The sequence below is a fragment of the Ictalurus furcatus genome, chromosome 3, assembly GCF_023375685.1.
Source record: "Ictalurus furcatus strain D&B chromosome 3, Billie_1.0, whole genome shotgun sequence".
Classification (NCBI taxonomy): domain Eukaryota; kingdom Metazoa; phylum Chordata; class Actinopteri; order Siluriformes; family Ictaluridae; genus Ictalurus; species Ictalurus furcatus.
The window spans coordinates 32,038,267-32,110,355 of record NC_071257.1 but is presented as its reverse complement, the minus strand read 5'-3'; the positions used below and the strand labels follow the sequence as shown (position 1 = coordinate 32,110,355).

General features: G+C 39.4%; 1 protein-coding gene across 1 annotated transcript; it reads right to left on the bottom strand.

Annotated features, from left to right (window-relative positions):
• Positions 1–36,300: 36,300 nt before the first annotated feature.
• smad1 (SMAD family member 1) lies at positions 36,301–65,630 on the bottom strand. Its single transcript, XM_053622079.1, has 7 exons — positions 65,180–65,630; positions 47,966–48,526; positions 44,339–44,617; positions 43,909–44,025; positions 40,587–40,808; positions 39,484–39,740; positions 36,301–37,749 (listed from the first exon to the last, which is right to left on the bottom strand). The coding sequence occupies exons 2-7, from the start codon at positions 48,363–48,365 to the stop codon at positions 37,606–37,608; spliced, it is 1,419 nt and encodes a 472-aa protein (XP_053478054.1). The 5' UTR covers positions 48,366–48,526; positions 65,180–65,630; the 3' UTR covers positions 36,301–37,605.
• Positions 65,631–72,089: the final 6,459 nt, after the last annotated feature.

The following is a 72,089-nucleotide window of genomic DNA, read 5'->3' as shown; positions in this document are numbered from 1 at the left end:
TCTATCTGTCTGTCTGACTGTTTTTCTATCTATCTATCTATCTATCTATCTATCTATCTATCTATCTGTCTGTCTGACTGTTTTTCTATCTATCTATCTATCTATCTATCTATCTATCTGTCTGTCTGTCTGTCTGTCTATCTATCTGTCTGTCTGTCTATTAATCTATCTGTCTGTCTGACTGTTTTTCTATCTATCTATCTGTCTGTCTGTCTGTCTGTCTATCTATCTGTCTATCTATCTGTCTGTCTGTCTATTAATCTATCTATCTGTCTGTCTATTAATCTATCTGTCTATCTGTCTGACTGTTTTTCTATCTATCTATCTATCTATCTATCTATCTATCTATCTATCTATCTATCTATCTATCTACCTACCTACCTACCTACCTATCTATCTATAGGTTTACTTTGCTTCCCTTTATGTAATGAGCATGACATTCAAACACATTTAACATGAATTGATGTCTAGTACTAGGAGTCTTTCTTTATTGTGCAGTCTTTCAGGCTCTTCATTTCCCTCAACTGCAATTCATTCATTGAACATGGAAGTTCATTTTTTTTGGCCTCACTATCTGAACTGTGGAGTTCACAACATGGAGTGTCTCTTCATGGTCGATCCTCCCTACAGTCACTGCATCAAGGTGTCCAGCAGCTTCTCACACACGTGAGTGGAGAGGAGTGAGTGGGGAAGGAAAACAGCCTCACTGCAGGATAGCTTTGCTGTTTATCATGCAGTACCAGCACTTGCCTGAGAGGGGCAGCAGTGTGAAAGAATGAAAGTGTTGGATTTGTGATTGGATTGTATTTTAAAATTATTTTTATTTTATTTTATTTTATTTTTAAACATGATTTTTTTTTGCTTTATATTATTATTTTCTTGATTATTTTCTATTGCAGCACCCATGAGAACATGCAAGCTAAGAATCTCATTGTACAATTAACTTTGTGCATTCGATAATAAAGTTCTCAAATTTTGAATCTGTGCTTTTATCTTCATGTCTCAAATGAGTGTGGAGAACTACAGGACATGTCACTTCAGCATGTACAGTACAGTACCTAAAAATCTAGGCAAGAACCAGCATTCTGTGCTGTATAAGACTAATGAATACAACACCGCAATACAATAGGGACACAGCTAATAGTCTGTAGCACATACAATAATGAAACAATAATGTAACTACAACAATCATTACTAGATTTTGAGGAATTTGAGTTTGAGAATGTTTGTGTAAGTAATGATTGTGTATGTAATGATTGTGTAAGTAATGTTTGTGTATGTAGTGTTTGTGTAAGTAGTGTTTGTGTATTTAATGATTGTGTAAGTAATTACATTTACATTTATATTTATTCACTTAGCAGACGCTTTTATCCAAAGCAACTTACAAATGAGAAAGATACAAGCAAAGCGATATATCAAGCAGAGAACAATACAAGAAGTGCTACTATACAAGATCTATTAATTGAATTCCAGAAGAAGCAAAGTGCAGAGTAGAGGTGTAAGTGCATTTTTTTTTTTTTAATGAGTTGGTTAGGTGTTCATAGAAGAGGTGGGTCTTTAGCTGTTTTTTGAAGATGGTGAGAGATTCTGCGGTCCGGATTGAGATTGGAAGTGTATTCCACTACTGAGGAACAGTTATTGTGAATGTTCTGGAACGGGACCTTGCGCCACGCTGAGTTGGAACTGCTAAACGTCGGTCGCTAATCGATCGCAGATTGCGAGAGGGAACGTAGGCCTTCAGGAAAGAGTTGAGGTAGGAGGGTGCTGTTCCTGACAAGGTCTTGTAGGTGAGCATCAAGGCCTTGAACTTGATGCGGGCAGCTACAGGAAGCCAGTGGAGGGAGATGAAGAGGGGTGTGACATGGGTTCTCTTGGACAAGTTGAAGTAATGATTGTGTAAGTAGTGTTTGTGTAAGTAATGATTGTGTAAGTAATGTTTGTGTAAGTAATGTTTGTGTATGTAATGATTGTGTAAGTAATGTTTGTGTAAGTAATGTTTGTGTAAGTAATGTTTGTGTATGTAATGATTGTGTAAGTAATGTTTGTGTAAGTAGTGTTTGTGTAAGTAGTGTATGTGCATGTAATGTTTGTGTAAGTAATGATTGTGTAAGTAGTGTTTGTGTAAGTAATGATTGTGTATGTAATGATTGTGTAAGTAATGATTGTGTAAGTAGTGTTTGTGTAAGTAATGATTGTGTAAGTAATGATTGTGTAAGTAGTGATTGTGTAAGTAGTGTTTGTGTAAGTAATGATTGTGTAAGTAATGATTGTGTAAGTAATGTTTGTGTATGTAATGATTGTGTATGTAATGATTGTGTAAGTAATGATTGTGTAAGTAGTGTTTGTGTAAGTAATGATTGTGTAAGTAATGATTGTGTAAGTAATGATTGTGTAAGTAGTGTTTGTGTATGTAGTGTCTGTGTATGTAGTGTTTGTGTATGTAATGATTGTGTAAGTAATGATTGTGTAAGTAATGATTGTGTAAGTAGTGTTTGTGTATGTAGTGTCTGTGTATGTAGTGTTTGTGTATGTAATGATTGTGTAAGTAATGATTGTGTATGTAGTGATTGTGTAAGTAATGATTGTGTAAGTAGTGTTTGTGTAAGTAATGATTGTGTAAGTAGTGTTTGTGTAAGTAATGATTGTGTAAGTAGTGTTTGTGTAAGTAATGATTGTATAAGTAATGATTGTGTAAGTAGTGATTGTGTAAGTAATGTTTGTGTATGTAATGATTGTGTAAGTAGTGATTGTCTAAGTAGTGTTTGTGTAAGTAATGTTTGTGTAAGTAGTGTCTGTGTAAGTAATGATTGTGTAAGTAGTGTCTGTGTAAGTAATGTTTGTGTAAGTAGTGTTTGTGTAAGTAATGTTTGTGTAAGTAGTGTCTGTGTAAGTAATGATTGTGTAAGTAGTGTTTGTGTAAGTAATGATTGTGTATGTAATGATTGTGTAAGTAGTGTTTGTGTAAGTAATGTTTGTGTAAGTAGTGTTTGTGTAAGTAATGTTTGTGTAAGTAGTGTCTGTGTAAGTAATGATTGTGTAAGTAGTGTTTGTGTAAGTAATGATTGTGTATGTAATGATTGTGTAAGTAGTGTTTGTGTAAGTAATGTTTGTGTGTGTAATGATTGTGTAAGTAATGATTGTGTAAGTAATGATTGTGTAAGTAATGTTTGTGTAAGTAATGATTGTGTAAGTAGTGTTTGTGTAAGTAGTGTTTGTGTATGTAATGATTGTGTAAGTAGTGTTTACACAAACATAAGTACTAACGTAAGTAGTGTTTGTGTAAGTAATGTTTGTGTATGACCTTGTTGGAAGAGTCATCTGCAGTGAGAGAGGTAGGGGAAGGGGAAGGAGGGGGACAGAGAAGAGAAGAAAAGGTTTTGAAGAAAGTGCGGATGTTGGGAGAACTGCCAGTCTTTTCTTGGTAGTATGTGGCTTTAGCAATGGAGATGCTATTGGAAAAAGAGGAGAGAAGTGCTTGGTAATTGGTTAGGACAGTTGGATTGTTAGATTTACGCCATTTCCTTTCAGATGCTCTTAGTTTGGCCCGGTTGTTACGCAGAGCTTCTGAGAGCCAAGGGCTAGAAGGTGATGTGCGAGCAGGTCTGGAGGTTAGGGGGCAGATCCTGTCAAGAGAAGATGTTAGGGTGGAACATAGCATGTCAGTTGTGGTGTTTAAGTCAAGTGAGGAGAGGTGGCTATCAGAGGGAAGTAAGGTTGTGTCAACAGAGGAGAAACGTGAGGGGGAATGGGAGCAAAGATTGCGACGAAAAGAAATAGAGGGTGGAGACAGTGAAGGGGGTTGAGGGGAGAGAAATAGAGAACTGGCTAAAGAAATGGTCAGAGGTGTGGAGACGAGTAATGAGAAGATTGTGTGTGGTGCAATTACGTGTGAGGATGAGGTCGAGCTGTTTGCCGGCTTTGGGTGTTGCTGGTGTGGTGAACTCCTTGAAGTCAAATTTGGGAAGGAGAGCAAGAAAGTCAGCTGCATGTGGCTTGTCTAGATGAATGTTGAAGTCACCAAGGACCACAAGAGGAGTTCCATCATCCGGGATCGTGGACGGTAGCATGTCAAATTAATCGATGAACTTCCCCAGTTGACATTGAGGACGGTAAACAACAAGAAAGTGCATTTTGGCAGGGTCTGTGACTGTAAGAGCATGAAATTCAAAGGAAGTGTAGGAGCAAGAGGGGGAAAGACAGGTAAATTTCCATGTTTTGGAGAGAAGCAAACCTGTACCACCCCCTCATCTGTTGGGAGGTGAGGTATGGGAGAAGTCGAAGTTGGAGGCTAGGGTAGCAGGTGTGGCAGTGTTCTCAGCATGAATCCAGGTCTCAGTCAGAGCCAGCACACTGAGGTTGGAGTGGGTTGCGAAGACAGGAATGAAATCTGCCTTGTTGACGGCCGATTGGCAGTTCCAAAGTCCGATAGAGAATGAGAGGGAAATCTGCAGAGGCCACATTCAGAGAGCGTAGGTTGTCCAAGTTGCGTACTTTTCTGGGAGTATGCCTCGGTCTGCGCCTGTGGCAAATAACAGGGAAAAACTGATGACACATGTTAGTGTTAGTATCTGTGTAAACAGGTAAACAGCAAGAGGAATAAAGGGGGGAAAAGAAAGTATACTTAGCAGTGAGAGTGGTGTCTTGTCGGTGTCCTTGCTCGGTGGACTCGCGCAGGTAGACTCGCAGGTCTTTACACGAGCTCGGTCTTCACACGACAAGGGCTGACGCTTCCACTGACACTTCTGCCTCAGCTTTCCTTAATTCTTAACTACTGCGGTGCTTCACAGCTCAGCACACCTCTTTAATTAGCAAAACAAAGAGTAGTTGCGTGAACAAGCGACTCCCGACCGGAACCGGATATGAATACTGGAATTAGCTTTAATCTAGCAATGTGTACACAGCTCGTAGCAACAAGGAAGTGCGGTTACAGCTTCTATCTGACAATCGGTGCTAAAACTGGTTTCAACTAAAAAATCCAGAAAGAAACACTTACCAGTTGTTGTTGCCGCTGACCAAATCCAGACGCCTTAAGCTGCACCATACATACAGTATCTTCAGAGTGTGGGATCTAAATAAACAAATATTGGATATCTTTATTAAAATCACAGTACTTTGAAAACCATATATATTTTTGTATTGAATAATATAATTTAAAAAAATAACATCAAATACCTTACACAATACATGTGCTACAATTACCTGTCTTAAAACATGTGGATTCTTTGAATATGCAATTTGTAAATGCTGCCAAATCTATATAAAATGTCTACACACTGGTTTTTGTAATGTAAAATATATAACCAAGAATAATCATGTCAGATCTTTTTCCACATTTAATGTGATATGGCAACCAACAAAATTCAAGTGCAAAACGTCTGTGTTATGCATGTAACCCTGCTCCCTGAGAAGGGAACGAGAGGTTGCTTTAGCAGCTAATACTTAGCGGTTAGCTAAACATTGCTAGCTAAGGGTTATCTGAACGCTAACATCGGGCTCTGCTCTGTGCTGACTACTGTGGTGAGCACACCTCTGAACCGGGGGGGGGGGGGGGGTGTCGAGTTCTGAACTGGACCCAGTAACCCTTTTCTACGGTAGACAGAACCCATGGAGACACATTTGGCAGTAGTTACCATGCTGCCAGATGGTCTTTTAGTAATGTTAACTTTTCCACATTCTATTGGAGGGAAAGCATCACATTTTCATTGTAGTGTGACAGCTCACTGACCAGAGAACACTGAAAACTCGGGACAGCCTTGGCTAGGGAAGGCCCTACAGTAGCACTGGGGGCTCAGTGGCCTAACAACCTCATATCCCCTGATATGGCCCCTCAGGACTGCTCCTCCTTTGTCTGCTTGGCCTTTATGACCATTCTCAGATCAGGCCTAATAGCAGGCCATGACTGTGCCTGCTTGGTTCCCCTGGTTGTCTGCGGGGGTTGGCGGGCTGCTGTACTCACCTTCTGTGCCTTCATTGCACTAGCGCTGGTCCGGGTGGACGCCCGGGTGAACTCGAGACAACAGAGAAGAAACTGTCTGAATGCCACAATATGTCAAGCTCACTCAGTAATTTCTCACAAATGAAATGGTGGCCTTACATGGCTGGGATGGCAAAGCTGCCCCCCAAATTACCTGCCGTCGATGGAGAGAGGTAGCTCACAAGCGCCTCCTCCACCTTCAGCATAGCTAAATAGCCGTGCCCTTCATTCCCCACAATGGCTGAATAATCCAATATCGTGGGGTTATAAATATGGCTTATGCATGGTTTTCCACCAGAAGGCTGATATTTTGTCATGCACTTCTGGAAGAACGGGGAGTTTTCTGCAGTGTGAGGGATTCACCTTCACTGGGGAGAAAAAAATCTCATCCAGCCTTATTAATCACTTCAAGCAGCTCTTTATATGCTGCTCTCAGTTTTTAGCACAGCCTTCTGGCTCCTCGGAGTCAGAGAGGAATTATTTTTTTTATTATTTATTTGTGTGTGTTTGTGTGTGTGTGTGTGTATTTGCTGTTTTTTTTTTTTTTTTTTTTTGGCTTTCCATAGCAGAAGGAGGAGTTCTCTTCCTCTAACTTGTTCAGTACTTGTAATACAGATTAAATACGTGTGGGCAGATGAAGAAAACTATGGATCTGGTCCAATATTATGTGGGAACAAAGAGCAAGATGAATTTTCTCAACATAAATTTTGTGTGTAGTTTGTTATCAGATTGTCTAGATGTACATCACACATCTGATGAACGAGATTTCCTCTCCCGTGCTGTAATGATGGCTGGAAACTAGAACTTAATGGCATATACTGTAGAAAGGTCATATAGAACATAGAGAAATCTCATTCAGCGCTTTGGGAATTAAGTTAGCTTTCACGTTGCCTTTTATTCTGATCACAACCAGACAGTTATATTGTTTCTGAGTTTATTCTTTGTTTAGACTTTTTTTGATGCTGAAGAAGCAAAAATCTAAGGAACCCTTAACCTTCAGACTAATGATTTGCAATGTCTGAAAAACAATGCTTGAAAAGAAACATGTATAACGAATTTGAAAAGGTAGAGAGGGGTTCTATGAATTAGTTAGTGGGTATCTCTCTCTCTCTCTCTCTTTCTCTCTCTCTCTCTCTCTCTTTCTCTCTCTCTCTCTCTCTCTCTCTCTCGCTCTCTCTTTATATCGTTATTAAAGTAGTGCTTAAACAGATACATAGCAGACAAATATACATATGGACAGTTTTTATTTTGGACATGCATACCAACTTAATCTTCACCAATCATCATTCCCTGTTAATGAAATCTTTCACCACCTAATAAAACAGTTTAAGTCACTAACCAAATTAAGTATACAAACTGAAGTTATGATAAAAGAACAAAAACAATGAGCCTTTCTTAAAGAAATTCCTAAATCCTCTGACCAAGTATATGGCTGTGCCATCTTCAGGCTGAAAAAGAAGGATCAAAATATTCTGCAGTAGTTTGACACTGTGACTCAAAAAGTTGTTTTTCATCTGACATCTGAAAGCTAACTACTGTCCCAACTGCCGCTAACTAAAGTTGCAACTGCCCCAACTACTGTCCCAACTGCCCCTAACTACTGTCCCAACTGCCGCTAACTACTGTCCCAACTGCCGCTAACTACTGTCCCAACTGCCCCTAACTACTGTCCCAACTGCCCCAACTACTGTCCCAACTGCCCCTAACTAATGTCCCAACTGCCGTTAACTACTGTCACAACTGCCGCTAACTACTGTCCCAACTGCCCCAACTACTGTCCCAACTGCCCCTAACTACTGTCCCAACTCCCGCTAACTACTGTCCCAACTGCCCCTAACTACTGTCCCAACTGCCGCTAACTACTGTCCCAACAGCCGCTAACTACTGTCCCAACTGCCCCTAACTACTGTCACAACTGCCCCTAACTACTGTCCCAACTGCCGCTAACTACTGTCACAACTGCCCCTAACTACTGTCCCAACTGCCGCTAACTACTGTCCCAACTGCCGCTAACTACTGTCCCAACTGCCCCTAACTACTGTCCCAACTGCCCCTAACTACTGTCCCAACTGCCGCTAACTACTGTCCCAACTGCCGCTAACTACTGTCCCAACTGCCCCAACTACTGTCCCAACTGCCCCTAACTAATGTCCCAACTGCCGCTAACTACTGTCACAACTGCCGCTAACTACTGTCCCAACTGCCCCAACTACTGTCCCAACTGCCCCTAACTACTGTCCCAACTGCCGCTAACTACTGTCCCAACTGCCGCTAACTACTGTCCCAACTGCCCCTAACTACTGTCCCAACTGCCCCAACTACTGTCCCAACTGCCCCTAACTAATGTCCCAACTGCCGTTAACTACTGTCACAACTGCCGCTAACTACTGTCCCAACTGCCCCAACTACTGTCCCAACTGCCCCTAACTACTGTCCCAACTCCCGCTAACTACTGTCCCAACTGCCCCTAACTACTGTCCCAACTGCCGCTAACTACTGTCCCAACAGCCGCTAACTACTGTCCCAACTGCCCCTAACTACTGTCACAACTGCCCCTAACTACTGTCCCAACTGCCGCTAACTACTGTCACAACTGCCCCTAACTACTGTCCCAACTGCCGCTAACTACTGTCCCAACTGCCGCTAACTACTGTCCCAACTGCCCCTAACTACTGTCCCAACTGCCCCTAACTACTGTCCCAACTGCCCCTAACTACTGTCCCAACTGCCGCTAACTACTGTCCCAACTGCCGCTAACTACTGTCCCAACTGCCCCAACTACTGTCCCAACTGCCCCTAACTAATGTCCCAACTGCCGCTAACTACTGTCACAACTGCCGCTAACTACTGTCCCAACTGCCCCAACTACTGTCCCAACTGCCCCTAACTACTGTCCCAACTGCCGCTAACTACTGTCCCAACTGCCCCTAACTACTGTCCCAACTGCCGCTAACTACTGTCACAACTGCCCCTAACTACTGTCCCAACTGCCGCTAACTACTGTCCCAACTGCCCCTAACTACTGTCCCAACTGCCCCTAACTACTGTCCCAACTGCCGCTAACTACTTTCCCAACTGCCGCTAACTACTGTCCCAACTGCCGCTAACTACTGTCACAACTGCCCCTAACTACTGTCCCAACTGCCGCTAACTACTGTCCCAACTGCCCCTAACTACTGTCCCAACTGCCGCTAACTACTGTCCCAACTGCCGCTAACTACTGTCCCAACTGCCCCTAACTACTGTCACAACTGCCCCTAACTACTGTCACAACTGCCGCTAACTACTGTCCCAACTGCCCCTAACTACTGTCCCAACTGCCCCTAACTACTGTTCCAACTGCCGCTAACTACTGTCCCAACTGCCCCTAACTACTGTCCCAACTGCCCCTAACTACTGTCACAACTGCCGCTAACTACTGTCCCAACTGCCCCTAACTACTGTCCCAACTGCCGCTAACTACTGTCCCAACTGCCCCTAACTACTGTCCCAACTGCCCCAAACTACTGTTCCAACTGCCGCTAACTACTGTTCCAACTGCCCCTAACTACTGTCCCAACTGCCCCTAACTACTGTCCCAACTGCCCCTAACTACTGTCCCAACTGCCGCTAACTACTGTCCCAACTGCCGCTAACTACTTTCCCAACTGCCCCTAACTACTGTCCAAACTGCCCCAACTACTGTCCCAACTGCCGCTAACTACTGTTCCAACTGCCGCTAACTACTGTCCCAACTGCCGTACAATACTTATAATGCTCGAACACTTACGAGGACTGAATGGCAGACCTTGTTAAATAATATTATTATATGTTTTCCTTATAATGTCTCATATTTTATAAATATATTCTTATATATCTCATATTACTTTTTGAATTTTCTTATACGTTGACATGGTAGAAGACGTGCAATGGGCAATGCTGGAGTGAAGGTGAGCCTGCACAAGGACATGGCTTTGTAACTGTAAGTGCCTAGTCAAATTAATCCTTCACATGGTGTTCATAAGGTGCCATAACTTTCTGCTACTCTATGGATGATGCTGAAGTTTGAACAAAATGGTTTGACTTAATATCCGCAGCAGTAGTGTACAAGCCATTTCTTCCTAATTTGTTTATTGACATTTATTGAATGCCTAAATGCAATAAAGTTTATTTACCAGATTCAGATCCTAAACAAATTATTATAAAGTATGAGTTAGCAACTTATCAACAAAGACTGTACTATTATTTCTAATATAATGCATTTAATATGGAAAAATATTTTCACTGAAACATTTCAGAGAAATCCTTTACACTAGTTTACACTAAATGTTTTATATTCTGTTCTGTTGGAAATATGCCTTAATTTGTAACCTTTAAAAATAACTCACCTGCTTCTATACCTTTGACTTAAAGTGTATATAACTGCTCATTGTCATAAACCCATACGAGGAAATAAAAAGTAATCATTTTGCCTCCTTGATCAGGAGTGGGTAAAGACAGACTGGTGATCTGATCTATATTATATATATGTACCTTAGATAATGCCTCTCTGAGGGCCATGTTGGAATGTTCCAAGTTTAAGTACTGTACAATTCCTAAGCATTAGATCACCCCAATTACTGTTTTATACTCTTTCCATACCATCGAGCTCTTTGCCTGACAAAGCCACTCACAAAACATATTTGACAGTTGGGGCCTCATTCTAAAATCACCATCACAAAATAAAAATGTTTAAACCTTAAGTAACGTAGTCACGGACGATGTGTACATTTGCACAGTACATTAATGGTGGGGATCCTTATAGACTGTGGAACAGAAATGTACTCAGTGTGTCTCCACCGATTTATTTCACATTGGAGTACAACCATTTTTCATTTTTACCATTATGGACGAAACACCGGTTTCTTTTAAAACATCATATTTAAATGTTTTTCTACCTCCTAAAGAACCCTCAGTCTTAAGAGACGATCCACGGAGTTGTTGACGCCCTGCTCGTTGTTAAACAACAACGTCTTTACAATAACTTCATGAAGAAAATGTCAGACTAACATCTTGGGATTTTTTTTTCTTGGAGCAGAAGTCAGAGCCTCTCTCATTTCAGCAGGTCCTCTTGTTGGTGAATACACAGCTTTCCTCTAGGGGTATTAGGATTTCTCTGAGCAGACATTGTAACAGATAGTTGCAGAGTTTCTTCTGTGTTTTAACTACAACGTCTTAATCATTATTTAGGCACTGAGACGCACGACTCTCTCCTTTACATAAACACATTTGTAAGCATTCTGGTCACCAAAAGACAACTTCCAGGAAAGATCACACATCCATGTGAAACAGTGTTACAGAGGGCATAAATGTACGCGACTTGACTGTCAACCAGTGCGGACATGGGATGTCAAAGCATAAACAAAAGCTTATGTATTTAGCGACAGTTCTGTGTAAGTATCCTCGTTGGTGAACCATTTTCCAAAAACTTGTTTATAGTTTAAACAACACGCATGATTCTTTTAAAGAGCACTTTTAAATGTTTTACCTCCTAAAGGTTTATGTTTAGAAGGTATGTAAAAACATTTTTTTTTTCTTTGGCCATATCACTGTTTTTATCTGTTTCAGGGGTTTTATTTCAGTAAATGTTTATTCAAAGTCATGCCGTTCTCACAAAAATGTAATCAACAGTTGTTTTCATTTATTTCACAAGCAAACATTCTGCTCATATATATTCACATCCAGCCATCATGCTTTTTCTAACAATGTTGTTACACAAAACGAAATTCCCCACATAGTAACACACATGTAAACCCAATATTAACCATTTGATATTCTTTTTCTTGCATCAGACATATTTCACCAAAACTATCCTTAAGCTTCAAAATAAAACAATACCACAAAAGTAATTTCAGAAACAAACATTCTCTTATGCCACAAAAATGTATACATTTGGGTGCGATTAATACTGGAAGAAACATGTTTCACAACAGTCTCATTAACATAAACACATTGTAAGCATTCTGGTCAGCAAACCACCAGGTAACACATGAACCTATCTCTCTCTCTCTCTCTCTCTCTCTCTCTCTCACACACACACACACACACACACACACACACACACACACACTTCAGACACTCGCGAAAAAACTTGTTTCTTCTAGTTTAAACAAAACCTGTGATTCTTTTAGCCAACACTTTAAACATTTTCCTCCTAAAGGTTTATGTTTAGAAGGTGTGTAAAAAATTTTTTTTCTTTCTTTCGCCATATCAATGCTTTGTCTGTTTTAGGGGTTTTATTTCAGTAAATTTTTATTCAAAGTCACGCCGTTCTCCCAAAAAACTTAATCAACAATTGTTTTCAATTATTTCACAAACAAATATTCTGCTCAGATATGTACTCATTCATGCTTTCTCTAACAATGTAGTTACACAAAACGAAATCCCCCACATAGTAACACACATGTATACCCAATATTAACCATTTGATACTCTGTTTCTTACATCAGACATATTTCACCTAAACCATCCTTAAGCTTCAAAATAAAACAATACCACAAAAGTAATTTCAGAAACAAACATTCTCTTATGCCACAAAAAGGTATGCATTTGTGTGATTAATTCAGGGAGAAACATGTTTCACAACACTCTCATTAACATAAACACAGTTGTTGTGGGAGATCCCCCACAATACACAAAACACACCCCCCTCAGGAAAGGAAGGACACAACCCAGACATACAGGGGCCAAAATGACCCACTGATACAGTCGATAGGGTTACCCCACCCCCCAACCCTGGTCATAAATTAGGTGTACCTACAAACTGTCATTCAGGAAAAACACAAAGATCATAAATCAGACTCATTAACATAAACACCTTTGTTGGGTGGGCTACTCCCCCACACACCCCTCTCCACCACTGCCCAGACACACAGAGGCCAGATTGACCCACTGATACAGTCGATAGGGTTACCTCTACTCCTGGTCGTAAATTAGGTTACCTACAGACACGTCAGCCAGGGAAGCACAAAGGGCCATAAATCAGCACACACTATTTTGATTGACAGTTTGACAAAAAGTTTATGATATAACTACTAAGCATGTATTTTCCCCATAGGCTAAAACTGAGAAAATAGTAGAAGGAGTGAGGTGGTGTCAGTATTCAGTCCAAGATGTCCATGTTTGTAGGAGGAGGTGCAATGTGGGAAGTGGAGTTCAGTGCAGATTCTAGTGTAGACACGACAGTGTATTTTTCAATACTGCCACACCTGTCCAATTTCGCTCTCATAATAACCAGCTTCTGAGAGAAATTCCTGTAAACTCATATGGCTAATATACATAAGGAATTCCCAGCTGAGTGGTGTAGTAGCATAGCGGTTGTAATGTTTGCTTGCGTACACTGCACGAACATACGAATGTTCATCAAGTCCAATAATGACACAATCCATGTTGCTTTCATAGGACTGTCTGGTAAAGTCGACCGAGATGTCATGAGGTAGAGGTTTTCCTGAAATTCCGTTGAGATTACCTACAGTGTAGTAGGTTAATTTGTTTATTATGTGCAGGAGTATGTACCCGTTTCTCTGTGGTCTGTTGTAAAAAAAATGTGGATACCATAATCTCCAGAGTCACGATCCCAGAACATGTGGTTGTTACTGTTCCTAAGTTGGACAGAAATCCAGTGCAGCAACTTGAGGCCATGTCTTGGCCGAGGTTGACCAAATCTGGACTTCTTCAGCTGGGCGACTTCAGACTTTACCTTCGCTATTGACCATGGATTCAGCCACACGATCACATACCACAACCACACACACCTCACACATACAAACATATTGTACACATTTGTTATAAAGTGATAACTATGGCATTATTTTTGTTTCACTGATAAATTTATATATTACATTTCAGATTTTACTGTCTGGAGATTTATGTCCTACCTGATATAAGGTTGGTTGTTTGAACAGGTCCGGAGAACTGAATTATTTTGAGCAGCATACATTGTTTAAAGCCTTAAAAATGTGGCTCAAGTATACTGATTATTTGCTTTCCTTCTCAGACAGTTCTTTATTCTGGCGTGTTACAATAGTAGTTTATCGAGATCACTTCCCAAGACTTCGAGTGGTATTCGCACGCTTTACGACAGGTTACGACAGCATATTCATGTCACGTCACCATTCATATCCGGTGTCATAGTTCAACCATATGAAGTTATTTACCCTCAAGTATGATTCTTCCACTTTCTCCAGGTCAATCTTTTTCACTGTCTAATCAAGAAGAGTCTAATCAAAATTCAACTAAACAATAGTGTGGAGACCATTTATTCAGTTTCCTCTTATAGTCTCTATTTGGGACAGATTTATAGGTTTATTAATTAATTTGTTTGGAGGAATATTTTATTTTTTCAGGAGTTTTTCAATAACTTGACCACTCATTATTACTACCATTACTATCCATTTCCCACCATTGTGTAGTGCAGTGGAGGGAAATAACTGAGTACACACACAAAAAAAAGCTTTTGTAGTTACTTTGTACTTACCATTTTATAGAATTGTAAATAATCTCCTCTGAAAAACAAGTGATTTGAAATCCAAGCTGTGTCCATCTGAGTAAAATCCTTGTAGCAAGTCCAGCAAAATGTAGATCCAAAAAGGTAATGAATGCCTTGGAAGCAGTTTACAGATAAACCATTTAAAAAAAGGATTTCCTTTACAATAATAGGCCATTCTTAGAGATATTAAAGAACCCAGAACTGAGCTGTTGAACTCCAACATACCAAATAACATCACAGTCAAATGTCAGTCAAATGTACAGTGCCTCTCAGGGCAGTCTCTAAGGTGCAAAATCTTAGGTAAAGATTTCTCTTTCTTTCTCTTTCTCTTTATAAAAGACACACACACACACACACACACACACACACACACACACACACACACACACACACACACACAAACAAACACACACCTAACCTAACAATGAATCCAAACTGATCGTTTATCTCAGAAGATGTATAGGAATGTATTTTAAACCTGGTCTACTATTACTGTCTTTTGATTCAATAATATATTTGTGCCACAGATCTGATTGTTGAGTGTCTATGATTTTCACTGTTCAGTAAGTAGGAGGTCATTTTTTAGGTCAGCCTGAGTAAAGGATTAAAAGTGTATGATGGCATCGTCCTCTGTAGGACTTGGACTCTTCACTTGAATATTACTACAATACCCATAAGCCTCAGCGAAAGCTCTTCCTGTTTGGCTGGGAGGTGACAAGGGGTGGGAAGAATCAGCCATTATACATGTGTCTTTAGTGAAGCAGTGTTTGTAGTAGAAGTCCTGTATTCGAGGTAGAGGAACCCCCATTATGTTCAGTTTGGTGCAATTATATGCTGATAAGGGGACAAGGCTTAGGCATATTGTATTAATGCAGAAGTGGAGTGTTCTGTAGGTTACTGAGGCTTTTCAAACATGTTTTGAAAATGCTATTACCGTTCTATCACGTGACTTGCAAGCCTGATTGTGTTTGAAGGAAGAGAAGTTTGGCTTATATTTGATCATGTGTCATGAAACACACAAACATTATGCATGAAGTGGGCTACGCTCAATATGTTTAAAAATGATTGCATATCAAACTTATTTAAATAGTATTTATTACATACACTATATAGCCAACAGTAGTTGGACACTTAACCATTACACCTATATGTGCTCCTCTCCTGAACTTTTGCTACAAAGTTAATTGTAGCGAATGTCTTTGTATGTTATAGCATTACAATTTCCCTTCACTGGAACTTATGCAACTGGAACTGGAACTTATGTATTAAATAATGCCATTACAAGGTGATTTTGAGTGATGAGAATTTTAACATGGCATTGAGGTTACATCCAAATGTCAGACTGTGGCACTGGACTTAATACTGCTCCTCCATCACATTGTTATCATGCAAGAAATTGTGCGTAAGCTCAGAATCGTGTCTAACAGTTTATCTAAAACTTTTCCTTGTGTGGTTAAGTCATGTAGCTTCTAAATAACCCTGAAGTCTTAAGTTGAGTTTGAGGTGTAAAATGTTGATACTCACTACGTAAGCTTAACTTAACTCTAATCATCTTAACTCTAATCTGTCCACATTTTCCATCCAATTTTTTGACGGCTTAAAGATGTGTGTGTTTAAATGCTGCCATCTAGATATTATTGAAAAATCTCCTCTCAAACAGTCTTTACTTAAAAAAAAATTATATTAGAGGTGAGTGTAATAATCTGAAATTGGAAGCACAGAAAATCCATGTAACGCTGAATAAATGTAACCTTCTCTGCATAAATTATGGAAGAAAGTTTTGGACTTAAGTTGCAGAAACCAAATATGTTCTTAAACAGTGAGGATTTAGACATCTTTATGACTGTTTTTATCACCACATTTGTTAAACATAATTTCTGAAAACAGATGGCAAGGAAGATTTTCCACATAATTTAGCATATAATATTTATTTTAAAACAATTATATTAAATTAATTAGAAAAATATTATTTACATTAAATTGTTACGTCACGGACTGGTCACGTGACTTTTGTTTTCGTTCACTTCCCGCTTGGACACTGACTTAAGTCTTTGATTTGCCCCAGGTGTTAATGTTTTAGTTTAATTAGGTTTGTTATTTAAACCCCCCGTGTGACTGCGCACAGGGCGCAGTATTATAGTTGGTTTGGTTCGGCAAGGAAGTGTAACGGTATATGCTAAGGTGTAGCATGCTAGCGGTCGTAGCTAGGGGACCAGAGTGTGTATAGTCAGTAGAGACCGCGCTCCCTGTGTTTGTTTATCGGTTTATTTGTTTCTTGTTTAAATAATAAAGACTGTGACCTGCACCTGTATCCGCCTCCAGCCTCGTTCCGTGACATAAATATTTAAATGTCGATATTAATAAAACTGATGGTTCACCTATGGCTACCAAATGCGTGTATTACTTGTGGGAATATATACAGTTCTTGAGGCCATTCTGTTTAGCTGGCTGATTTGCATACCCAGGCTCTCGCTGATGCAGTATGTGGCTCATGGTATGTAGTGTTCAGTTACATAAACTACACAAACAAACCCATCCGTATGAACTCCAACTATGAGGCGGTCCTTATTGCTATCATCGTGCCGGCCAGTATAATATCTCAAGATGCGTTCAGGTAGATCTTGAGATCCTTGCTTCTTCAGATTGCCCAACACGTAGTAGATGAGACCATCTCTAGGCAGGAGATTCTCTCCATTCCAAAATCTGCAAAATCCAAAGTTTGTACAATGCCGTCGAAAGAGTAGGTAAAGATTGTTGTCAAAAAATTGGATAACCCCTAAAAACCAGTCCAGCATTGCACGACCATGTCTGGCCGAGGCCTACCGAATCCAGTCCTCTCCAGCTCCCCTAAAAAATGCAGTGTCCATGGTCTAACACACACACACAGACACACACAGACACACACACACACAAACACAAACACACACAAATACATTTGTTAAATACCACTAACCTAACACTAATCATTAACCTTTAAAATCACCAAAAATGTTTCAATATTTTTGTTATTAACAACAATAAAAATTCACACCATCATTACACATTTTGATTCCATAAATTAGTGAGGGCTGATTTATATCTCTGCTAGCACATCTCTGCATGTACATCAGGACAGTCGGTACGTTTACATGGACAACAATAATCTGATATTAATCCGATTAAGACGATATTCTGATTAAGCAACTAGCATGTAAACAGCGATCTTAATACTTAAAAAGCTAAAAAAAAACAAAAAATACAATTCGGGTTCTGTGTCTTACTATTGAAATATTCCACAACTATTTCAATAGTAAGACACAGAACCCGAATTGTATTTTTTGTTTTTTTTTAGCTCTCCTGTGCCGTAATTCAGTAAATTCTGATGTGATTTATGTGACAGCGCCTCCTAAAGGACATGATCATGTTAAGTGCAACTATGAATACTTCACCAGTGTCTACACACAGTGATGATGTTTACATGGACAGTAGTAATCTAATTATGGACCTTATTCTGAATAAGACGTATAATATTCTGATTAAGGTGTTTACATGAGTCGCTTTTAGAATATTTCTTTCATGTTCCCGTTTTACATGTTATAGAACATAGATCGATTAACGGCACATGTCAGTAATAGAAGTTAGCATGTAAATAAAGTTGTTGTTTTGTGTGATTAATTATAAAGCATTTGTACAGTGTTTTAGCTTGTCTTTAGCGAGAAGTTTGAGTGGCTTTTGTATCAAAGCACTTGAATGTAACTATATGTTTAATTCCATAATTCTCATTCAATCTCAATAATAAATCACGGAATAACGATGCTTTAGTTTGATTTTTATTGAGTTGCTGTGGCTCACATCACCGACACTGTGTGTTTATTGAGAGCTCATCAAAAGAAAGAGAAAGTAAACTGTTCAATACTGCAGGATTAAACTGGCCATTGTAACAAACCACAGCCAGAGCATTGCACTTTATATATCAATATCATACAATATATAAAATCATATGACAATGATTGACTCAAATTTCACCCATAACAAGTATTTTTAAACTTTTACATGTTTACATGCATAGCTCAAAGGATTGTTTAAAAAAAGGTCTTGTTTTACTGTTATATTTGTATGTTACTTTTCAATGTTTACTACCTGCTTGGGCAGATGCATCTTCCTCGGAAATTCATGGATCAAATGGCAGGTTGCTTCACTGAGATTGTTAGAATGTCTTCCAAATGTTTGGAACCAAATTCTCAAAATGTTGTGTTTGAGAAAACTGATTGCCTTCAAAACAAGCAACTTAATAGCTATTTTAAAATTGCAACGGTTCTTGAGCCGGTGTAAGCACAAAAAGGCTGTTTTCTTGATAACGGTCGATAGTTCTCTACGAATTGTCTCCACCTTCCTGTTGGATGGCGCATAGGAATAGGAAGGTCCAAGGGGTGTCCCACTGTGCAAAATCCTTGTAGCAAAATGTAGATCCAAAAAGGAGATGAATGCCTTGCAGGAATTTGACCAATAACCCATTAAAAACCAGTATTAACAAGCATTTCTGTAAAAAAAAAATCCTTAAGCAATCCTAACTAATAAAAAAGAGATTGAGAATGGAGCAACTCCAACATACTCCAAAATCTTAGTTAAAAACTCCAGTCTAGTTTCAGCTCCCTTTAAACAAAACAGATGCAAATCAAATCTACTGCAGAAAACAGATGCAAATCAAATCTACTACTAATTTTTAATAATATTGTTATTCTTTTGCACTATGTTATATCGGACACTTCCACACTAAAACCGTGTACTGTTCGGCACTACTCTATCACTTACTGTACCTATTGTTCTGTTTTAGTACTTACTCTTGTAATGTCTTGTGTTGTTAGCACACGTTAGCATGTGCACTTTATGTAGAAATGTGTAGGTCTTATTTAGTTCTGTGTCGTCTCGTGTGGTTAGTGTGATGTTTTATGTAGCACTGTGGTCTGGGAGGAACGTCATTTCCGTTCACTGTGTACCGTACCAGCTGTATATGGTTGAAATGACAACAAAGCCACATGGTTTGAAGAAAAGCAAAAAAGTTTCAATACCCAGCTTGCAGAAGTCTGCACACCCTTTAATAATTGGGAATGTGGCAGTGTTCAGAATCAACCAATCACATTCAAACTCATGTTAAATTCTAATTAGTATACACCTGGCAATTAAAGTGACTGACCACCCCCAAATAAAGTACAGCTGTTCCTTTACTGTAAAAGAAATGCAGCGATTTCTGGCAAGTACTTGCTGCTCACTGCATGTGGCAACAGTCTCCCGAATTCTTCATATCTCTGGGCTATGGGGTAGGGAGGTAAGACAGAAGGCTTTCTTAACCAAAAAATTCATAAAAAAAAAATAATGCCATCTCCCAGTACCATGTGGGATAATGTGTTATGGTCTGATGAGTCCAAAGTTGAACTTTTTGGCCATAATACCAAAAGATATGGTTGGCATAAAAAGAACCCACAGCACATATAAAAAGAACATCATCCCCACATGGAAGCATGGAGTCAGCAGCATCATGATGTCATTGATGAGCTGATAATGGTGCTGAACTTCAATACCCATCAGCCACAGCATGTCACATGATCATGACACTCACCATATCACATGATCATGACACTCACTGTGTCACATGACTGTTTACATCTGATTCAAGTTTATGCTTGCTGAGCACATGTACAGTATGTCACATCTTGTATAGAATTCATGGTCTAGCTTTTGTCATTGACATTGTTGCTTATCACCTAGTCTACAGTACCCTCCACTAATATTGGCACCCTTGATAAATATGAGCAAAGAAGGCTGTGAAGAATTGTCTTTATTGTTTAATTTTTTCAGCTTCTGTTAAAAAAAATCACAAAAATACTCTGCTTTCATGGATATCAAACAATTACACACAAAACAAAGGTTTATCAAAAAAAAAAAACTTTGTTAAATATAGGTGTGTAACAATTATTGGCACCCTTTTAGTCAATACTTTGCGCTACCTCCCTTTGCCAAGATACCAGCTCTGAGTCTTCTCCTATAATTTTTTTTAAAGCTAAATAGAATTTGGTTTGTGTTACTGTCTTTGATGTCTCGCGTGTAATCCTTCCGGAAAAATCTGATAGTACTATGTTACCGTGATGCACAGGCCATGGACACGGTGTTATGATCCATGGGCAGAAGGTTTTATTAAAAATACACAAACAAACAATCCAAATTGGCAGGCAGTGAGACGTAGTCAAGGTGCAGGCAGATAAGGTCTTGTAACCAAAAGACAGTCCAACTGGAAAACAAAACAAAGGATAATCCAAAGAATTGGTAATTCCAAAAAAACAGGCAGATAAAGTCTTGTAACCAAAAGACAGTCCAACTGGCAAAAAAAAAAACAAAGGATAATCCAAAGAATTGGTAATTCCAAAAAAACAGGCAGATACAGTCTTGTAACCAAAAGACAGTCCAACTGGAAAACAAAACAAAGGATAATCCAAAGAATTGGTAATTCCAAAAAAACAGGCAGATAAAGTCTTGTAACCAAAAGACAGTCCAACTGGCAAAAAAACCAAAGGATAATCCAAAGAATTGGTAATTCCAAAAAAACAGGCAAAGTCTTGTAACCAAAAGACAGTCCAACTGGCAAACAAAACAAAGGATAATCCAAAGAATTGGTAATTCCAAAAAACCAGGCAGATAAAGTCTTGTAACCAAAAGACAGTCCAACTGGCAAACAAAACAAAGGATAATCCAAAGAATTGGTAATTCCAAAAAAACAGGCAGATAAAGTCTTGTAACCAAAAGACAGTCCAACTGGCAAAAAAAAAACAAAGGATAATCCAAAGAATTGGTAATTCCAAAAAAACAGGCAGATACAGTCTTGTAACCAAAAGACAGTCCAACTGGAAAACAAAACAAAGGATAATCCAAAGAATTGGTAATTCCAAAAAAACAGGCAGATAAAGTCTTGTAACCAAAAGACAGTCCAACTGGCAAAAAAACCAAAGGATAATCCAAAGAATTGGTAATTCCAAAAAAACAGGCAAAGTCTTGTAACCAAAAGACAGTCCAACTGGCAAACAAAACAAAGGATAATCCAAAGAATTGGTAATTCCAAAAAAACAGGCAAAGTCTTGTAACCAAAAGACAGTCCAACTGGCAAACAAAACAAAGGATAATCCAAAGAATTGGTAATTCCAAAAAACCAGGCAGATAAAGTCTTGTAACCAAAAGACAGTCCAACTGGCAAACAAAACAAAGGATAATCCAAAGAATTGGTAATTCCAAAAAAAACCAGGCAGATAAAGTCTTGTAACCAAAAGACAGTCCAACTGGCAAAAAAACGAAAGGATAATCCAAAGAATTGGTAAGCTTGTCAGGTTTTCCAAGACTACCATACATTACATCTTCATTTTTAAGCAAAATTCCTTGTCTGGCAGATCACTGATGGTCTTAAGGAGCTCAGGGTCAATGCAGAAGGTGGCAGCTGGATTGAAGCATGATTTATCAATGTGCTCAGTAACATAGACCTTACCAATGGAATTTGAGCCCTTTTTAAGGCTAAATATGATTCGGTTTGTGTTACTGTCTTTGATGCATTTATTGTAATTCTTCTTGACGGATTCATCGAGGTTCTCTGCTCCAAGTCTGTTTAGATTGCCCACCTCATAGAAGAGGACATCATTATCATCAGGAAGGAGTTTATAACCATCACGCTCTATGCGGTTATGAAACTTACAGGAACCGAAGTCATGCTGTTCTGGCTGAAATTTCAAGAGTAGGTCACTCTCTGTGAAACTGATCTCAGTGGTCCACCAGCGCACCAAATCGAGACCATGCTGGTGTTGCCGCTGACCAAACCCAGATGCCTTAAGCTCTTCCATACTTTTCAGGATCTTCAGAGGTTGGGGTAAGGACCCTGGTATAGATCGAAATAAACAAATATTAGATATCTTAATATATATATATATATATATATATATATATATATATATATATATATATATATATATATTTATATATATATATATATATATATATATATATATATATATATATATATATATATATTAAAAAAACATTAAATAAACATTAACCTCACGATCCATTTGCTTAGCAGCATGCTAGTTAGCTTTATCTATTTTACGGTTACAAAAAAACTTATACAACTACATGTAAACTAAGCTATATATGTTCCCATTGCAAAACACACCCAGGTTCACTGTGAAATTACTACCTGTATGGATAGTTATGCTGTTACCTGGTACGTCTTTGTTCGTTTCCATTCCAAATGCTTTTACCACGTTTTGTTGCTAAGTTCCGTGCGTGTCAATGTGTGTTATCGTTCTGAATGGCGTGTGCATGCGTACTATACATATCCGGATGTCCCGGAAGCGATTCTTAATAAATTAATATTATATTAATACATTATTATTATTATTATTATTATTACATTGCATAATTCATATTAATAAATGCATTTTATTATTAAAAGAAAAATAAATAAATACAGGAATACATAAAGCAGTTTTTCAACCATATGAAGTTATGTACTCTCAGGTATAAATTTTGACACTTTCTTCCAGTGATTTTTTTTTTCACTGTCTAATCTGTATCTGGTATTGTCTAAAACTGAGGATATGTAGGAACACTAGGTTCCCACATCCAATAATATACTGTTGGAGGCACTTTATCCAACTTGCTCTTATAATCTTTGTTTAGATTTATACATTTAGTTAATGATACAAATAAAAATGAGCATTTATAATTACTTTGTACATACCATTGTATATAATTGTAGACGATCTCCTCTGAACAACATGTGATTACAAGTCCTAGGTGTGTCCATCTGGGTAAAATCCTTGCCTCAAGTCCAGCGAAAAGTAGCTCCAAAAAGGATATAAATGACTTGCACACGTTTTACCAATAACCCAATAAACCATTTTTTTAAAAAGGATTTTTTAAAATAAAGTTATAAAAAGCAATAAAATGGTTTATGAAGAGAGCTACAATGTCAGATTACTGCGGTGATACTTTCAGTTCGCAATGCAAATGCTCATTGTTTGTTCAATCAGACCCAAGAAGTGAAAGTAGAAGTAAATATGGTGCACCTGTTTGAAAGGTAATACCTGTGTATGTAGGTGTTTAGTGTATAGTGCCATTCCTGAATATGTTTCTATGAAAGTGGTATACCGCGTACTTACCTGCTACATAGTAGGAGAAATATGCATCAAATATGCATCAAACATGCATCTCTATATTCTATATAGTAGGAGAAATACATGTATCTCTATATTCTATACAGTAGGTGAAATACATGTATCTCTATATACTATATAGTAGGTAAGTACGCGGTTTGGGACGCAGCCCACGGCTTCAAGCAGTCGTCTATTAGCACGTATAGCATGACAAATAATTAACTGCACTTGAAGCGTTCGTAAAAATTTTAAATAAAAACACCCAAAATTGTATACGGTTCCATAACGAAGACGAACTGTATGTCGATACGTGAAATTCTGGAGGGAACGTCGGACAGCGTGGCGTGGGGATGTAATGACGTGCCATTAATTTAACTATGTTCTATAACATGTAAAACAGGAATATGAAAGGAGTACTCTAAAAGCGACTCGTAAAAAATTTACACAACCTTCATTATCTATATAAACTTCCAAAACATTCAGCTGCTTTCTCTTTAGGATTGTCAACTGTAAATGTTTATGTTTTTTTAGTCATTTATTCATATGCAGTCAAATTTTGACTTTTGGGATTGAAAATAAAGTAGTCATCTGCATAGCAACTCTAGGCCTAAGCCGTGAGCCAGTTTATATTCTTCAGGGCTGCTAAGAAGTGAGTGTGGGAAATGCAACCCCCAAGGAGCCAGTTGTCTGGTCCTCCGCAGTTGGAAAGATGCAGTGGTTTTTCTGGAAAAGTCGTCTTTTCCTCAAGTGATAATTTGGGCCCGGTGTTACATCTGCAGTGGCCCCGGCCCAGGACAATCCAGAAGAACCCCAGACACAAACGGTGCTGCGTGTTCAGCTCCTCCGGGAGTATCCAGGGTCCCCCAGGTCAATCAGGTTCCCCACCCATTACCCGATGCTGCTTGTCCAGCTCCTTCGTGCCCAGGGTGGGTTGCCCCAGTGGACTGCTGTGGGCTTTCAAACTTTCAAAATCAGGGAAAAGAGGTGTAAATTGTTTTCAGGTACACTCAGGTTTACCTAGACTATGATACAGGACTCTTCATTTTTACATTTACATTTTACATTTATTAATTTAGCAGAAGCTTTTATCCAAAGCGACTTACAAATGCAAAGCGATATATCAAGCAGAGAACAATACAAGTAGTGCTACCATGCAAGATCCGTTGATTGAATTCCAGAAGAAGCAAAGTGCGCAGAGTAGAGGTGTAAGTGCCAGAGTAAATTTTTATTTATTTATTTATTTATTATGGGTTGGTTAGGTGTTCACGGAAGAGGTGGGTCTTTAGCTGTTTTTTGAAGATTGTGAGAGATTCTGCAGTCCGGATTGAGGTTGGAAGTTCATTACACCACTGAGGAACAGTTCGTTTAAATGTTCTTGAAAAGGATCGCAGATTGCGTGAGGGAACGTAAGCCTTCAGGGGAGAGTTGAGGTAGGAGGGTGCTGTTCCAGACAAAGTCTTGTAGGTGAGCATCAAGGCCTTGAATTGGATGTGGACGGCTACAGGAAGCCAGTGGAGGGAGATGAAGATGGGTGAGACATGGGTTCTCTTGGGCTGGTTGAAGACGAGGCATGCTGCTGCATTCTGAATCATTTGAAGGGGCTTGATGGAGCTGGCTGGGAGGCCTGAGAGTAGTGAGTTGCATTAGTCCAGATTTGAGATAACAAGAGCCTGGACTAGTATCTGCGGAACCTGTTCGGTGAGGTAGGGTCTGATTTTCTTGATGTTGTACAGGATGAACCTACAGGACCATGCAGTTGTTGAGATGTGGTCTGTAAAGGTCAAGCCGTAATCGAGAATCACCCCAAGGTTCCTGGCTGTCCTGGTTGGCTTGAGTGTGGTTGAGCCGAGCTGTACAGTGAGGTTGTGGTTGATTGAGGGACAGACTGGGATGACAAGAAGCTCAGATTTTGCCAGGTTGAGCTTAAGGCGGTGTTCCCTCATCCAGACCGAGATGTCTGACAGGCAAGCAGAGATGCGTGCAGAGACGGATGGATCATCTGGCTGGAAGGACAAATAGGGTGTCATCAGCATAGCAAAGATATTAGAAGCCATGAGACTCAAATACTTCCCCTCCATGATACCTTGAAGGATCTGTCTGAGAGATAGGATTCCACCAAGCGCAGAACCGTTCTGGTGATTCCCAAGCTGGAGAGAGTTGACAGGAGGATCTGATGGTTTACAGTGTCGAAAGCAGCAGAGAGGTCGAGCAGGATGAGGACAGATGATCTAGAGGTTGCTCTTGCTAGTCGTGAGGCTTCAGTGACGGAAAGCAGAGCAGTCTCCTTGGAGTAATTGCTCTTGAAGCCAGACTGCTTAGTGTCCAGGAGGTTGTTCTGTGTGAGAAAATTGGAGAGTTGATTAAAAATGGCTCTTTCAAGAGTTTTGGAAAGAAAAGGGAGGAGGGAAACAGGTCTGTAGTTGTCAACCACAGCAGGGATAAGTGATGGTTTTTTAAGCAGTGGGGTAACCCGGGCCTACTTAAATGAGGTAGAGTATGTGCCAGTAGAGAGGGATGTGCTAAAGATGTGTGTGAGTAAAGGTAATAGTTTAGGAGAGATGGACTGAAGAAGGTGAGAAGGGATAGGGTTAAGAGGACAGGTTGTGGGATGGCTAGAGAGGAGGAGTTTAGAGACATCAGTCTCTGAGAGGGGAGAGAAGGAAGTCAGTTGGGAATTACATGGAGTAGGAGGCGGTCTATGCATGTCTGGGGTTGAGAACTGGTTCCTGATTAATGTAACCTTGTTGGAAAACAAAGTTGCAGAGTCATCTGCAGTGAGAGCGGTAGGGGAAGGGGAAGGAGGGGGACAGAGAAGAGAAGAAAAGGTTTTGAAGAGAGTGCGGATGTTGGGAGAACTGCCAGTCTTTTCTTGGTAGTATGTGGCTTTAGCAATGGAGATGCTATTGGAAAAAGAGGAGAGAAGTGTTTGTTAATTGGTTAGGTCAGTTGGATTGTTAGATTTACGCCATTTCCTTTAGGATGCTCTTAGTTTGGCCCGGAGCATTCACAATGTGCACAGTCAGACCTCTCGAGGGCTGCCATGGCGTGCTCCACCCCTAAACATTTTACACCGAAATTCCTTAACTCTCTCAATCATACTTTTCTCCCTTTTTTTTTTAAAGGGACAGAAAAGAAATGACATTTTTCTTCTTTTTTTCAGCAGAGATGTGACTTTTCTGAAAAAAAGGTCAACACAACAGTCATGAGTCACAGTGGAGTGACGTCAACTCCCCTCAATACTTTTGATGGGAAATTGGTCCCATAGAAGTGTTCTAAAAAATAGTTCTGAAAATATAGCTGCAGCTTGCACACAAGTATTGCTTACTGTGAACAGTACTGCTGTTTATCATTGCTATACACGTTCTTTATCGTTACTATACAATTAAAGTTCCCTTATACTCGTCGTGTAGATTCTGTTGACTTAGGACTTGACTTAAAGACTCCAGGCTTGACTTGGACTTGCATTTTATTTCTTGTGAACATCTCTGGTTTGTGTGTGTGTGTGTGTGTGTGTGTGTGTGTGTATGTGTGTGTGTGTGTGTGTTTCAGTTGGATCAGGGAATGGGGATTCAGTGCAGATTCTGATGTAGACAAGACAGTGTATTTTTCTTTTCTTTTTTTTAACTTCTTTTTATTCCATTTTATCAAGTGCAGCCATACAGTACAATTAGTAATTCTGCGATATATCACAGGTATACATGTCTTACAGGGCAGTCCATGGCTTCCAATAGTCTCTCAGTGTCCACACATATTTCCAGCTCATGGGACAAAATGGAAAGTAAGGGGTTACAACCACCAATACAGTAAAGAGATAAAAAATCAATCAATCAATCAAAAAAGACAAAAATAGAGGCACAGTAATAATGAATGAATAATAGTAATGCGTGAATAACATCAAGATGGCATTCAAATTTAGATAACAAAGAAGATCTACTCCGACTCCTACAACAAATCACATGAGAAAATATGAGATGATCGGGGCCCATTTAACTGAAAATATTTCTGTTTTTAGTTGTACTTTTGCAGTTATATATTCCATGTAATAAAGATCCTTCACTCTTTCCCTCCATTGTGATATCGTGGGGGGTTGCGGCTTCATCCAGGGGACCGTAATCATCTTCTTAGCTATTAAAAGCAAGACTCTCAGTAAAAATGTCATATTATTGTTCTCCACCTCCTCCAGAAGTAATCCCAATAAATAACAAGATGGTTCTAAAGGCAGTTCTATATGTAAACATTTTTTAATTTCATATTGTAGGTTTTGCCAATATTCTGTTAATTTTGGACAGTCCCAGAATATGTGTGTATGGTCTCCCACCAGGCCGCAACCCCTCCAAGATTGATCTGATCTGTCTCCAAATTTTGAGGTAATAAGAGGAGTTCTGAAAAATCTCATCTTGACTTTCCATTCAAATTCCCTCCAAATGGGGCTGTTTATTATTTTGTGTGCCTCTCCGCAAGATAGTGCCCATTTTTCATCTGGAATGATGGTATTCATCTCCAGTTCCCATTTTTCCTTAATGTCCAAACTGTCATCCTTTAGTTCTTCTTGTAAGATCTTATATATGTGTGATATGATCTTCTTTTTAATTGTTCATTTGATTATTAACATAAAAAGACATTCTATATTGGATGGCGAAGTGCATAGTTTATCCCATTCTTTGTGTGTCTGTAAGTAATGCCTTAGCTGCAGGTATCTAAAAAAATCATGGGCTGGCAAATTATATTTATGTTGGAGCTGTTCAAATGACAATAGGACTCCTCCCTCAAATAACTGATCTAACATAATTAGACCATTTTCTTCCCATTTTTTAAAAAACCCTGCATCTAATTTGGATGGAAGAAAGTCAGTATTGTGTATCTTCATTGTTCTAGAAAGGAATGTGGGGAGTCTTAACTTCTTTCTCACACTTTCCCATATCTTTAAAGTGGTTTTAACCCATTGATTGCTTATTTTTTTTACTTTCCAAATATCTTGGTGCATAAATGGGACTGTGTCTAGAGGGACGGTAGAGCATTCACTCTGTTCCATCCCGACCCAAATGGCATCTTTATCTTGAGAAATCCAGGAGACCATTGACCTAAGCTGGGCTGCCCAGTAGTAGTGTTTCAAATTAGGAAAGTCTAGGCCTCCGTTTTCTTTGGAACATAACATTCTTTTAAATTTTATTCTAGGTTTTCTATTTTGCCACATAAATTTGGATAGCCATTTATTAATTATTTTGAATGTAGTAACGGGGACCTCTACGGGCAGGGATTGGAACAGAAAGAGCAGCCTTGGTAATACGTTCATTTGTATTGTTTCCACTCGTCCCATTAGAGATAAAGGGAGTAATTCCCATCTTGTCAAGTCAGTTTTTATTTCACCCAATAATTTCCCGTAGTTAGCCTTAACTAGGTGTGATGTATCGGGGTTTATGAAGATTCATAGGTATTTAAAACCTTGATTAGACCAACGGAAGTTAAATCTTCCTGTTAGTTGTGCTGGCCAGTGCCCCACCAACATCATTGCTTCAGATTTCGATTGGTTTATTTCGTATCCCGAGAGTTTTCCGTATTCCTTTAAATTTCTTATGAGTGAAAAGATAGAGGAGGCTGGATCACTAATATATGTCAGTATGTCATCCACGTAGAGTGAAATCTTGTGTTCTGTTTGACTCACATCTTTTCTGCCCTTGAAAGTCTCATTTTGTCTTATTAGTGCTGCTAAGGGTTCAATATTTATGGCAAACAGCAAAGGGCTGAGGCAATTGCCTTGGAGGACCCCCTCTCAAGGTGGAAAAAGTCAGAGCAACATCCATTCTCCCTTACTCGTGACTTAGGGTTTGTGTATATAACCTTTACCCAATCCCACCCAAAAATTTGGGGTGGAACCCCATTGCAGCCAATGTTTTATACAGGAATTGGGAATTTACAGTGTCGGATGCTTTCTGTGCATCAAAGCTAATCAACATGGAATTTTGCTTATTTTTCTTGGCACGTGTTATAATATTTAATGTTCTACTTATGTTGTTGGCTCCTTGTCTGTCAGGCATAAAACCTGTCTGATCCGCCTTAATCAACTGTGCTATAATTTTTTGCAACCTTTTTGCCAGGATATTTGTTAGTATTTTTTGATCGTTACATAACAGCGTAATTGGTCTATACCCCTTGCAGGATAATAGGTCTTTGCCTTCTTTGTGGATCACAGAGACAATGGCCTCAGACCATGTAGCTGGTGGGTCTTCTTTGGAAAGGGCATAATTAAAAACTGTAGTTAGTACTGGTCCTAAATCATCAATTAAGCATTTAGAGAATTCACCAGGGAGACCGTCCGTCCCTGGAGATTTTTTTTTTTTTTTTTTTTATAACTTCTCGTATTTCACTTTCAGTAACATTTAGTGTCATTTGCAATGCTTCATCTTCTGACAGTGATGGTAAGTGTAGACCGGCAAGAAAGGTCTGAGATTTATCACGTATCGTTTTTGGTTTTGGCTCTTCATACAGTTTTCTATAGAACGATGCAACGGCATTCACAATTTCCTTTTAATGAGATAATATATTTTTGAAAATAGGGTGCATAATTTTAGGAACCACACGATTAGCCTGGGCTTTTCGGAATTGAAAAGCCAACAAGCGGCTGGCTCTGTTGCCCATCTCGTAATATTTCTGTCTGGAAAATCTTATTGCTCCTTCCGCCTTATATGTAAGGAGATTATCCAAGGCCCTCTTAGTTTCCTTTAATTCTGTATGTAGTGTTTGTGTAAGTAATGTTTGTGTAAGTAATGTTTGTGTAAGTAATGATTGTGTAAGTAATGTTTGTGTAAGTAATTATTGTGTAAGTAGTGATTGTGTAAGTAATGTTTGTGTAAGTAATGATTCTGTAAGTAATGATTGTGTATGTAATGTTTGTGTAAGTAATGATTGTGTAAGTAATGATTGTGTATGTAATGTTTGTGTAAGTAATGATTGTGTAAGTAATGATTGTGTAAGTAGTGATTGTGTAAGTAATGTTTGTGTATTTAATGATTGTCTAAGTAGTGTTTGTGTAAGTAGTGTTTGTGTATGTAATGTTGTGTAAGTAGTGTTTGTGTATTTAATGATTGTGTAAGTAATGATTGTGTAGTGTTTGTGTATATGATTGTGTAAGTAGTGTTTGTGTAAGTAGTGTTTGTGTAAGTAGTGTTTGTGTAAGTAGTGTTTGTGTATGTAATGTTTGTGTAAGTAATGATTGTGTAAGTAGTGTTTGTGTATGTAGTGTCTGTGTATGTAGTGTTTGTGTATGTAATGATTGTGTAAGTAATGTTTGTGTATGTAATGATTGTGTAAGTAATGATTGTGTAAGTAATGATTGTGTAAGTAGTGTTTGTGTATGTAGTGTCTGTGTATGTAGTGTTTGTGTAAGTAGTGTCTGTGTAAGTAATGTTTGTGTATGTAGTGATTGTGTAAGTAATGATTGTGTAAGTAATGTTTGTGTATGTAATGATTGTGTATGTAGTGTTTGTGTAAGTAATGATTGTGTAAGTAGTGTTTGTGTAAGTAATGATTGTGTAAGTAGTGTTTGTGTATGTAGTGTCTGTGTATGTAGTGTTTGTGTAAGTAATGATTGTGTATGTAGTGTCTGTGTAAGTAGTGTTTGTGTATGTAATGATTGTGTAAGTAATGATTGTGTAAGTAGTGTTTGTGTATGTAATGTTGTGTAAGTAGTGTTTGTGTATTTAATGATTGTGTAAGTAATGATTGTGTAGTGTTTGTGTATATGATTGTGTAAGTAGTGTTTGTGTAAGTAGTGTTTGTGTAAGTAGTGTTTGTGTAAGTAGTGTTTGTGTATGTAATGTTTGTGTAAGTAATGATTGTGTAAGTAGTGTTTGTGTATGTAGTGTCTGTGTATGTAGTGTTTGTGTATGTAATGATTGTGTAAGTAATGTTTGTGTATGTAATGATTGTGTAAGTAATGATTGTGTAAGTAATGATTGTGTAAGTAGTGTTTGTGTATGTAGTGTCTGTGTATGTAGTGTTTGTGTAAGTAGTGTCTGTGTAAGTAATGTTTGTGTATGTAGTGATTGTGTAAGTAATGATTGTGTAAGTAGTGTTTGTGTATGTAATGATTGTGTATGTAGTGTTTGTGTAAGTAATGATTGTGTAAGTAGTGTTTGTGTAAGTAATGATTGTGTAAGTAGTGTTTGTGTATGTAGTGTCTGTGTATGTAGTGTTTGTGTAAGTAATGATTGTGTATGTAGTGTCTGTGTAAGTAGTGTTTGTGTATGTAATGATTGTGTAAGTAATGATTGTGTATGTAGTGTTTGTGTATGTAGTGTCTGTGTAAGTACTGATTGTGTATGTAGTGTCTGTGTATGTAATGTATAGTGTCTGTGTAAGTAATGTTTGTGTAAGTAATGTTTGCGTCTGTAGTGTCTGTGTATGTAGTGTTTGTGTATGTAGTGTCTGTGTAAGTAGTGTTTGTGTAAGTAGTGTTTGTGTAAGTACTGATTGTGTATGTAGTGTCTGTGTATGTAATGTATAGTGTCTGTGTAAGTAATGTTTGTGTAAGTAATGTTTGCGTCTGTAGTGTCTGTGTATGTAGTGTTTGTGTATGTAGTGTCTGTGTAAGTAGTGTTTGTGTAAGTAGTGTTTGTGTAAGTACTGATTGTGTATGTAGTGTCTGTGTATGTAATGTATAGTGTCTGTGTAAGTAATGTTTGTGTAAGTAATGTTTGCGTCTGTAGTGTCTGTGTATGTAGTGTTTGTGTATGTAGTGTCTGTGTAAGTAGTGTTTGTGTAAGTACTGATTGTGTATGTAGTGTCTGTGTATGTAATGTATAGTGTTTGTGTAATGTAGTCAGTGGTCCTGTCGATGCTTCTCTATGAAGGTGTTTTGAGAAGCCGCAGACGTACGAGATCACTCTGCAGTACAGCTTCAGCTACGTGCTGCACATTAAAAGAAGACGCTTGAGTCTGTGATACAGAAACAATTTTATTACTGTATCTTCCAGTAGAGTTTTCATATTCATGGCTAAACCCGCTTCCTGGAAAACACTACACAGCAACAACAGCACAAAAAAAAAAAAAAAAAGGACGGAAACCAAGACACAAAGCCACTTATGAAAGTGCACAATACGACAGGACGACAATAGATTTTCTTTAAAAAAATACAAAAAAACAACAAAAAAAACAAGCAAAAGTTTCCATTTAAAACAGCGGATGGGATTTCTCTTGAATAATAAAAAATAATAATAATGAAAGGCAATCACAAATATAAACTTTTTACAAAAAAAAAATCAAATAGTGCCATTAAGAAAGTAACCGAATAAAATCAGTTATTTTACTTTAAAATGCTAAAAATGCTCAGACAAGACTCGCTGCTGCTTTAATGATGAATAATTGGATATTAAAGCATCATGGGGTCAAGATCTCAATTCAAGACGAGAAGTTTGGCCTTATGGGGAGTGATAATCATTAAAGTCTCAGTGTGCTATAGTTAATACTACACTGCTTTTGGCTTGGACTAAAATTTCCGAATTCATGGCAGGAGTTCATGGGGATTTGCTTTTGCACCGAACGTGTGACGTGGCAGTAAAACAGCTCGGCGGTTACTGCTGTGTGCGAGTGATCAGAAGGTCGTGAGGTCAAATCCCAGGATAAAGTGTGATAAATACGTCAATCCGTTTTTACTTTACATGTTGAATAATTCCACATGAACTCTCCGGAGGCCTGATTTATACTTCTGCGTTTCGGTATCTCTGAGACCACAGACAGACGTTTGCATAGTTGTCAGCGAAGGGAAATGGCGAAAGAATGAAATAAAGTAGATGCTGTGGAATAGCTAAAACGGCTGTGTGTGAGGATACGCGTCAAGTTGCGTTACCTCTCTAACGCAGAACAAGACTAGACTTTAAATCCAAGCAGATTTTCCTTCTTCGTGTTTGGTCTGAGCCGCTTCTGCTTTACGAGTTCTTCTGTTCCATTGAAAGAAAAGAGCATCTCTTAACAGTGTTTATACCACAGCGCCGTATCACAGATTAACTTCGAGAGAGAGAGAGAGAGAGAGAGAGAGACGGAGAGAGAGAGAGACGGAGAGAGAGAGAGACAGAGAGAGAGACAGTGAGAGAGAGTGAGAGAGAGACAGTGAGAGAGAGATGGAGAGAGAGACAGAGAGAGAGAGAGAGAGAGAGTTGGAGAGAGAGACGGTGAGAGAGAAAGAGAAATAGAGACAGAGAGAGAGACAGTGAGAGAGAGTGAGAGCGAGACAGAGAGACAGTGAGAAAGAGACGGAGAGAGACACAGTGAGAGACAGAGAGACGGAGAGACAGACAGTGAGAGAGAGAGAGAGAGATGGAGAGAGACAGAGAGAGAGACAGTGAAAGAGAGACAGAGAGAGAGACAGTGAGAGAGAGTGAGAGACAGTGAGAGAGACAGAGTGAGACGGAGAGACAGACAGTGAGACAGAGACAGAGAGAGAGACAGAGAGAGAGAGAGAAAAAGTGAGGCTGGTGAAGGAACAACTCTGTACAGCTACTAAAAATGTACGTGATACCAGGAACGAACTCGTCTTGCGGACATTAGACGTAAGTATAAATGAATAAAAAGTACGACGTGACGTTCTTCATAAAAATGCTAACTGTTGCGGTATTAGAGGAATAAAACGCTATGGCTTTTATAGGAAAATAATACTAAATGCAACAGCCAAGTGCTGTTATAGAAAAACAATCAACGACAAATCGGTGTGACACAGCTCGTCGTTTACCCACAATCCCTTTCTCTGCATTGTGAAACAGATTCGATCCAGAAGAATTAATCCGTCAACTGGCCTGTGGATGAAATCTGCGGCCCAAGAGGATGGAGCCGCTGATGAAACGCCTCTAGTCCTCCGTCGTCGAGCCGAGACTTAAAACTGAAGAACCCGTCGTGAATATTCAAAACACATCTGATTTACCTCGTGATGGTGGTTCGCTTTCAGCACCGAGGGCCAGATGTACGCTGCTAAATTATGTGCTCCTGTTTCCCCCCCCCCCACACCTCTCACCGATCATACGCCTGTGTTCCAGGGAGCATGACGTTAAACGTGTAAAAACAGACTGAAAAACAGGAAGTGCGGCTAATTATCCGTACCGTGTGACGACGCTGTTGTTAAAAGCGCTATATGAATAAAACGGAATTGAATTGAAATGTCATTTCCTGTCTGATGGGGTAATTAGTAACGGCCAGATGCGCGTGAGATTTTGTTCTCCTTCTAATCCGGGTGTAAATTAGTGCCATGTGTTTTTGGTGTCGTTTGTATTAACTCATTCTCGTAAATCGTTCTCATTTTTATTTATGATTCATTTTAGGACCTTGGTGAAAGAACGATTTAGAGAAACTAGGATCCCCCCCCCCCCCCCCTTATTTTCAGAAAAGTGATATCTGCCGTCTTCCACATACATGGGTTCAAAGACGCCCACGGTTGGCTGCTGTGATTGACAGGTGAGAGAGAGTATGCCCCTCCCACCCAGAGGGCACGGCCAATCGTGACCTTCAGACATCAACACGTCCAGCAATGCTCCTCACTTTCAAACACATTAAACAGGACATGTGTGATAAGTGAAATTTGAAATCTTATAAAAGCCACAATTCTTATAAAAGCACAAATCTTATTCTGTCCACATTTCATTAAAAACTATTTAGCGATCAGATGATTTCGGGTTTGGTTTTTCCTAACCGTAACGTTCATAACAAAGTCATTGTTCCGTATTGAAACATCAAACGAACATAGATTATTTAATCACATTTAATCAGCTACCAGTTGCTATGGTGGGAAAAAACGCCCCATGATTAACCAATCAGAATCGTGCATTTTTCCTGTTTCGGTTTCACAGCTATTAGTCAGCTAGCTATACGCGGAACTCAAGGATTTTTGCGGTGACGTTAAGAAGAAATACCAGTTTAGAGACGGGTAGAGCTGGGTTTCAAACGTAGGATAACATAAATGTAGTTATTTTGAGCAGAACGCTCATTAACGTGGCACTCTCGCTTCTACAACTCTCCGGGTGCGTCTCAATCTGCTCCTTAGTTCAGTAGTCAGGCACTGATCAGGGAGTCGGCCATTTTAATCCTTCCAGTGCACTGGAACGTTCGGTCCTTAAAAAAAAATCCCACAATGCACCGCAAAACCAGGGAGCTCCGATGCTCACAATGCTCAGTTACTGGAAATGACGTCATGTTTTCTGAAGCCTCTCCAGCTCGAGAAAAAAAAAAAAAAAAAGCGGACGAACTCTGAGCCGACTTCGTCTACAAATGTAAGCAGCTTGTTATTGTTGGCGTAGCTCTCGAGTAATTACTTACGTTAGTGATTTTTCACTTTATTTGACGTTCCATATACGATTTGTTTGAGTATAATGACTTTTAAGTCGTATTTATCCACTAGCTAGCCTACGATCCTGCTTGAAGTACCGTGACAGAAATGAGTTTAAGTGACTAAGCTAACAAATTTATCTGACGTATAATGTCAGAAAGATATCCGTCCTGCCTGTTGGTGATAAATGCCAGTGACGATGTTTTACAACGTGAGTGCGTAGTCATGTCACCGGAAATTGAGTCATCGGTGTCCCAATGTATAGTCCCTTACCAGTGCCCGAACTCGTGTACAAGATATACTGATTCACGACTTAGGGAGCTGATTTGAGACACACCCTCTGGCATCCACTTATCAATTTAACTGCGCAGGCTCTAGGTTGAAATTCATTCCTGGCACGAGAGACTTTATTTAATTTATTTACTGAGTAGCTTCCTCATTCATTCTTTGTTGCTGAACTTGTATTGTTATGGACCGAACTTCCATTTTAATCTGCATTTCACACTGAACGCATTTAGCACGTGGTTCCCGAGAGCAATTTGCGTGACGGATACATGTTCATTTCAGGCACATCGCGAGCGTCTCCTGACGTACTGCATCTGGCCCTGAGAGTGATATCGAGCAACACTGGGTTGAAAAAGCAATACTTCGCTCCAAAACACAAACACAATTGAGTTGTCTGTCCTTTAGCGTGATTTCATTTTCATAAGTGAGAACGGACGCCTGGAGTCTTTCGTTCGTTATTATAAACGTTTAGGATAAAGGGGCACATTTCCATTAGGAATTAGGTAAACGATGCTTGCTTCTTCTCTCATACGTCTGACTCTTTATCTGTTAAAATTACACTGGCAAAAAAATTACAAATAAAATATTCAAATCATAATAAAAAGAGACTGCACAGCCTTTCCTCTAATAATCAGCACATCTACTTTTTACACTACCTTTAAAATCATCTGAAATCAGTCGGATGCAATAAAAGTAGAGCACGAGTCTGCCTATGCGCTCCTACTCTGCTAAAATCATGCCGTTTAATCCACGAATTGTTTTCCCATTACAACACTTTTGATTATTCACGTTCCACCTCTCCACCCCCTCCCCCACGACTACATTTTTTTCCCCCTAATTTTTGCTACATTTTCTTCCAAAAACAAAAAGGAGCATAAAAACTGTAATACGTTCCGTTCTACACAGCACAGACACTTTCTAGAAAGTTCATCTGACACATAATGTCTACAATTGTTTACTCATTTTTATCTCTAAGCAGGTCAGTTGTGTCGCATAACCCCTCTAATGTATAGTTACTGTACCAACACAAATCCCCCCCCACCCCCCCTTTAATGGAATACTGATGTATTTTGCAAAAAAAAAGAAGAAAAAAAAAGAAAAAAGAAAGGAGAAAATGTGAAATAGGAAAACGCCTGCTGTCACAAGACCGAAGGAGGATACTTGCAACGAGTACGATGGCCTCATCAGTGAATTCGATTGGTCACACAGAGTTATCAAGTATCTTCCAGATGTTCGTTGACTGAAGTTTTCGCCCGCTGCCAGTCAAATCATATACAACTGCCCTGCCCCATAGCCCCATCGTTAACCCCGCTCCCTCCCGTCGCCACCCGCACGTCTCCATGGAAACCAGGACACGGAGTTTTTAGGACACGGAGGAGATGGGGTTGTGAGGAGAACCCATCTGCGTCAGAACCTTGTCCAGCCACTGCAGCGGTCCATGGAGGTGGATCTCGATCCAGCAGGGGGTGCTGGTTACGTCCTGACGATGATATTCAGCTCCCCAGCCCTGGCAAAGGAAATCAACATTCATTAACAATGATCTGTACACACTGTCATGTCTTAAACGTCTCTGTGCAGTAGTGCTCGAAAAAAAAAATTATAGTTGTGAAAGTAATATTTTTCAAACAAGACTAATTACAAGACTTAATTCTTCACTAATATAGGAGTATAATGGGTTCATAGGTTAATGAATAAATTAAAGGCTGAAAATAAGGAAAGATAGACAGACAGATAGACAGATATATAGACAGACAGATATACAGATATATAGACATACAGATAGATAGATAGATAGATAGACAGACAGATATACAGATATATACACATAGACGGCCAGATAGATAGATAGACAGACAGACATACAGATAGATAGACAGATAGATAAACAGACAAATAAGATAGACAGACAGATATACAGATAGACAGACAGACAGATATACAGATAGATAGACATATAGATAAACAGACAGATATACAGATAGATAGACAGACAGATATACGGATAGACAGACAGATATACAGATAGATAGACAGACAGATATACAAATAGATAGACAGATATAAAGATAGATAGACAGACAGATATACAGATAGATAGACAGATAGATAAACAGACAAATAAGATAGACAGACAGATATACAGATAGACAGACAGACAGATATACAGATAGACAGATAGATAAACAGACAGATATACAGATAGATAGACAGACAGATATACAGATAGATAGACAGATAGATAAACAGACAAATAAGATAGACAGACAGATATACAGATAGATAGACAGATAGATAAACAGACAGATATACAGATAGATAGACAGACAGATATACAGATAGACAGACAGATATACAGATAGATAGACAGATAGACAGACAGATAGACAGACAGATATACAGATAGATAGACAGATAGACAGACAGATATACAGATAGATAGACAGACAGATATACAGATAGATAGACAGATAGATAGACAGACAGGTAAACAGACAGATATACAGATAGATAGACAGATAGACAGACAGACAGATATACAGATAGATAAACAGACAGATATACAGATAGATAGACAGACAGATAGACAGACAGATATACAGATAGATAGACAGATATACAGATAGATAGATAGATAAACATCTAAACTATAAAATAAATAAATAATGAACAAAACAAACAAACAAATAAATAAACTCTGCAATTAAAGAAAAAGGTTTATATGGAAATAATTTATAATTTAAATAATTTATAATAATTTATAATTTAATAACACTGTATACTTTTTCACTAATGAGTAAAAATGTGTCAACGGGTAAAAAATAAAATGAAGGAACTGCTATTTCAATAGGAACGCTACTGATTTGTTCGTTTGTCAATACTGTAATGTTCTTAATCCCAGTACAAAGTGAAAAAAGTAGAACATTTCTTTCACTACACAGACTTTTCTTATCTTTTATCTCCAAGCATGTATTTCTAAAACAGTGGGCTTTTTCTCATTTAAAACACAAACATTATATAATACCTTAAGCCAAGTCTTTTCCAACATGCTGAGTAGACACATTCAATTTGCGATCTGAATTTGATTAATTCGTTTAAAACTCCATTACTAAAGGTCATCTGAATAAGAATGAAGCAAAATGAGACATCAGTATTGGCGTGTCGCTGCATTTCTGCTGATTAATTACAGCCATTAGGCTTGAGTTTTCTTACGGAGGTGAACACACTAAGACGTCCACGCTACCTTGACAAAGCTCATGCGAATAGTGCACATCTTGGTGAGCTCGTAGACGGCCTCGAAGCCGTGGTTGACGGACTGGGCGAGCAGCTCGGCGAACTCCTGGTTGTTGAAGATCTTGAGGCTGCAGCCGCTCGGGATCTTGCACACGGTGGTGGGGTGGAAGCCGTGGTGGTAGTTGCAGTTGCGGCTCTGCACGAAGATGCTGCTGTCGCTCAGGCACTCGGCGTACACCTCGCCTCCTACGTAGTACAAGTGAACGCCTGCCAAAAAACATCCACATCCTTCGTTACATCAACTTCACTACAACTCCTGGATCTGCTGACACAAATAACTGGATTAGAGCTGGACGTTGTAGATGTAGATGAACGTTATTTCCACATAATTTATTCTGGGTTTAATATAATTAATATAATTAATATATGTGTTCCACATATATTTTTTATTTTTTAAATAATGAGGTATTTTTTTTTAAACAAAAAACGTATAAACAATGATATGGTGCAGTTTTCGGTAAAGGTATGTTTATTTGTTTCTGATTGGCTGGAAGATACCCGGACACTGTTAATGTAGTCAAAAATCGAATAATAATAATTATTTTTTTTAAATCAGAGATTGCAATCATTACTCGTCATATCGTATAATCAAAGATTTTGATCTTAAGTCTAGGGAGGTGCTTTAATGAAAATGACAAAAACAAAGTCCGCCCTTAATAATAACAACACTCATATACCGTAGCTTTTTAATATGTTAGAACATTATCTTTTTTTTAAATGAACAATTTGCTATTTTTTACCATTCAGTTCAAATTAAACAAAGCAAACGTAGCTGAGCTATAAGCAAGGCGAAGGGAACATCACTCTGTGGCGTTTTCTGTCTCCGCCTAGTCCCATTCGTTTCTGATCTTGGGACACTGTAGTATGATCCTAATGGGAGTGTGTTGATCGATTGAAATCAGGCCATGCAGTACACCTCCAGGAAGTGGACTGCGTAACGTTAATCTATATTATCAGTTTGCACGAGCTGCGCCCCGATGAACCGCATCGTCAGGTAAACCGCACAGAAAACCACGAATACATCCGTAATGTACACAGCGTCCCGTCTCGAACCTTTCCCGATGTGCCGGCGCGTGTTCTCGATGGTGGAGTTGCGGTTGACGTTGGACAGCAGGCCCAGGCAGAAGCGGTTGCGATTGTTGGACGGGTCGGTGAAGCCGTCCACCAGGACGCTGGTCGAGGACGCCTGGAAGGCCTCTCCGACCCGGTTATTCAGCTCGTAGTACACGATGGAGCACCAGTGCTTGGGTTCTTCGTACGCCACCGACTGCACATCTGCACGCACAGAGACAGACACAATGACATAATGACGTATCGTACAGTATATCATATTTATATAACCGCAGTGCTGTTCTGATTGGTCAGAAGACACTCCACATAACCTAGGATTAATAGTAAACAGATTGAAAAATGTGGTGTTGTAATCGCTGATATGGTGGCGTTTTCGCTAAGGAGACGTTTACAGAAGGAGTCTCCAGTGCTAGTGCTTTGTAACAGTCGTTCCGGGTAACGTGACAGACGGGCTGGTGGATAACGACACTTAAGTGTTAACAGGAACTAACTTATCCTGCACTGGCAGATTGCTCTAGTATAAGACGTATAAAACAATACCTCCAAAAACAGTAACTCTGTTTTGATCCGTCACTGATTATATTCCTACAGCAGCGCACCCTGAATGTTTCATTCCTCACGTATGATATAAAAGGTATCATAATTAGTTAAAAACGTTAAACCGCACAAGAACATATTCCCTAGGTGCTATAGCGCTCTCTGGTGGCTACGCCCACTCTGTGTTTGCTGAATGATAATGTGTCTGCAGTCCCGCACTGATTTTTGCAGTTTTAGTACATCACTGGGCTAATCATGTCACGACTACATCATTTAAAAATAAAAATAGTTTGATAATCAATAAAAATAGTGATAGATTAATGTTAGGCACTGCTCTATGTACATGTCGCAAGCAGTGTGATCTTGCCTACAGTTGGAAAATTATTATTCTGTATTTACATTCGTCTACTCGTTCAGATTTGTTTCCGTACTGTTTGACAGCAGGAGCTATGGAAACCATTTGGATTCAATTAGTGACATTAACTCGGTACATGATATTAAAAAAATGTGAATCTGGAGTCTGGAGAATTTGAGCTCGTGTAAATAATCTAACCTAATAAGCTGCTATGTCAACATCTCCAAACTGACATTATCTGATCATGTTTTAATCAGATTATCACTAATGTATACAATCTAATTAGGACTCTGATCACACAGCTGTATTGACTAATACGAAGGCTATTCACACACCAGACCCCGTATCTGAATCAGTGTTGTGTGAGGATCTGTGGTGAATATCAGATGAACATGCGAGTCCGCGCCCGTGTCGTGCCCCGTGTCTGCCCACAGCGAGTCAGCCGTGCTGCCCTTCCCTCCATCCCTCCTCCCTCCCTCCTCCTCCTCCTCTGAGAGAGAGAAAGCTGAAGTGTGTTTATCCAGCACACAGCTCTCCTCTGCTTCCTGAGCCGGGTGGCACCGAGTCACAGGTGTGTTTTGTCTACCCCTTTCCCAGCGTTGCGTTCACAATGGGGCAGCGCCCGACGCTCCTACACAGGATGCAGCTTGAGCTCGGCTTGCGAAACTCCCGCTCCACTCACATCTCCGCAACACACTCGATGTCTCCGTACACAGAGCCGTGATCGGATTCACTGATATTTGTACATCGTTCTATTGTCTAGAGCACATATTTTTGGACATTTTATAATCAGGGAGACATGTAACTGTAAATAAAATCACAATTTTTGAGAATTAAAACAGCACAAAACGTCAAATCAGCTGCTTCCAATCAGTCAAGAGTATGCAAGTGTTAGGAACCACCCCCCCGAAAATAAACGATAATGAATCATTGTGACGAAATGGGAGGTTGAAACGGATGCAAGTGCAGATAAGGGCTTTATTAGACGAGAGATAGGCAGTCAAATCCAAATAGTGAAACACAGGCGTGTTCAGAACAGGCGAAGGGTCAGGCGATCGGAAAACGGGCATGAAGTAGGCAAGGCAAGGCAAGGCAAGGCACAATACAAGAAACTAGGAACTAGGAACGAGATCAAAATCCATGAACCGAAATACAAGGAACAAAGGTTTGGCACGGTGATAACACTCAATACTTCGCACCACATATAGACACACGAGGGGTTTAAATAATCAAGCGTGAACACAAAACAGCTGAGACTAATGATGACACATAAGGGAACAACCAATGACAATACAGGGGCGGAGACAGGACAGAAATCATAACAAATGCACATGTCAAAAGTAAACAAAGTCAATGTCACTGAAACACGGAAGTGCGCGCTCGAGCTTCGGAGCACGCTGCTTGCTACAGCGCTAGCGCGATGGGAAATCGTGACAATCATGATATCTAAGGCTACGTCTATATTAATTTGAAAATGCATCTTTTTCTCTACGTTTTGGCCTTCCGACCGCACTGAGACGGCGTTTTTTTGTCCGGCGAAAACAGAGCTTTTCCCGGGTGGATACATTTGAAAACGCAGTTTTTCGCGTTGAAGTGTGGACTTAGAAAACGGAGATTATTCAAAAACAATGAGGCATTTTTATCCACGTGAAGCAGTCATGTGACCCATTCACATGACGATGTTGTACTGCAGTGGTCATGCCTGCTGTCCAGTTTGATAGCGTTGTTAAAAGATTAAGGTCGCTTTGTACAACCTTCAGATTGCGTTTTTAAATAAACGCCTGACGGAAAACGACGCAGGCCGAAGCCTCTTACGTTTTTACGCATGCGCAGTATAGGGATGTGAGCCTTTTCAGACATTTGAGTGTGGACGAGCAGTTCTCGGAAAACGTTTGAAAACGGCAGCGTAGACGTGGAGCGTTTTCAAATCGTGGGCGTAGCCTGAGAAAAAGCGCATTGTGACATCATTTATCACAATATCGGAATTATATTGCCATATGACCCAGCCCTAGTACCCGGACAGAAATGGTAAGCAAATTCAGCTCAGGCACGTAGTTATGCTCACTCAATGGCAATATAAGTGAGAAGAAAATGTGGACGGATTTATTACGGTACCGTTCCGCACGGCACAGTGGAAAAGCGGTACAAGTTTACGACACAAAGACAAAACTGGTAGACGTAGAACCATGGGACACGCTGTGTACTGTAGAATCTTCCGGAAAAGCTCAAGCGGATGTGATGGAGAAAAAAAAAAAACTACACTACGTCTGCACGTGTGTGTGTATGTGTGTGTGACTTCCTGCACCTGTAGTGTAAGCACTCAGCTGCTGACAGTTTAAGAGGATGATGTCAAGCAGAGATGATGAATGATATGGGCTGTGTGTGTGTGTGTGTGTGTGTGTGTGTGTGTACCTGTCCGGTTGTTGATCTCTACAGGCAGGTTGGGGGCCAGCAGGTTGGTGTCCATTGGCTGGGGACAGTCCTGCGTCATCGGCTCCTCGGGGGGCACATAAGCAGGAGGCGGAGTTTCTGTGAGCCAACACACAAACTTTAATCCATGATCTACATGATCCCGAGTCAGTCTCAGTAACCGGACATGCTGTTAGTGGAAAACACCCAACTCTGAAGTGGTGACAGTAAGTCTGCTTCATTCGTCGCTGCATCACACCACCACGCTGTTGATTACTGTCCTAGACCGGCACGTCCTGGAGTGTTTTAAGTTGCAGCTTACAAAATATGCTGACACTCAAGACAATTTTTCACAGCCTTCTTTGCTCATATTTACCAATATTACTGGAGCGCACTGTATAATCTACTCTAAGATCCCAATTTTCAGTCTCACCTGGCATCTGGAAGGGGCTGCTGGGCTCAGAGCTGGCCGGTGAGTGTGGGAAGGTGGCGCTGCTTGCCGTGCCGCTGTTGGGCGAGCCGGGGTAGCTGTTGGAGGGAGAGTTGGGGCCGAACGGTAAGCTGTTGCCCGGCTGCTGGGTGAACGATTCCGGGTATTTAATGTTGTGGGGCATGTGCGGCTCCGTCTGGTGCAGCGGGTTGCGGAAGCGTGGCAGCATGGACAGCTTGGCGTTGAACTCGCTGTTCCGAGGCACCAGAACCGGTGGCAGAACTGTGCGAAATGATGCAGGAGATACACATCAATCAATTTTGACCAGAGCAGGGAAGAGATTTAATCTGAAGAAAGAGTGTGAAAATATAAACATATAAAGATATGATATCATACCACACTGTTACATTGTTAACATTATACCACTTTAATATATTGCACGTAATGGTGTCTTTCATTATATTGAAGTGAAGTGAATCCCTTAAAATACACTCCAAAATGTTTAAAACAGCACTGCAGTCCTTTGAATGAAGCAATAAATGGGTATTTCTGCATGATTTTAGTAACACAAGTGGAACTATGGGAATTATGTCGTGATAAAAAAATCCAAAATAAATCAAAATAATTTCATATTTTAGCATCTTCAAAGTTTACGCCCGTTTTGCCCAGAAATGTATTTTTGGCGTTTTCTCGACCGATTTCTTGAGGAATTTCCCTGAGATACTTTTTAAACAGTATTAAAGGAGTTCCCACCGACGCCGGACTCTTATCGGCTGCTTTTCGGAAATACTTCGCATAATAAAATGTTCGTTTTCTAATGAAAGAAATGAATACGTCGGCAGGATGATATTTTTGTCTACGACACCGATTTCAAACATTTAATCACACACCTTCAGATCAAAAGCTTTTTAACGTCATGAGAAACATTTCAGTCGAGCGTCCACAAACTTTTGACCGGTAGTGTATATATAAAGCCGCATTAAAGTAACTGATCATTCTGAGATACTACTAAGGCACAATCATGAAAAAGCTATCGTCCCAATTCGCCTAAATAGTATCCCAGATTAGAATTGGTGTTTCCCAAACGGTAGTATGTTAAAATGAGGATCCCAAAGGTACCCGGATGGTCTACTATTTCCGGTAGATTTTCGAAGTGTGGAACCGTGGACACTTTTTCAGCCAACGTTACTCACGACTTCTTGTGCAGAAGGGAATGGTAAATGAAATGATATAGTATGAATTCTATAAGGAATAACGAATGAAGAAAAGCTGACATGCTACGAGGAGTTTGTTTACGGTGACGGTGTGTGTAACTAGGATACAACTTTCTCCTGCGTTACGTGACGTGTTAATATGTCCCAGCACTTACATACTCTTCTGCTACACACTCAAAAGTGTACATCATTATAGTGTATAGTATAAGTAGGGGGCTTAGTGGTTAGCGCGTTCGCCTCACACCTCCAGGGTCGGGGGTTCGATTCCCACCGTGGCCCTGTGTGTGCGGAGTTTGCATGTTCTCCCCGTGCTGCGCGGGTTTCCTCTGAGTACTCCGGTTTCCTCCCCCAGTCCAAAGACATGCACGGTAGGCTGACTGGCATGTCCAAAGTGTCCGTAGTGTATGAATGGGTGCGTGAATGTGTGTGATTGTGCCCTGCGATGGATTGGCACCCTGTCCAGGGTGTACCCCGCCTTGTGCCCGATGCTCCCTGGGACAGGCTCCAGGTTCCCCCGTGACCCTGAAGGAAGGATAAGCGGTATAGAAGATGGATGGATGGATGGATGGATGGTATAAGTAGGCGAATTGGGACGCAGCATGCCATTTTATCTTGGTTTCTGCATATATAATACCTGCTTTAAGGGGGTATTAATTTGCAAAATGAATCAATTTGCATTGACTCTGCATTGGACTTTGCACTTTTGGCTTGAAATGGTCAAATTTGAATATTCTGACACACAAAACCATATACATACATATATATATATATATATATATATATATATATATATATATATATGTATATATATGTATATATATACATATGTATATATATACATATGTCAGCTATTGGTCATGGTTTGGTCGCCTGCTATAATGAAAGGAGGAGAGCAGTATGTGTAAGACAGGTGCTGAGGGAGTGTGTGTTCGGCAGGCCTGCATTCCTTCCTGCTATTGTGTGAGACGTCGACAGGACTTCCTGCTGCACTTTTCCTCTATGCGGCCACATGTTCGCTGCACACGCGCTCAACACACACACACACACACACACACACACACTCGACAAAACAAAGCCCTCATTCTCCCTCTGAATGGAATTTCCTGCTCCTGCTCTCTTTCTCAACACACACACACACACACACACACACACACGGTGGACAGCTGTTTCTGTCTTGTCAGCTGACCCTCTTCTTCTGCTAAGCGAACAAAAAGGGGGGCTGTGTGTTTCAGGTCGCCTTTTTCCCTCTGAGAAGGACTGGAGGACAGGTTTTGTTTTGTCAGTCACCACACACACACACACACACACACACACACGATAGACAAACTCCTAGATTAGCTAGTTTTTGTCTTGTAGTGCTGATGATAAAGTAAAGGCTAGTCAGTTGGTCCAGCAGAGGAGGATGTGGCGGAGGAACGAGAGATAACCCGTGTGCATGAATAACGCACTCTTAACGACAGAGCGTGAACTAAATCTGAATAAGCTTACAGAGATGTACTTAGACGTCAGGCTTAGATCTTCCAGTGATATTTAGCAATGTCTAGCAAAGCTATGCGTCTATTTACACAGAGAAAGTTATGCGTACTCAGACTCGGGTTACGCACCTGCTTAATTTACATTTCCCCAGTCAAGATCACGCGAATCACCTGCACGCAGTTCATGTCAAGACTTTTCTGGAGTAGAAGACGTATACCCTGTACTATACGTTTCCGTGTGTGTTTTCCGCAGGTGTGTTCTCCGATCACAAATTTGACCTGATTTAACCTGGTTATTGATGAGATAAATAATATACAGCGGGGGAAATACTGGACGCGTCAACATTTTTTTCAGTAAATATATTTCCAATGAGGTTATTCACATGAAATTTTCACCAGACATCAGTATTAACTCAAGAAATCCGGAAATATAAAGAATTCACAACGTTAACAGTCCATAAATAAAGAAGTTTCTTGTGTGACACCTTGGTAACGAAAAGCCTTTGTATAGACCATCAATTTACTCACCCAGCTGATATTAATTTGCACAGATAGGGGGTGTAATTACTTACGGATTTCAGCTGGTTCCTTGCCTTACCTTGCCTTGGAGAACTGCTTTTTCTTAGCGTGTTCAATACTTTTTTCCCGTCTCATTCCGCTTTATTACACATAACCTTAACGTTGTGAAGTCTTTATATGTGCGGATTTCTTGAGTTAATACTGATGTCTGGTGAAAATTTCATGTGAATAACCTCATTGGAAATATAATTACTGAAATAAATGTTGACGCGTCCAATACTTATTTCCCCCCGCTGTATGTAATACAGTGTATATAATTCCTCATTTGTAAGATGATAAAAGCGTCTGCTGAATGAATAAATGTAAATGTAATACAAAATGATCATGAAGCTAATGTGTTATTCCGTGCTGTGAAGACTCACCTGGACTGTCCACCCTCTTGTAGTGGTACGGGTTGATGCACACGTCCTTCTGCTTGGATCCGAAGGGAAACTGGCAGCACTCGAGCGCTTTGAGCTCGTGGTGCGACTGCAGGTCTGGCCAGCGCCACACGCGGCAGTAGATGACATGCGGCAACCCTTTACGATGTGACACCTGCAGTCGTCCGTCCAGCGAGCGTGGGATGGTCACGCAGCTGCTGGGCTGGCCGGGGCAGCTGAGCGCGCGTTCCAGCTCCTCCATGGCGCCCTTCTTCTTCTTCAGCTTCTTGACGAGCGCGTCCACAGCCTTCTCGGCCCACTTTTCCTCCTCGTCGCCCTGCTTCCAGCCCAGGAGGCGCTTCACCGCCGGGCTGGTGAAGGAAAACAGTGACGTGACGTTCATCCTGCGGGGACAAACACACCGAACGTCCCGGGTCCTGACTGGTCTTTTCTTGGGTTTTTTTTTTTTTTTTATACCACAGACACTGAATGTCAGAAAGGCCTCACACAAACACCAGTAGAACAGGAAACGGTGCCGATAAAGGACCCGGATATCCAGCTGATCTGCAGAGAGAAAGAGATTTGCTCATTATAACACTCCTGTGCGAGATTCTCCCGCGGGAGACCTTCAAAACAAAGCCAGACCAACAGGAGAAGCAACTGGCTGCACATCCTTGACCTTATGGTGTAACATCATTCCCTCACACATCACCGTTTCTGGGAATCAGAGTCACAATGCACTGTTTTCCAGTACGTCCAGTCAACACCGCATTCTCCAAATGGTTTCCGGTACGGCCGTGAGTTCACACAGTGATCTCGGATGTCACCGGTTGCACACATCCGTCAGTGATGCCGAGTGGCTTTGAATATCCTCCTGAGTCACTGCTGGCTTCGTCTATAGAGTTACACGCTTATACGTCAAAGTTGTCAAATTTATTTTTCGCCATTTTTTTCCCCCGCTCTCGGCATCCTCACAGGGCCTACCAAAGACAACAGCGCATCTAAAACATTTCAGAGCTTCTGCCCTTGACATCGCGAGAGGAAATGCTGCTTGGATGAGGATGAAAGTGGCCATGCAGTGAGATCCCAAGACAGCAATTCAGTAGCAGGAGAATGATTGGAGAGAGTCGGCGGAGAAAACACGAGTCTGCGCTTCTTTTGAAATTACTCGAATCAAAAGCTTGAAGTGTCAACAAGTAACTCATGGAGCGGTTGGGGAGAGAATGAAAATGGAGCGCTGGGAGAAATATAAAGGCTGAGACTGGTCCAGGCCCACACTTACAACGATCACATTGATCAGAAAATACCCAATGTATCTTAACTTCATCTCGATTACTAACAGTATAAAGGATTTTTACGGAAAAACTCGACAGCATAATATTTTCTCTCTCTTGAAGATGATAATAAGATGGAAATGCAGCTTGTCATGTTACCGAGAGATTCACAAAGCGCAAACTCCTCTACCCTGAAGACTCTGCCATGTCTGTAAACTTAAACGTTACAGCTTTACAAAAAGTTACGGCTGTTACAGTGTGCTAACATTGGAGACTCCTTATCCAGCCATTTTCCGTACCACTTATCCTACACAGGGTCGCTGGGAGCCTGGAGGCTATATCCCAGGGTTCTCCGGGCACACGGCTCTGGGGGACACCCTGGACGGGGTGCCGGTCCATCACAGGGCACAACTGCGTGCACATTTACACACTACAGACTACAACGCATGTCTTTGGACTGATGGAGGAAACCGGAGTACCTGGAGGAAACCCTTGAAGCACGAGAAGAACATGCAAACTGGCGGGAAGGCGGGAATCGAACCCCCAACCCCAGATCTGCGATGCAAACATGTCCATCATTGTATTTTCTTGTATTGACAGATGTATATCTGCTTTTACATATGCAGTGTTTAGTCAGTTTCAATCTCACCCTTGTTTTGTTTTCTCCCTCCGTGCAGTTGTTTACGCAACAACCACACTCAGGTGCAGAACGAAACTATCTCCGAGAGCGCCGAAGCGAGTGTCACAATCCTGAGTGGACTCTAGCATGGTCCGATTGCAGTGAGAAAGTGATTCAACTCTGAATCGAAGCAACTCGACTGCATGAAAGTGAACCACGCATGCTGTTTGTAAATGGGATGCTGAGACAACTCTGTAGAAAAGCTCTAAGTTCTGGAGACACACCACAAGATGAAATAAAAACTGAATGTCATACACAAATTGCTTTCAACTAGATATTTACGGTCCCCTCCGAAACTATTGGAACGGCAAGGCCAATCAGCACTGAAGATCTACTCATGGTTTTAGCCGTCAGTTTCACCTGTGAAGGCTGCATGTGTTGTTAAAAAGGATAAGCCAACATGAAGACCAGAGAGCTGTCTATGGGAGAAAAGCAAGCCATTTTGAAGGTGAGAAAAGAGGGGAAATCAATCAGACGCATTGCACAACACGGCATAACCAATAAAACAGTATGGAACGTCCTGAAAAAGAAAGAAACCACTGGTGTGCTGAGAAACCAGACACCGAATGGGTCGGCCAAGGAAAACACCAACACCTGATGACAGGAACACTGTGAGAGCTTTGAAGTAAAACCCCAAAACAACAGTCAGTGACAACCTCCAACAGGGCAGGGGTGAAGGTATCACAATCTACCATTCGAAGAAGACTTTGAGAGCAGAAATATAGAAGCCATACTTTTGAGGACCAGTCACGTTTGATTTGTTTAATTATGCACAGTGTGAAATCAAAACGAACGAAATAGGAAAGCAAATCAAATGTATCGCTGTGATGGATTGGCACCCTGTCCAGGGTGTACCCCGCCTTGTGCCCGATGATTCCTGGGATAGGCTCCAGGTTCCCCCGTGACCCTGAAGAAGGATGAAGATGGATGGATGGATGGATCAAATGTATCGAGATGACTCTGATTCAAAACTGGCAGATGGACTAATAACTAAAAACACTTTTTAAAGCACATGATGGGAAAAAAAAAATCCATTTAGCTTTGTTCCACATTTGTCCACAAACATGTATTTTTATTTTATTTTACTGAGTGATAATCCTGACCAATCCACGATGCTCCACGGAAGCGTTTCTGTTCGGATGAATCATGACTCCGATGTGATTCGACGTGTTTTCAAACAACGCAGGACCAGACACAAAGCACGTCATATGAAAAGTTCATATCGTGTGTTTTGATAGAGTGAAACGCATATCGCAAATGTTGTTTTTTTTTTAAATCCGTATTGTCCGTCTGTACATTCCATCATGCAGTAAAAATAAGTAAAATAGGTCATTTTGACCTGGGGCTTAGGAAACAAACACTGGCTATGTGACTGTTAACAACCGAAGGCTACACGCCCACAGCTGTGTTTTCAGTGCGCTGTTCCTGCCAACTGTTTGGAAAACATAAAATAAATCAGGAACACGCGCTCACAGATTCACAAGGCTGATTAACACTGCGTGATAACAGCTGTCTTATGAGTTTATTGCGTGTCTTCCAGTGTTCGGCATGAAAATCTTCCAGAATGTGCGATTATCCGCGATTAAAGGACTATTCGGCCAGGATACGATTCACAAAAGTGCTCTCTGAATAAATTAAAGAGAGGGGCGTGGCTTCACGATGTACACATGTTCATCAACTGCATGTTTTGACATTTATTATGTTGTAGAGCTTGTGGCTGCATGTCATTATTAAGTCACATGACTTAATCACATGTCACGTTACTACTCTATGTTACATTTTAAACTCAACTTGGTTTTCGTTTTGGTTTTGGCTGGCGATTACCGAAAAGAGCGAGCACTTCCTGGAGTCCTTAGACTGAAGAAAACGGACAAAACCTCTTTTACTCCTGGATATAATGGACTTCTTTTTTTTTTTTTTTTTTTTACCAAAATATCCATTCAGATAGGTTACACAGTATAATCTATACTGCCTGGGGTTGTTTTTAATGATCATTTTATACACAATTTCAATCTTTCCAGACTGATGCACACAATCCATTAAATAGGGATACGGAATAGACTAAACGTCTCAGCGATGTTCTGGTAATAATCACATTGCCTCACCTCGTTATGTAAAAAAACACACAAAAAAACTAATCCAGTCTGAATAGGGCTTAAGATTCTCTCAGTGACTACGTTTACATGGACAGCAGTAATCTAATTATTGACCTTATTCTGATTAAGACAACATCCTGATTAATTTATTTACATGAGTCGCTTTTAGAATATTCCTTTCACGTTCCTGTTTTACATGTTATAGAACATAGAGCGATTAACGGCACACGTCATTACGTCCCCGCGCCACGCCGTCCGACGTCCCTCCAGAATTTCACGTATCGACATACAGTTGGTCTTTGTTATGGCACCGTGTACAGTTTTGGGTGTTTTTTGTTTTAAATTTCATGAAAGCTTCGAGTGCAGCTAATTATCGATGCTGTACGTGCAAATAGATGAATGCTAGAAGCCGTGGGCTGCGTCCCAAACCGCGTACTTACCTACCATATAGTAGCTCAGATACATGTATTTCACCTACTATATAGTAGGTAAGTACGCGGTTTGGGACGCAGCCGTGCTCTCTCGTTTGCCGTCAAACGGTTGAGCGCTGCCGTGTGTGTACGTGTCCTGTCACACAATGCGGTGAAAACGCTCACACGACGTTAATAGTGTGATTAAGGTGTTTACATGTCTGTAACGCACGTCGATAATGCGACTAAAACAGGAATACTCCACACGTCTTAATTCCATTTGTGTTTACTTCGAGTATGACTTTAATCAGATTAAGGTCATCAATAATCGCTGTTTACATGCTAGTTTCTTAATCAGAGTATCGTCTTAATCGGGTTCATATCGGATTATTGTTGTCCATGTAAACGTCCTGATTGAGAGCTGACCTGGGCAATACGACGATATAATGCAACATGGATACTGACGCTGAAATTATGTTACGATACCTTTTTCAGAGCTATCGCGGATATCATTTTTAAAAGATAAAAAAAAACAACAACATTATTATAAACTGATTTTTTTGTAACCTCAGAGTAATTACAGGTGTTCTTTTTTTTTAACGAATCTCTAAAAATGTAACATAAAATTGTCATTTTCGGCGTTAAATAATTACATTTTATGCCCTGTATATGTCTGTGTGTGTGTGTGTGTGTGCAGTTTTGACTTTGTGGGGACGTTCGTAAACCGTGAAGACCTTTTCTACAAAAAACTGAAGCTTTTATTTAAAAAAAAACAAACAAACAAAAAACTATAGGACCCAAAAAGTTTCCTTTGGTTACTGAGGTTAGGGTTAGATTCAGATGTAGGTACAGCATTATCTATCTGCATTATTAATAATGTCAATGGAAGGACAGATAGTGTGTGTGTGTGTGTTTGAGAGATACTGTCCTTGTCTATTACTAGATTAAAAGTCAGAGAGATACACACTAAACTCTGTTGTGCATTAAAGCCCAACATCAAGGCCTACTCATACATGCAGTCATTGTTTTTATGATTTCTTCCACTTCGGTTCCCCCCAGCCCCCCCCCCCCCCCCGCCCCACCTCAGCTCTCATGGCCGAGAGCAACACCAGTCAGAGCTCGCTTTTCTCTCTGAGGCCAGGATCGCAGCTCTGGGAGCCCTTCAATGGAAACAGGTGCTGTTTACACCGATTGTGTAGAGCACCATGACAGGAAAGCTAAAAAGTTCCTCCTATATTTAGAGCCGTGGAGTTGCCAGGAGCTAATTTAAAAGCTCGGGAACTCGCGCTGTTGTCGGGGAGGAGCAGAGCAGACTGGGAAGCACGCCGCTCACAGCCAAGTGCAACAAAGCACCGCTTGACGCGTTCGGCGTTCGTACAGCTACGGCCTTCTGATTAACCAGAGCCCGAGATCAAATAACCCACTTTACCGTACAGCGTTCAGTCACACAGAGTGCTTTCTATTTCTGTTCCTTACGAGGGCGTTCTTGCAGGGAATGTACTCACATAATCTGGCATGAATTCTAACGTCGTCACTTTTAAGGTGGAAGGTACATGCTTTAGTCTCGGACTGAATTGCAAACTGGGTTGGATGAAATGAATAAAACGAAACGTGTTTCCATTAACCGTCTTGTGCAAATGTTCCCCTGTGGTATCTGAATAGAAATTTTCCATTTCTATTGAATGCACACGTGAAAGGATTTCCAAAAGGTTCAACAAGACACCAGACCAAAATCAGGAGAGAAATGATTTTTAAAGGGTGGTTTTCCAGACCTGATCTGAAGGCAGAGGTCTAACTAATACACCTTTTCCTTTTCTTTTAAACTCACGATTTTGTTGTTCCACAGCGCTGTTGAATTCTGTGAGTCAGAAGGCGCTGAGTCATTTTCAGCAGCTTTGACAGTAGTTCTGGCTGAAAGGTTCGTATTAATGCGCCCCTTCGGGTACGTCAGCGTTTCTATAGTGACAAGTTACACACATAAATGGATGACAAATGTTCACGAGGTGAAGGATTCGGCGAGGAGATAACACTGATCGAGTTAGCGTTTATGGAAGGAGTCTCCAGTGTCAGCGCTTCTGACTTTGGTGTGTGCTGTTATAGGGAAATAATCAACCTCAGGATGGTAACAGTGAAACCTCCAGGAAGGTAGATCTCAAGGAAGCGGGTTGGTGATTAGTGGTGTACATCAACACTACAGAATATTGTATAAAGTAAAGTAAACTGCGCTGAAAGGTTTATTTGTAAATTACAAGCCCATACGATACTGTATACAGTAGTATGTAGTGTGATGTGCATCCTCGCATAGCTTTTAGAAAAGTTTGCTCCATTTATAAAGCAGGTTAAAAAAAAAATCATTGTATTGTTCAATGTGAAGTATTATTATGTTATGATGAACAGGAAGTTCACAGGGAATTGAACTTTAGCCTAGATAATCTAGGTCTAGTCATTAAAGTCTAAAACAGTGCTGGTGGTCAAAACGTGGATGAAGAAAACAGTGCATTAGTCTGGTTTTCCCCTTCTGATTCACTTCTGTGGGTTCAAAGACACTCTCCACTTCTAAAAAAAAAAAAAAACCCTGACACTCATGGTAAAAGAATGTGGTTGAAACTACAACAGAAAAAATACTGACAGATTATGAACTCCCAATCTGAATTTCCTGACCTGGTTTCTAGTCTAATTAAGAAAAGGTTTAAGACCAGGGAAATGCTTGCCGTTTGACCTGAATTTGAAATAAAACTCGAGCTCTTACATGGAAATATTTCCCATAATATTGAAGTGGATGTAAAATCAAAATAGCTTGCAAAATTTTTCACAAAGAAACAAACAATAAAAAAGTCGCATAATTACTCGAATGGGGTCGACCTATGTGCAAATAAAAAATAAAGTGTGACATGTTCCTCGAAGGCCCCAGAGTTTGTTAGAGAACATACCTAAATAAACAGCATAATGACGACCAAGGAGCGCTCAGAAAGTCCAAAGTCCTGAAAAAGTATTATAAAAATATATCTCAAACTTTGAACATCCCACAGGACTTGGAACATATTAAAAAAAAAAGAATAAATGGCACAACCGTGACTCTGCATATAGGAGGCTGTCGACCAAAAGTCACTGACTGGGTAAAGAAGGCATTAGTCAGAGAAGCAACACAGAGGCCAAGGGTAACTCTGAAACAGCTGGAGAGATCCACAGCTCAGATGGGAGAAAATGTTGACAGGACAACCATAGCTTGGTCACTCCACAAAGCTGGGCTTTATGGAAGAGTCGTGAGAAGAGAAAAAAAAAAAATGAGTATGCCAAAAGGCATGTTGGAGTCTCAGCGAACATGTGGAAATAGTTTTTCTGGCCTAATAAGCCCAACAATTGAGCTTTTTTAGCCTTGGCACAAAGCACTACATTTGGTGGAAACTTAGGATCATCCGTACAGTGAAGCATGGTGGTGGTAGTATTGTATTGTGGGGATGTTTTTCATCAGCAGGGACTGGTAAAATGGGCAGGGTTGATGGCAAGATGAAAGGAGCCAACTACAGGGCAATCCTAGAGGATTGAGAAACCCTTGAGAAACTTCCATTCCAAAACACCTACTGTATTTCAACTGACTCATGGGAGGTCTGATCATTTTAGCTATGACGCTGTAATTTGACTTCTTCTCCTTTACACTTCCAACACCAACAGGTGAACTGTACTGCGGGCGGCACTCGACCTCAAGACCACATGTCGCAGACACCTGGATAAACTGAACCAGGATAAACTGAACCTGGAATTCAATTAATAGATCTCGTATGGTAGCACTTCTTGTATTGTTCTCTGCTTGATATCGCTTTGCTTGTATCTTTCTCATTTGTAAGTCGCTTTGGATAAAAGCGTCTGCTAAGTGAATAAATGTAAATGTAAATGTAAACCCAAATAGGATACACAGAAGCTACATCAAATGTACGACTAGTCGCATATCTGAGGTAGAGAAAAGACTGAGACACGTCTCCAGTACTTGTTCAGCTACAATGGTGATTTTACTTCTAATTGATTAAAAACATTTTTTAACAGTTTCTAACTTTCACACTTCAACATTATGTAAAAATAAATGGACAATTATCGATACAAATGATTATTTTAGAAGTAACTACTCATGACATAAGTTTGGTTGAATTTTTCATTGTTTGGGTGGAAATTTGCTAGATCTTTTTTTTTTTTTTATTTAGAAATTTTTTATATTTCTGTAAAGCTCATTTTCTAAACGTAACTATGTATAGACATTTCCTGTTAACTATTTCCTGTGATTCTACTGGTTACTGTCCTTGTTTTCTTTTTTTGGGAAGTTTTCATGAAGTCATGAATGTCCTGTAGTCCTTTAGAAGCGCTACGTTGTGCGGATGAACGGGTTTATACCTTCTGTTTATACAAGACGTTGACATAAAGCTTGTCATCATACAACAATGCAAAATATGTGTGAACAAGAGCGTCTGCAAAATGACGAAATGGAAACGTAAATGTGAACTTGTCATACATGCGGATAGATAAAAAAAAATAAAATTCAATATAAATGATTCAGTGTTCTGATAAATTTGCTATGCAAAAGCCTAAACATTGTTGTATAATCGCTTTATTATTTAAAAACAAAAAAAAAACAACCAGATTTAGATATTATGCAAATTATTTATTCTCAATGCCTCGTTTAGACGATATGTTGATATATATATATATATATAAATATATATATATCAACAACATTGTGGTAATCTATGGCACAATACACTTTTCTGAGCCATCCTAGATCGTTTTTCATTCTTTTCAATGTTAAATAATTTCTTCTAGATAAATTAAATAAAAGCGTAATCGTTGTCACGGGATTAAAAATAAATGTATAACTCTACTGGCAGTTTCTTAGCATTTAACTTCCAAATATGTGTATTTCACATATCATATGATAATTTTGTCAAAAACATAAAAAAAATTAAGGTCCATTTTGAATCAAGTCCATTTTGATACGAGTAAACAAACCTTTCAGGCTCTTTGTGCCTTCCAGACTGACAGAAAGTGAAGAAACTCCATCGCCAGTTAATTATTCATATTCTGAACATGACTACGTGGAACAAATTTCCCAACACCTGAAAAATTCCCCACAGCTGTGCTGTTACAGTGCTGCCTGACACACGTTTATCTAAAGCAGGCTTTCTCTCAAGGTCTAAAAACCCACTGGAGATCTGAACAAACATCAGTCCAGGTGTTATTCTGGAGAAAACCTCACTGGTGTGTGATGAAAAACTCCGAAAACACTCTTTTCTAGCCCAAACACAGCTCCGAGCTCTTACCCACACGCAGCAGGTGGGCTGTGCTCACGGACGCTGCGTCGTCTTTTTACGTGTCCTTCGCCAGCTGTCCTTCAACGTGACTGAGCTTAACATCTGGCCTGCACGACTGACACGTTTTTTCGGTCCAAACGTTTTGACCTTCGTTCAATCCGAACTTGGGGATCCATATTATCTGACCGCTGGTGTGACCGCATCTTGACTCGAGAGGTCGATACATTAAATATTGACTCTATGCCAGTCTGGACAGGTCAAAATATATACGGAGGTTGTATAACGTCTAACAGAGAGGGTGCTGCAGGCAGGCGTGTGGTCCTCAGGAGCATCAATTTGGATATAATCGGGTACGTTGGACCAAATGTGGCCAAATGTGGTCAAAAATAAATCAAATCTAGTACTATTGTAATCTTTATTTTTTTAAGCATACCTTACCATTCCTTTAGAGGCACTTTAGAGGCGTTAAAGTCACTGAAAGCAAATTTAGCTATTTGAATGATGTTGAGTTTTTCACCAATTTCACATGCAACCAATGAAAATTAGGTGCAAGAGAAATTCATGTTAACTAAGTAAACCTCAACACCCTGAAGTTGTTTTTATTCCTCTTACACCACATTAATGTGTACTTTTTATCCATTTATAGTTAAATGTTATGGAATATCTGCAAAAGGAGTCCCTGTTATAACTTACGTTACAGCAGCTAGAAACAATCATGCATCTCTTTTTCCTCTGTCTTAAAGAGCGTAAACTCCTCTGTCCTGAAGACTTTCCTGTCCTGGAAAACTGGGGCGGGGACGACGACGACCTGACCTCTGACACGGAAAAGAAAGTTCAATGGAAAAGGGAATAGTCATTCAAAATGGAATTCCAGGTCAGGAATAGAGCTGTGCCATATCGTATCGTCCGTGATATACCGATACAATTCTTCGCCGATAAGAATTTGTCATCCCGCGATATTGATGATATAGTTGATGACGTGTTTACGTGCCACAACGTGGGCATCTCACACGTAGAACGAGAACAAGCATGTCGGAAGGCGGCGTTCCAACCTGGAAGAAGAATTAAGCCCCACAAAAAAGGGACTTCCTTCATAATATGGAAGTGGTTCGGATACAGAAGATCAGATGTGAATCAAAAGTCTGTGATTTGTAAAGTGTGTCAAAAACCCGTAAAAAACGCTGAGCACTGTACGCTGACGTGACTTGTGGGCAAAAAGATAGTGTCGAATGTTACTACTTTCATATTGTCATTTATATCGTTACTGCAAAAAAATAATAAAAATACCGTGAAATATCGTGATATAGTTTTACGTCTATATATCGCCCATCCCTAGCCAGGAACTCTCGGACATAAACACACCTGAATCACAATAATACGACGGCATACAGTGGGCATCATTTTCTACTTAAAACTCGATTTTACTCGCTATGTAGCTTGTGAAAACGTGTTTTAACAGCTTTGTAGGTTTCGATTTGTAACATAATTCTGTTGATTTCAGCTCAGCTCAGCTTTTACTAACGCAATCAGTCCATAGTGACAGATCATTGTCCTGAGCAAAGATGAACAAGATTAGCTGACCTCGCTTATATGTCACTTCACATCACTGATCAAGCAGAAATAATGCAGATGTACCTAGAACTTCTTAATATGTTTAGCAATTTCAGAGACTAGCCATGCAGACATGAGCTTGCTTTGGGCATCCAGGTTTAAATCTGAACCTCGGACAGTCCCTCTAGGATTTCACGATCGTAGAAATGAACGCGAAATCGTGGGAACTCCAGACTATTCCGAGGAGCTTGAAATTATTCAAAATGACCGCAGTGTTCGGCAAAAGCCCTCTTCGATCCCTGTGCGTCGAACATGAGTACAGCTAAAAGGTCTCACTTAGCGACAAACATCACTGCAAAAGATCGTACGGGACAATTTTGTGCGATTGCGATTTCGCCAATTCAAGTAGCTTTCCGCAAAAAAAAAGCACAAAACACTCCACGAGTTCGAGCCATTTTTGGCCGCAACGATCACAAAAAAAAACAAAAACAAACAAACTCTGTGAAATCGTGTACGGACTGTCTGGAAAATCAACTTGGAACTTTCGAACACTTTGACATGGGACACTCCTTTCATAAACGTGAAATATACGTCTCCTCAACAGAAAACGTCGCCATGTCATATTTTCATTGCGAAATAACAAAAACGTTTATTACTAGGCGTCGGCTTACGTGGAGAGTCCGACGTACTGTGTTTCCGGAGTCCCCGTGAATGAGCCGTTGCTATAGAAACGATAAGGTATTAGGTTAACGAACGCACTGATATAAACCTGTGATTCGGATTACAGCTGGAACTTCTATCAGTGCTGCTGTTACGGAAAATTAATCAACACCTTCTGACCAATCAGAATGGAGAGACCACAGCGCTGTGGTTTAAAGAGAGGTAGAACCTCTTTCCTGCTCTTGACTGATACGAAAATAACATGAAAATTACTGCGATATGATTATTTCTGGGCGTATTTCCAGGTATATCTCATTTGTCGTTCTCCAAACACTGCTTTGCTCCTGATCACAGCGATGTATAAAGGATTGATCTGATATTCAGACCACGCTGAACTACACACATTATTATTTTTAGCCCACTACCTTTCGGTAATACTAATTTCCCCACTCGTTGTACCGTTTAAGCATTTATCCTCATTAAATGTAATAAAATCAGTCGTTTAAAATAAATACATGCGCTAAAATATTCTTGTACCTTTTTGTTTGTTTGCTTTTAAATGGTTTTAATCGTTGCATGTATTTTGCTGATGAGTTATCCGCCTCCAGTTTTTATACTATAGTTATATTTTAGACTAGAAAAATAAGCCAGTTGTGAAAAAAAAAAACATGAAATAAAATTCCTTACAGATATTAGTCACATTAATCCCCCGCTGTGACCCTGCCAGTATAAACGATCCTCCTGTTAGCAATAATGTCAACATTATGCAGCAGAGAACGGTCCTTCGATATTATTGGGCCGTTTTAATGCTCGTAATCCATTTAAGATGCAGTAATGTGGTGGTTTTATAGTAGGAATTTGAAAAGAAGAAGAAGAAGAAAAAAACCGAAGATAATTTATACGCGTAAAGAGCGAACCCTGATGGGACAATTGATACAGAATGATATATCTGCCACCGAGCAAGCCTCCAGTTGAAGAATCGCCCAAATGAACTGAAATGGCGTTCTCGGATGCCATAAAAGCCCGATAATCGTGGCCAAAAGCTCTCGGAGCCTGAGTGCATGTAAATATTAGCAGTGCGCAGAAACCCAGGCTAATGTGGCACCCATCACACGCCTCCGCCGAGCCCGACCCCCTGCATCATCTCCATGTATCATTTTGCGCCGCTTCAGTGCCGTTAATCAATTTAGGAGGCAGTAATGATGCTCTCTCGGCCCTCTCCTGGGACTTGGCATTATGAAGAACGTACATTATTTATCAAAGCCTGGAACCCGGGGCCTCCATTAGGCCTGGACTGAGATGTACAAAAAAAAAAAAAAAAAGAAAAAAAAAGAAGGGTGGAGGGGAAGTAGAGCGGAGATGGACAACCGGTACATAGATGGAGGAACGGGCATTGGCTTACACATCAACTTCTCAGTGAATTTATTCTCATGATCGTGTGGAATGAAGAGCACCGCAGATCGAGGAGCTCTGAGCCAGGACATGCCTGACGTTCCTAATACGCCTTACGCCTGTGCACACATGGAGGGCAAATGTTTGGGACGGTAAATTAACACACGTCACCTGTGGTATGCAGTCAGTGAGAGAGAGAGAGAGAGAGGGAGAGAGAGAGAAATGGGGAGGGGGGGGGGCTTGGGAGGTGAGAGCAAGACACAGAGGATCTTCCAAAAGGGCCGCCAAAAAAGTCTGAAGTGGAAGGCAATATGACCAAGATAGCATATCACGATACTCTATATAATATAATATCAATGCTATGATATCATTTTAAATAATCGTTTATTTCCATAAATATTAAAAATAAAAAATTCTTTTGTAGACATAAAATAAAGTTTTAAATAAACAGTTCTGAAACACTTCTGTATTGTTAGGAAACTGTTCGCTAAGCTATACATCATGATGCATATCCGCGTTGTAGGAATTGTGATGCGATGTTTTTGTTCTATCTTTCGATGTTACAGCGAGCACTGGGAGCGCTGTACGCCTCTAGATGCTACGTGTTTACTGACGAATAAAGTACTCGTGTGCACAGATTGATAGGGTACAAGGTTTCATTTCTTTTGCTCGGGTATTTCGTTTTACATTACATCCCTCTGAAGTCGTGGAAAGTTTCACACCGAAAATATTACAGGACACTGTACTTAAAAATAAAATTAAAATAAGAAAACCTATCGGTTTTGAACAGAAGATTACGATGAAAAAACTAGGGATATGTGTTTTAAAATAACATATGAATTAGGAATAGAAAACTGGCTCAAAAATATACACAAAAAAAAGAAAGCTTGTTCTGTGCGTGTTTTAATGTTTTATATTTAAAACATTTCTTGTAAATTATTTGATTATTATTATTAGTAGTAGTAGCATCTTAATTTGTATATTATTAGTATTGTTATTATTATTATTAATAGTAGTAGTAGTAATATTTTGATATGTATACTATTACTATGATTATTATTAGTGGTAGTATATTACTTAGTATATTATTATTATTAGCAGTAGTAGTAATATATTAATTAGCATATTATTATTATTAGTAGTAGTAGTAGTAGAAGTAGTAGTAGTAATATATTAATTAGTATATTATTATTATTAGCAGTAGTAGTAATATATTAATTAGCATATTATTATTATTAGTAGTAGTAGTAGTAGAAGTAGTAGTAGTAATATATTAATTAGTATATTATTATTAGTAGTAGTAGTAGTAATATATTAATTAGCATATTATTATTATTAGTAGTAGTAGTAGTAGAAGTAGTAGTAGTAATATATTAATTAGTATATTATTATTATTAGTAGTAGTAGTAATATATTAATTAGCATATTATTATTAGTAGTAGTAGTAGTAGTAGTAGAAGTAGTAGTAGTAATATATTAATCAGTATATTATTATTATTAGTAGTAGTAGTAATATATTAATTAGCATATTATTATTAGTAGTAGTAGTAGTAGTAGAAGTAGTAGTAGTAATATATTAATTAGTATATTATTATTATTAGTAGTAGTAGTAATATATTAATTGGTATATTATTATTATTATTATTAGTAGTAGTAGTAATATATTACTTGGTATATTATTATTATTATTATTATTATTATTAGTCATAGTAGTATTAGTAGTAGTTGTAGTAATAATATATTAATTAGTATATTATTATTATTATTATTATTAGTCATAGTAGTATTAGTAGGAGTAGTAGTTGTAGTAGTAATATATTAATTGGTATATTATTATTATTATTATTATTATCATTATTATTATTAGTCGTAGTAGTATTAGTAGTAGTAGTTGTTGGGGTCTTGTTTCACAATACATGATGTTTATTTTGCCATTTTGTTGCGAGCAAAACAGTAAACTAAAAGAAGTTGTTATATGTAGGGGTGTTTTATGATACGGCAGAAATCTCATAGCACAATATGAAAGAAGTCTTCTTTATGATACACGATATGTATCACGATACCAAGATACTTTTTCATTTTGTTTTTTGGGAGTTAAAATGAGTTAATGTTATAAATGTTATTTACATGCCAAGGATGTTGTCAGAAGCTTATGCCAAAATGTTATATTTATAGTTTCCACCAAAATATTAGGAGTTTTAGACAGACATGTTTGATTCAGATTTTTGTTTACGAAATGACACACGTGCTGAGGAACTGAAGAGAAAATGATATCTTAAAGAGCAGTTATCTAGTTACACCTCACGATACTGACGATCGACCTCATGATATCGACGATATTTACAAAAATGTATCGCGATGGTAAGACGTCATGATCAATATCACGTGACGTATCAAACACTGGATGTAAGTAGCTATAAGTAGCTAACAAGTTAACTAATGGTATTAAAAGCACTGATGATCTCCAGTATACGCTCAGAAAAGTGTATTGTAAACGATTATATATATAAAAAATATATATATATATATATATATATATATATATATATATTACAAATGTACAGCCGATCTCTTGTCTATGTATCGATAAATTTTGCAAAAAATTTCTTAGCAGATAATATGAATCATTTTCTCTCCCTTCCATTAGCGAGAGATGAATAATGCAACGAGCACACGTGCGATCATGTGATCACCAAGCACGCGTCTTAAACGTTTCATAGCTGTTCGTTATCAATTCCGACCAGCCTCATCGATACGTTCCGACATTCCTGATGTTTATTACTAGGGTTATTATTTACTGATGCCATTGGATAAGGACATCACGGTTTATCAGTAAACGCTTCTTAAATTCCACACGTCACAAAACAACAAGAAAACACACCAATTTTTGATTCCAAGAATAAAGAAGCAGCTTTCTTTATGACCTTGTGAGCTGCGACATAAACATCACGCATGCCCTGAACCGCCGTGTGACACTACCATATACATCTCACACACACACACAAAACTAGAAAGAAAGAAAAAAAAAACCACTGTCGTTTAAAGAAATCGTGTGGTGGGAAATGATTAAGAATCACTTAAGAGATAGTCGTGGAGTTATGACGAGCCATCAAAGCTGACTCTTCTATACAAAATCAGACAGACAACTGAAGCGGTTTAGCACCAAACTAAAGCAGACTAAATCATGGACAAGGACGAATTCCTGTCCTCTGAGTAATCTGATATGTCATCTTCACTGATGTCAGGAACACGGGCTTCGGGCTATCAGCTCCTGCATCCATGCTGCAATGATGCCTTAATCACTGACAAGTGTATAATAACCATAATGGAGGAAACACACACACACACACACACACACACACACATAAGAAATCAACATTCACAGCATGTATGGGTTATAACACAGGGTCAGAAAGACCTATAAAGACAAATGTGAAGTTCTCATGACATGCACTGAGTGAAAGAAAATAAAGTGACACCAGCAGCATAATGAAAACTATATTAGGAATAAAAGTGCACACTTAATCCTGGCATTGCAGGGAGAAGTGGAAAAATTAGTTTATGCATGAAAAACAGTACAAGGACTTAGAACATCTTCATTTACATCACATCATCATCATCATCATCATCATCTCAGTCTATTCTCCTCTCCAGACTTCCATCACTTCTCAACCTCCAACTTCTAACACTACTACACTACTACACGTACAGCCTATGAATAGCACCTTTTTATTTTATTTTATCCATTTTAACGTCTAAACTCGTAAACTAAGTCCTCGTGTCGTTCTTATTCGCGCGTTCGCGACAAAACACTCAGTAGTTGTTGTGTTTTTGGAAGAAAAATAAAGTTTACTGTACCTCCTCTGCGCCTCCTCCCTGAGCACGAAGCGTTCACTCGAGCCGACCGGATCTGCTTTCGCCTGGCGTCAGGGTGTCGCGGGCCGCCTCACTCCTCCGCGTAGGCACCGCGTATCACTGCGCGAGAGAAAGTTAGAGCCGGGCAGAAAGGGGAGCGATTCCTGCATTATTTATTCATGTTTTTATTTATTTGTTTTTTTTTAAATTATTTATGAAGTTATATTATCGAACCATTTGGGTGTATTATTATTATTATTATTATTATTATTATTATTATTATTATTATTATTTTGTTGTTGTTGTTGTTATTATTAGTAGTAGTATTATTGTTATTATTATTATTGTTGCTGTTGTTGTTATTATTATTATTATTGTTATTATTGTTGTTGTTGTTATTACTATTAATAATAATAATAATAATAATAATAATAATTGTATTTATTTAGCACCTTTCAGAGAAATAAAAATATATAAAAATACAAAATTTATATAGAAAGTATATAAGGATAAAGCAAATAAAACTACATTAATAAATGTGTAATATTATAATATGATTTAATAATATAATATCTATTATCTTTTTTTTTTTTAAATTCTACCATTCTAATGCACACTTTAAATTACTACATCATAGCACATCATAAATTATTTTAACATTTTCATACGGTTTTTTTTTCTGTTTATATATAATCCTAAATCTTTGGAAGTCTTTGGAAATAAACACTCTAAGGGTATGATAATTAGCATAGCATATGTCAAAATACTGTAAAAGTCACTGTGAGGCTTTTATATTTCATTATGTGTTTATTAATGTCTAGTCTGATACATAACCCTACATATTTGTTGTCTTGCATTGTATGATTGTAAAAATGATATAGTCCCTATATAATATATAGTATGTAATAGTGAAAGGACACTGTAGGGTTATGATGAATTGATGGATGAATTGTAAACATGAATACAACACGTATGATGAACATGATCTGGAAGGTTAGTGCATTGAAAATGAAAAGGCAGCAGAAGATGATCTCTCTGGTTCATTATTTATTCTGCATCTGCCAAAGTGAGAAGATGGGAAGCAGTGAGAAGAAAAATGCACACCCATGGATTGATAAGGTGTTGTTGTTGTTTTTGTTGTTGTTGTTGTTTTGCAATGCATAATCTATGCAATATACATATACTGTACATATGTAGCTCCAAAACAAATAGAACTGTTATCAATGTCTAATCTATTGTAAAATGCAATAGTTGTATTTAATATGATTGTCTTTAATAATATACAGTCATGGGAAAGTTCACATTCTGCATGTGATACTGTGTAATGCACTGTAAACAGTTATTTCCTAGGACCTTTTTTTCCATATTATGGTGAGATATAACAGGTTTAACTTTGTAAGCTGATCAACAGAGTTCATTTTTCATATCAGCAAAGCTTTATTAATTTAAATTGCTGTTATATAGTTTGAAATCCCGATCCAAATGGAGCGCTGGTGGAACTATACCATTCAAGAGCCACCAGCGGAGGGATACATGAGAAAGGCAGGGGCGCTGCGAGGGCGGGGAACGTCACGCGGTTGGCGACAGCAAGTCTGAGGCTCCGTCCAGAAGCCCGCATCCTAGCGCACTAAAGAGTGTGTAAAGATAGTGCGCTACACCGCCGCAGGTTCCAGCAGTGAGGACTCGAGGGGTCCGGCTTTAGCGCACTGCTTAGTAGGATAGTATGCGGTTTGGGACGAGGGCCGAGTCTGTAATGTGAATGTGAAATCTGGGAAAACACTGCGAGTTGGAAGAGTGTGTGTGTGTGTGTGTGTGTGTGTGTGTGAGAGGGAGAGAGAGAGAGGGAGAGAGTAGCAGCGAGAAAGATTCATTAATCATTCTGTCTAGAGATCCACATCAGCAAAAACACTTCTTTAATAGATTCTGTAAAATTCTGCAATTAAAAGAAAAAGAACCATAAATGATGATGATGATGATGATGATGATTGGTCCAAGCACATAGAGTTGGGAACATCTTCTTCTTCTTCTTCTTCTTCTTCTTCTTCTTCTTCTTCTTCTTTTTATTTTTGTTGTTGTTGTTGTTGTTGTAGTTGTTGTTATTATTATTATTATTATTATTATTATTATTATTATTATTATTACCCTGTGCAGGGTGTACCCCGCCTTGTGCCCGATGCTCCCTGGGATAGGTTCCAGGTTTCCCCGGGACCCTGAAGGAAGGATAAGTGGTATAGAAGATGGATGGATTATTATTATTATTATTATTATTATTATTATTATTATTATTGGTCCAAGCACATAGAGCTGGGAACCTTCATCATCTTCTTCTTCTTCTTCTTATTGTTGTTGTTGTTATTGTTATTGTTGTTGTTGTTGTTGATATTATTATTATTATTATGATCTTCTGTTGCATGAGAACAAGCTGCTACCCACTAGTCCCTTATTTGCATGTCATGTGCATAGACATGCCCCAATTTACCCTCATGTACATTCATTCATCTTCAGTAACTGCTTTATCCGGGTCAGGGTCAGACTGGACCCGGAGCTTAATCCCAGGAACACTGGGTGGGAGAATTTACCACAGATAGATTAGGGATGCTAGTCCATCGCAGGACAACATTATAATATCACACACATCACATCACACACACACACACACACACACACACACACACACACACACACATAGGGGCAATTTAGAATAACATACAATCTGCCTGTATGTTTTTGGGAGGAGACCAGAGAACCCAGAGGAAACCTATGTAGACACGATGTAGACAGTAACCCGAGCCTGGACCCTGGAGCTGTGAGACAGCGCCGTGCCACCATGCCCCATCTCACACAGAGTACATTTAAATGATTTTGAAACGCACCTTAATTTCTTGTCAGCGTCTTCTGTTTAAATGCCCGTCACTGCTTAAGGGAGTAGAAGTCTCTGAAAGAACTCTCACTTTTTTTTTTCCACTGAGAAGTCACTGATCGTACCCTAAAACACACTAGCGCTTCCAAAAAGCTGGAAAGATAGTTTTATAGTGTATTCTATGGAATTCACAAACATATGTTTCCTTATAATGCAATCCGGTAATACCAGTTTACCGTCACACCCCTCTTTCAGACCCTGGCAACACCGCTTTCGTTTTGTGCCATCTGGGATTTTTGGCGATGTGTCAGAGTTTTCAGTAATGCCAAACATGGCGGCCGAGCATCAGGCAGCTCGCATTACACAGCACAGCACAGCGCCAACAATCCCAGCTAGAAATAATATCTAGAGTAATTTTTAAATGCTGTCTCCAAGGCCTTTTTTTAAATTCAGGCCACATTTGCACTACAGTGGTTCAGACAGCCTCTTGCTTTCAGTGGCGAGCATGGGATTTAGCCTAATTAAAATAGATACCAGAATTCCTGAATGGAAATGCTGAATTCATCCCTTATTCTTTTACGTACTGAAATGATCCATCCTTAAATATGTTGCATGAAATAATCAGAGAAATATTCACAAGCTCACGAAACAGCCGCGTTTCTATAGTGACCGCTTACACATAGAGATAGAGTCGCTTAATGAGTCTCCGATGTTAACTAGTCTCTGACAATTCATTTCAAGAACCTCAAGAAAGAGGAGAAAAAAGGAAATAACTTTTTATGTAGACGTTCCACCATATTAAAAGTAACTATAAATGGATAAAAAAAAGTATGATGTGTTCTTTGATAAATAAAACATTTTCGAGGCAAATAATTGTTGTCCTATAAGAGGAATAAAACACTTCAGGATTGTCATCCCACCAGTTAGGATACATAGACGTCATGGTGCATGTCAAATCGGAAACGTTTCTGCTTTGTGGGCGTGGCTAAGGAAAGAATTGTCGTTTGGAATTTCTAAACAGCTACCCACAGTTAACTTATATATATATATATATACACACACAATTTATACAATTCGGATCCAATTGATCCCCATTGGATGATTGAGCTGTCATATATATATGTCTAACAGCTCAATCATCCAATGGGGATCAATAAAATCCATCCATCCATCCATCCATTTATCTATCTATCTATCTATCAGATATTAAGCACAATGATATTCTCTTTGACTCATGGACAGCTGTGACACTGCTGTGATTAAAACAGTTGTGCCCTGTCTTGCTGTGTGTTCCACTTGGTGTGTGTAAGACTAAAGCTGGCCACTGAATGAATCAGATATGACACAACTGGCATGTGATAATTATTGTGTATGTCTTATTAATGACCGAGTGAGAAGCACACCGTCACTGTGTAATCCATACGTGTGGTGCGGAGTTAGTGTAGAGATTACGACACTGTGGTTTCGTCTCTTTGATTCAATAACAGTTTGAATGATTGTCTCGAACTGACAATGTGTTATTAGGACACGGGGGGGCGTGTAAGACGAGCCTCGCTCTGAGACCCGACAGCCGTTCCCAAACACGCAGTTGGCTTTCCCACCCCAGCGGGTGAGGAGGGTGGTCTGTCCCTCTGCATGGAGGAGGTGAGTGATGTGGTTTTGAGCAGCAGGTGACTGGAACAGCTGCCATGTTCCCTTAAGGACAGGGCTACACTGTGAAATACTCCACACCTAGTAAGCGTATAGAAGTTTGATATGTATTTAAGTAGAATCTTTCCAACTTTCCCTTGATGTTTTAGGAAAAACATCAACAACAGAGTGGCGTGATGGAACCTGACGCAAAGGAAAGTCACTGTTATCACCGTGGAGTTGATTACTTTCCGATATAATCCCAGAATAATTTATTCCTTCGTTTACCAACTGGCAATGTTTATATATTTTTTTAATTACTAAAAAATGGCATATCGAACTTTCATTTAATGTTGTGGAAATTACTTCATAATAAAGAGTAAGACAACCGATATGATGTAAATCATTACATATTCATCTACATATTCCTACATAAAAGTTGTAGTATTCTTATTTTTATTTGTTTATTTATATTAATTAGGCCATGTGTCCATTTTGCTTCTGTCAGTTATTTATTTATTTATTTAATTACGGGATCAATCGTATTATTAGATCTAAATATATTCATTTCTTAGGGGGGAGGGCTCTAGGGGGGTGATTTGGGGGAGAAATCCCGCCTTAAAAGTCACAGTTTTCGTTTTTTCTGGTAAATGGATTTAGGAAATAACTGAGGTTTGGAAAGAAGGACAACGCAGGCAGCTACACCTTCTTGCTGTAAATCCCCATCTCTCGCTTTCTCCAGAAGTGATAGTTTCCACAAGATGGGACTTTCCATCAAATACACCAAACGCAAGCACTTCTACTGCTGAATTCATACTAAACGTTTTCCTGCATAACTCGGAAATCAACTTCAAGACGGTCTTGTATTCCTTCACGTATCCTCCGAGGACTTTCAGGTCACACTTCAAGATCGCAGTTTCTCCACTACAGCTATGACCAGACCAAGATACATCGTCTAAGAACTCAGACTCGCACTCAGTTTAACATGGGGTTCCTTATTGAGCTGGATGTTCAATGCGAAGCAGAATCAGTCAGGAACTCCTGGCCAAGTTCTCAGAGTTTATGAGGAAGACCATACCCAAAGCGCCACCTTCTTTCCAGTTAACATGTAACTCTACTAGTAACGAAGCTTGCTCACCTACCACTGCTACGTCTTCTTCCTACTATTCAACAACTCTTACCCAAGTGTTTTTAGAGTGGAGCACGGATGTTCAGTGCAAAGCAGAAGCCGTCCAGATGTTCTCACAGTTCTACTCCCAATACACATCCACAATGAGTCTTTGTGGCATTTAGTTCAGGGCTTGGTCTGCACTTGCAAAGTATCCTCTGTATTACCTCTAATCCATAATCTTAATAGTATGAGTAAGCCATATAACAAAAACTCCCTGATGTTCTGATGTCTTGGCACTTGAACCATAGCAACTGATCTGACATCTCAGATAAAAATCGAAGAAAATATATTACACGTCCAAAATTATAGTTGAAATCAGATGTTCTGTTATATCAAACTCCTTACCATTGTTTTCTGCTGGTGATTTGGGGAAAAAACAAGTAACATCTGCTTTTATTTCTCACATCTGGACAACTCTTTATCTCTTTAACAGTCCTGATGCTGTGTGAAGAAGAAGAAGAAGAAGAAGAAGAAGAAGTAGAAACATATTACTCACACTTAATTTCTCCGCTTTAGAGTTTAATATAATGGCTAATGATTTTTTATTTTATCATTTGTTTTTGAAGTTAGTCATTTTTTGTTTTTTTTTTTTTTTGTTTTAATCATGCAAATTGATTTAGAATGTGACGTTTAAAATAAATAAAATGTACTAATTGACTTACTTGCCCGTGTGCCTTTTCTGCTGTAGGAGACAGAGTTTTATTTATGGTATGACAGGTTTATGTTTCAAATTAACTCGAAGACCTGACCCCCCCAACACATGCACACACCCATTTACACATACACATACACATATACAGTACATACACACACACACACACACACACACACACACACACACACACACCCATTTCTGACATTTATTATCCTGCTTGTAACACTAGTAAGATGATGTCAGGTTCTCTAAGGCCATTTGCTGAAGCCGTTAATGGATTATTAACAGACTTTGTGAGACCTAAAAGACAAATGTGCAAAGAAAGGAGCTGGATGTGGCTTGAAACATGGACAATATGACACGAATAATTAACCGAGACATTACATTCATTGTAAGTAAATCAGAATTAGCCAATAAAACTGATGTGAATTGGTGAGGCTCGATACGGTACTGTAAAACCTGCCACTAATGATTGTTCAAAGCGTTAAATAACATACGATACCAGCTAGAATAAGCTAAAAAATAGTATAGAACTGGGTAGATATAGAAGGTTCATCTAGATTCATCTCTAGCTAAAACTCATATCCAGTAATAAAAT

What these genes read in the sequence shown, in the direction of transcription:
- smad1 (XM_053622079.1), bottom strand. Translation starts at nt 48,365, where the DNA reads ATGAACGTCACGTCACTGTTTTCCTTCACCAGCCCGGCGGTGAAGCGC. An exon ending in CAAGAGGGTGGACAGTCCAG is followed by an intron (nt 44,618 to 47,965) that starts GTGAGTCTTCAC and finishes CATTTCGCACAG; the next exon opens with TTCTGCCACCGGTTCTGGTG. An exon ending in CAGCCCCTTCCAGATGCCAG is followed by an intron (nt 44,026 to 44,338) that starts GTGAGACTGAAA and finishes GTTGGCTCACAG; the next exon opens with AAACTCCGCCTCCTGCTTAT.